This window comes from Tigriopus californicus, chromosome 10, assembly GCF_007210705.1.
Source record: "Tigriopus californicus strain San Diego chromosome 10, Tcal_SD_v2.1, whole genome shotgun sequence".
NCBI classification, from domain to species: Eukaryota; Metazoa; Arthropoda; class Copepoda; order Harpacticoida; family Harpacticidae; genus Tigriopus; species Tigriopus californicus.
In genome coordinates this window covers 11,225,856-11,295,512 of record NC_081449.1, presented here as the reverse complement: position 1 = coordinate 11,295,512, position 69,657 = coordinate 11,225,856, and the positions used below count along the sequence as shown (strand labels likewise).

Below are 69,657 nucleotides of genomic sequence, written 5' to 3'. Positions count from 1 at the left end.
ATCAGTTCAATCATAGCAATTGGAAAATAACATTGACTGGTTCAAGTGATTGCCGTTGTCACAGATCATCCGCAGGGGATAGACAAAAGGGGATAAGAATTATTGTCTTTTTACACGAGGAAGGGCAGTAGCAAATCTCGAAGCTGGATGTGTGCTTTTTAGAAAAAGGGAGGAGTGCAGATACCTTACTGCTTCTGAGAAGCCTTGGCAATGTTCTCCTTGACCCATGGATGCTCCAAGACTTTATCCAGGGCTAATCTCTCATCAGGGTTCTTCTTGAGAAGCTTGGTGATCAGATCACGGGCGCCTAGAGAGAAAATACCAAGGTAGATGGGTGTTCTCAAGCCAGTTAATCACGACAACCTTCCATTAGCTAAGCATTTTTCTTCTTCTAAGCTGGAGTATATATATATAAGCTCGGTTGACATTGCACTCACCCGAAGAAACAAAACTCGGCCAAATGATGTCTACGTTAGTAATGCGTTTGTAGGTTTCGGTATGTGAATTGGTTTCGAACGGAGGTTTTCCCACAAGAAATTCGTAGCACAGAATGCCTAAAGACCACAGATCGACCTTTTCGTCATGCGAAGATCCCACCACCATCTCCGGGGGCAGGTAATCCAATGTTCCGCAAAGTGTAGCTCGTCGAGAGGAAGGTGCATGAACCGACCACCCAAAATCGGCTATCTTTAGATGTCCCTTGACATCCAGGAGCAAGTTCTCTGGTTTGATATCACGATGTATTACCTATTGAACGGATTTAGGTTGAGCATGGGATAAGTAAATACACGTAGAAGATTCTCATTAAGCATGAGGTAGCCAACACTGTTAGAGAACAATGTGCACTCACTTTCATGGAATGACAATATCGGAGAGCCTTGGCCATCTGATGAATGTAGGAGGCGGTGAGTGTCTCGCTGAATCTCCCGGCAGGTTGTTTCTGCAAGTACTTGTACATCTCGCCACGAGGCGCATACTCCAAGATCAAGTAGACGCGAGTCTCGTCGTAGAAGTAGCCGAACATACGCAAAATATGTTCGTGTCGCAAGTGACTTTGGATTTCGATCTCTCGGCGGAGTTGATGTTCGACCTGGGCCTTCTGCAACTGTGACTTGAAAAGCACCTTGAGGGCCACTATGTATTTGGAACGCTTTTCTCGGGCCAAATACACGTTTCCAAATTTGCCTTTGCCCAGGGGACGACCAATATCGAAATCATCTAAAGTCCAACGGTTGTTGATCCCTCCTTTAGGATAATTGCTGCCAAACTGATTACCCGTCGAACCCTGAAATGGTTTATAGTCATTGTTGCTAAATAAATCCGTAGGAGCTGTGATCCATTCATTTCGCCAGAAGTTCACAGACAGAATCCAGCTCTTCAAAAAGGCGTTATATTAATCAATTACATAATGTATATCGTGACTCTTCCATAATGTTTAGGGGGTAAATATGTGAAAGAGAATGTACAATTCAATGATCCGGTCATGGACATTTCAAAGGAAGGAGTCCGAAGCTAAATTTACTGGAGGGAAAATGAGTTACTTCCCTCTAAAAAGACATCCAGTGTAATAACTCGAGCCAATATATGAAGACTTTTCGGAAGATTGAAGGGGCTGTAGCAATGAATAGGTGTCAATTTAATCTTTGGGGGAACAAAACAACCCCATGACAACCCTAAAGGAAATAAGATCAGTTCTTTTGGTGGGCCCAAAACATAAACCCGTGCACACCAAAATCAAAGTGACAGTACCAGTTTCGGTCGTGTCAGCGTGAGTTATTAATAATGTTAGACCAACACACCGGATTTTGAACGGCACCTAAATCTTTAGGGTGGCCAGGGCCCAAAGTTGGGCGTGCCACTCAGATTCTTGCCTTAACGGTAAAATGATGACCTCTCAAACTATTATTACCGTTGCAGATTTGACGGGCCCGGGAGCCGGCGCCGCCACATTTTTGGCCCGTGATTCCAACGGTTCACGAGACATGGCTACCAGTCGTGGTCTCTTAGGTCCGAGATCTCAATGGCCAAGTTCGCTTCTGGCTTCTTGCCTTTTGCTCTTCTTTCCCACAGATCGAGGGGACGACGGACCGAGCTCGAATGATCCCGAACAGGGGTGCAACGGGTGCAACGGGTGCAACGGGTGAGTTCAAGCCCAAGAACGACGTTGACGGTTTCGGTTTAAATGCCCGCGGAGATGGACTCGAATTCAAATCCTTATCATGGCCGGCCAGTCCACGAGAGGGTCCAACCGGTGCAACTCCCGAGGTAGACAGCAGACCAGGGAGGAAGTGCGGGACGTGCCTGACGAGCCTCACCGCAATGCTTGAGGAGGACACGGACGGAGGGAGGCACCAGTGGATGAGCTAGAGAAAGAACAGAACGAACGAGGAGCAGTCAAGTGAGCCAACGGTTCTTCAAATGAGACCTTGAGAGGCCATGAGAAAATAACAAGAGAGAGACAGTGGAAAGAAGAGGAGGTGCTTTAGCAGATTTTCTTACTGCATGTTAGATTAAATAACCGCAACGTTTCTGGCTCGCACTCGCTCGAGCGGCCAAACTTAAATTCAATGCGTCGATTGAACCAATTTAAAGTGCTTGAAGCACAGAAATTATTCAGACAAGTGACGGATTTTTTAAGAACAATATGTGCATGTTTAGATTCAAAACTATAATGCATTCGCGATTCAGGCCATGGTAGTGCATAACAAGGCAAAAAAAAACAAGTATCGTCCCTAAACAAGTCCCAGTCGCTTTACACGGTTTAACAACCTATGACACGCTTTGAACGCTTTTAGCCCCTCGCGGTAAGTTGACAAGGGAGTCACTGAAACCTTTAAAATCAGCCCCTTCGCAGAAAAGGAAGGGGACGTCACCATAAAGTTTTGAGAGGTCACTCGTACTTCTGAGCCATGAAAGCTCTTTGCCAAGGGATTGGATTACAGTTCCAGTTCATTTATCTATGAAAGGAATGGTTTTTGTAGCATTTCAATTTCATAAGCTGTCACAGTTTTACTCATGAACATACTTCAAAAATACTTTTAGCCAAAAAACCCTGTTTTTGAACTCAACTTTCGTCCGTTAAAATTTTCTAATTCTTACTAAATATTTTTTGACACGTTAGAAAAGTGTTTTGCCTAATATTGCGTTTTTTAGTACCTCTACTGTATTGGAAAGTACCCCAGTGACTTCCCAAAGTTTGTGCTGACGTCATCAGACAGCTGGTGCTCAAAAGAGTCGGGTAGGTGCGTCTGGTCAATTCGGTTGGAATTGTTGAGCTTATTGGTTACCAAAGAACGGCAGGTTATATGAGGATCAAGGATTTTCCCACTGGTTGGACAACAGATTTCGATTGTGACAGACCTACACATGGTTTCCGAACTTGTCTAGCTTGGTTTCTGGTCTGGCGTCCAATCTCTTTGTCCCAGTTATTACAGAACTGGACAAGTTGATCTTATTTGTCTTATGGGATCCTAACCCATGATAGGAGAGAGGCTGCTTCTCTTGCCTAAGTTTTTCATGGCAGCTTGGGATTGCAATGAATTAAAAAATGTGCCTCCTGCACCAACATTATTGAGCCCATGCACAGTCTAAAGTCTAAAGGCAGTCAATTCAACACAGATGTCACTGACCTAAAGGTAAACCCTTTAGTACGAGTAGGTTATGTTCAACCAAATTGGTAATTCAGCCATGTTTTTATTGGTAGAACTTTGGTTATTGTTGGTAATTCAAAGATTGCTTTTAGTTGGTTTCATTTAAGCTCATTTTACTTCTTCTGAATTTCTTTACAAAACAAACGTGGTTGATAACTAGTGATGGAGGCTTGCTGGGGTACCGTATTGGTAGAGCATCTGCTCTCAAATTTGCGAATCCCGGTTCAATCCCAGGTTAGCCAAGACCAAGCTTCTTTGCGGTATTTAAATTACAGCATGAGTTGCGGCTTAACAATTTAAATGAGCAAACCTGCGGTCATTCCAGAGGGTGAGGTAGTAATTAACATTGGCTGTGCTGATACGAAGCGGGAATATCCCTCAATTGGGACACCCATCATTCAGATGGCAAGCTTGCCAAGCAAGAGAGCTGTCATCTGACATCTTAACAAACAAAACAACTAGTGGTGCAGATTTCTGAAAAATGAAAAGGTACCTTTTCATCATCTAAAATTGGCGAATTTGGATGGAACTGAGAACCATGTTTTTCGAAAAAATACCTGGAACTGATACCTGTTTTTTTTCCTTCAATATACGGGTCTTGGCTTTTTTTAAACTAGCCTTTTAAAACTCGGATTTAACAGGTTTCTATTTCTTTCGTCTAGCTTTGATTACAAACACGAAAAAACTCTAATGCTCTATCCATTTGCAACATTTCATAGAAATGGAATCATCAATGCAGTTCTCAATATCATCAGGAGAAGCCATGACTGGGTATTTTTTTGCCCCTTTCCTTATGTAAGTCTTTCAAGGCATGTTCGGTAAGCTTGAATTTTTATCTGTGAAATGTGACAAGCACCGCCCACTAACTTTTGCTTAATTTGAATGAACTTTCTCTCATTTCAGAATTGAATAATAACTAATCAAAAATCATTAAACATCATTTCATAAGTTAGCATGTCTAAAGTTCCCCCTCCCCCAGTGAAAATGAGGCAAACAAACAACCCAGAGAATCTCCTGTTATAAAGCTTTTTTCGGTGTCTACTATGTACTGATATATGCAACTGAATATGTTATCTTCAACTCAAGTCACTAACTTTCCAAAGCTGTACAAAGACCATGTGCTTTTAATTGTTTGTTTTCCTATCCAACAATAATTTTCGCATTCTATTCATACCCTTTGGTGAAGACAAACATGTTTTGCAAGCATGCATCTGATTAGATTGTGACGCAATGCTGCAACGTCACCTACCAAGATTTCATGGATATGGAACCAAATTATTTTTTTCTTCTTTTCATACTACAATATTTCCATTGATTTAAACCATTTTGAGGTTGTCAGGACTTATTAAGGAATGCAAATGTGTACGTACATATGACGTCTTTTATTTATAGAAGGTGTCTCTGAACAACGAGTGGGGACAAAATTGAGGGGAGACAAAAACCAATCAGTTAAAAGGTTGGGAGATGCAACCTGGCAAAGATGGGCAGAGTGGTTTTGAGTGGTGCCCTTTTCTAAACGAAGGCAATTTTCGTCGATGAAGCGTTGTCGCCGTCTTGTTGAGATATCACATTTACAGCGTTCAGAGCTTGAAGTGCCAAGCGATTGAGACTCCGACCACGGTTATTAAATTCGTCGCACCGATCTCGCTTGTCTATGTATTGTTTGTACAGATTCGTCTCCTCGAAATCGCTTTGTTCCTGGAACAAAAGCAACAAAAGCCTCATGACTGAGTGGTGGCCTTTGATATCCGTTTCTTGGGCAAACCAACCGGCAAAGGCTTTTCAATACAATCACCACGTACAATACAGACAAATTAGCCACAAAACGGATGTGTTGCATCGTAAGCTCTTTTCTTTCGTTTTGATTATGGTTCAGTTTCTCATGTTCAATCAATATTTATGTTCTAACACAAGGCAGTTTTTGTCCAATGAAACTAAATATTTATAACCGTTAGAGCTCTATGTCTCTGTCCAAATAAATGGAGTTGCAATTGTGGAAACTATGAATGGAACTTGGAACATTAACACCTTGTTACGTGATGTTATCATCATTCTCCTAGCTAAGGTTGTTATGTAACAGAGATTCAACATTAAAAATGAAATTTATTTGAGACTACATATGTCAATAGCTTGTCATGTACCGGAAGTCCCTCACTGTGCCAATCAAAGAATAAGCTCCTCGAAGAGCTATTGAATGGATCTTCATAATTACTTATCCTATTTATCATGTTATATGTTTGATGTTCCGGAGAAAAGGAAATGAGTATTCCAAAAAATGGGTATGAAGTAAGGCTGAAATTGCCCTTGGACTTGACAGGATTCCAAGAGAGCAAATAATATCTTAAAGTGAATCTTGAATCTGTCGTGGCAACAATGTACAAATAGCTCTCACTCACCTTCTTCATGTAATTGATCATCAGAACGACGATTCCACATGAATAAAAAATGAGGACAGCAATGATGTAGAAGAGAGGATCGCCTTCGATTTCGCGTCTCTGGGCCTTGGTTAAAGTGGTAACGTTCTTCACCACGAGACGAATGTATTGTTCAAAGAGCGTGGCATTAAAGCAACCCTCTGGGAGCCCATTCTTGGCAGCTCCATCATGGAAAGGACCTTCACCTGAGACGGGATAATCAAACTCCGCACTTTGGATCGCCGAGGCCACCACCTGAGAAATATTAAGATCCGTCCTTGGATGCGAACTTGTCAGATTAGCAATGAAATTGATCGCACTCTCCGAGAGAGCTTGTGGCGTGGCCCCCATGGCTCCTTAGCTGTAGAGGAAGAAGGCTTCAGGAAAACATGTTGCTTCCAACACTTGGCAGATTTCCACTCCAAGGAAAGTAGCAGAGGTTCCAGCTATTTGAAGAGCCGAGCGGATCGACCACGGCGATGCTTCACTTGATCGAGGACAGAACCTTCTCGCTTCACTCTCTGTGGATGACAGGCAACGTGCAACCTCAACGCGAAAGAAAGGCCACCAACAACCGATCCAAAGAAGAGCGAACAAGCTCGTACGTAGACACTGAGTGACTGACTGCGTTGAAACGAAGGCTGTTCAACTAACCAAATCGTGGTGGGGGAAGTGATGTGGCGTGCTTCTCCAACTCAAAAGAGGATAACGACGAGCCTTCGACGAATACGACCCACTTACTTAACTTGTAATATCCTCTTGTTTCAGGAACAGAGAAGCAGAGAATATTTGCTTCCCTGGGGGATAGGTCGACAGAGAGGGAATAGATGTGGACCAATTTGGCCCTCTTTCATACAGTTTACTTCCATGAATAGGCTTGAAATCAAATTATTCACGGTCATGTGTCACTCATTTTCCTTCAGACGATAGATTAGTTCGGATGATTAGGTAGAACCAATTATGGCAAATGTAATGGTGGATGCCAATGAGGCCAAACCCAAGAGACTCAATATAATAATACATGCTTGCATGAAATGCCCTTTGAGCTCAATCGCCATGTACAAGAAGATGAGCATGGCCAAGAGAATCAGAAATAAGAGGGTGAGGAGCAAGAAACTAATCCATGGAGCCAAAACGCACGCAATGTGGAACAGACAATGATCCATGCCTGGAAAGCAGTTGCGATGGAAGTTGACGCACGGAATTCCGATGCTGAGGGAACAATTCTGACTTGAGCAAGCCATGAACGAAGTTCTTGAGCTTTAATCTGGAGTCATTTTTCCAATTTAGAATCCACAATTCACATCGTGAATTCACTTGGGGGAAAAGGCTTTTTGCTGAATTTGTCACAGCAATCCAAGGATAAAAACCCTCCTACAAACACCTGCCCCTTGATTTTGGATGAACAAGTTGATTTAATCTTTTAATAACATTTCAAACATAACAACAACATATGGATTGAAATAGCCTTGAAGAGGTAATTTGTTGCTGTTAATGTTTGAACTGATTTTAATCTTTAATCGTGTCAAAAATGCAATTGGAGCGCTATTTGCGACTAAATAATATTTTAGTCCATATCAATACAGCTCATATCATTGCTTTGTTATGGTTAAGCAAGTAAGTTTGTCCATTTTCTGGATGGATACATCAGGTATTTGTTCCATTTGGTCTGGATTCTGGAACCAAGCCATGAGAAATTCGGATTCATCTTTGACTTCGAGTCTTTTTTTTCTTTTGCGCAGGGACAGGGTGACCTATTTGAGAAAAAAATGCTGCATCTTTTCAGTAATCCACACGACTATTGGAACAAAAAATTCTAAATAACCCATTTCTGTAGAGACCTACTCCCTTTAACGCGTGAACCGAAAAGGAATATATTGGTAAAGGGACATCAATCAAATGACTTCTATTTCAGGATTAAAAGTTATTCGATATCTATGATTCACACATCCTTCTTTTGTTAACAATATTATTGAGCAATTGAGTGCAACTGCATGCGAGGGGAGATAAGGGCTCCGTGGAACTTTCCGCCGATCGAGCTGGACCGCGTTGTGCGTGCACATTATCATTTAAAACTTTCATGGGAGATAGACCAAAAGGAGAGGAAAGATCCTCGGGTTGGGACACTTTGATTGCCAAGGCTTGGGAGAACTTAGGCAGCACCACAGTGAAGTAAGGCTTATTGTTCTTTGATATGGAAGCCGGCTGAAGGCACTCGAGAAAGCGCTTTCCTCTATTGATCTCTGAGGGGGAACATATTCTGAGCGTAAACAAAAGTTTTGAAGAAGATTTAAGCCATTACCACTGGGCCTCTCGCGGTGTATCACTGAGCGGAAATGCCTCGACCCTACCGAAATAAGATCGTCCCACGGCAAATTTCCGACATTGGAGCCTTCATCTTTGTCACTATCATGATGCCTTTGACGTTTGCCTATGAGGTCAAGATAGTTCTCCCGGACTTGTACGAAGATTCCCCCATCTTCCATTACTTCCACATCTCCATGGGTTCGATTTTGCTGTTCAACATCCTGGGTAACTTCTGGCAATTGTGGCTCACGGATACAAGCACCCGACACGTGATCCTACCATCGGTCATCAAGCAGAAATGGGACTTTTGCGCCTCTTGTGAGGCGGTTCAGCCTCCGAGGGCGTGGCACTGTTCGGTGTGCGGCATATGTGTTTTGAAGCGCGAGCATCATTGCATGTTCGTGGGGTATTGTATTGGCCATCGCAATCATCGTTACTTTTGCATGTTCCTCTTCTACATGTGGCTAGGAGTGTGCTATTGCACCTTTTTCAATACCAAGTTCTTGCAAACCCAGATGACGTTCACGTGGAACATCTTGCCCAAGTTCATTTTCCCGCTCATCAGTTTGATCACGTTTGACATGTCCTGGCTCCAAGTCTACATCTTCTTTTGGAGTGCTCACTTTGCTGCCATGCTCTTGTGCACGGTACTCCTGTTGTACCACTCCAATTTGGTGCTGCAGGGTCGGACCACTCACGAAAATAACACCCGGAAGAACGCCTACAATTTGGGATGGAAACAGAACTTGACCGAGGTGTTTGGCGAGAAGTGGAAACGGGCAATGATGTTTCCTTTTATTGCCAGCAAGTTGCCTCATGACGGCGTCAACTGGGATACCCGTGATTCCTGGCACCTGAACGGTCCGAAAAGTAGATGAGGATTAGAGTTGACTTCATTGTTCTACGGTGAAGTTGACGCCTCGAAGGTCCGAATCACCGAGACCGCCAATCCCAATGGTTTGCCCGTGTTCAACCATAAGGACCCCAAAGAGTGGTTCCAAAAACGGGCCAATTACATCAAGATGGATTAGGAACATGATTAACGGAAAGTACGTTTTGTAATTAATGATCTCGGGAATTTTAATTCTCAACTTTGCAATAACTTGAAACTGTTGGGTATACCCAATTAAAGGAGACGTTTTTTTGTCGCTCACAAGCTCTGTGTATTTATTTTATTCTACAGAGGCAATAGCTCGACAAGCAATAGCACAATGGTATTTGATAATGAGGATAATATATGTCGTATATGGATGAGAGTCAAGAATATCATGTTTTCTGTTTGAAAAAGAGCAAAAACACATTGGAAGAAGCAGACATTTGAATCCTTTTGTCTACCTGTATCAGAAAGTACAAGTTTTGAAGTATGCACGCACATGTGTCATCGCTATCCATTTAGCGGGTTATTCCAGATTTCAAGTCGGATATTCCACTAAGCACAGTTCATTCATTCCTGATATGTTGATCTTGAATTGGTTGCTCCTGTGGATTCCAATTCAGTTGTAAGGAAAAGCGGAGTCCCTGGTCTTACTCAACCCTCTAACAAGCATAAAAGTCGTATTCAGGTTCTTGAAACCTGTTTTAATGAGATCGAAGAAAGAGTATAAAAATATTGCAGGCCGAATGTGCCGCTCCATCTGTCTTTCATGTCACTTTGCACTCCAGTTCTCAATTCGGTAGCCGTTCAGGGCCAAGTGAGCACGTACGTAGTATATACACAAAAGGCGAGAACGGACGGAGCAAAAAATAATAATTCATGCAACTTGAGATTAGAGGAGGATCGAAGACACACATTCCAACAATTGTTGTTGTTGATGTTGTTGTTGTTGTTGTTGTTGGTGTTGTTGCTGATGATGATGATGGTGCTGTTGTTGTTGTTGCTGCTGCTGAGAGGTGATTCCCATGAAATGAGCATTGTTGGGAGGCGATCGTACGCCCTCAGACCAATCCGAGTGAGATTGTGGACTGGCCGAGCTCCATTGCCCAGGGGAGTCTGGGCTTGGAGTTAGAATGTTGCCCGAGGATCCATCCCCCAGATGAGGACCGTTATTGTGGGGAGGAGTAGGATACATGAACTGTTGTTGGGGCTGCTGTTGTGGACTGACAAAGTGTGCCGCCATTTGAGCGGCATCATGGGAGAAATCAAACGTGCCCTGATGGCGTTGATGGGTGGCACCTCGCATAGCAGCCATATGGGTGGGCGAGGTGGGCAACTGAATGGACCTTGCGGACTTGACTGGAGACGTATTTGTTCCCACCAAGCCTTGGCAATCTTGTTGTTGTACTGTTTGTTGTTGTTGATGTTGTTGTTTTTGCTGATGCTGTTGTTGTTGTTGTTGTTGCTGTGTGGATGCTGATTGAGGCGGAGACAGGTTATGGTTGGACTGGATGGAGGATGGTGGAGAGATCATCCCATGGTTAGGCGGTGACATGGCATTGGCCTGAGACGAGAGAGGGGATTGCATTCCAGACAAGTTGGAATGAGGTGGGGACAAATTGGGATTGTTGCTATAGTTGGCCATGGCTGCGGGCATGGACTGCTGACGGGAATGAGGCTGAGTCTGTTGCTGTTGTTGCTGCTGTTGTTGTTGCTGCTGAGCGCCCATCAAGCTGGCGTTACCGTTGAATCTGGAATATTGAGATTCCAGACTAGATTGGCCAGGCATTCCACCTTGGAGGGTGTGCATGGATCGCGCTGTCACCGCCGCCTCGTAACTCGGAGGTTTGACCCCTGTTCCGTTTTGAGAAGCCATCATTTCTTCCAAGTTAGGCTGTGAGAGTGCCATTGGATGTCCATAGCCTCCTGGAGCATCGAAAGAGGAGTTATCCGGAGACAACATACCTCCCATGCCTTCATTTTTCTTCTGTTTTAGACTGGGTTTCCTCTGCTTGGGCAACGTGGAACCGTTCAGTCCCATTCCGCTCAGGTCTTCAGGGCTAAAAGAGCCTTTGGAGCCGTTCATACCAGGCTTTTTCTTTCCTCGAGCTTTGGCCACACCCATCATGCTTTGAGTTCCCATCATTCCACTTGGAGGTGAGTTGAGCAGCTGATGTTGGTTGGAAAATTGATGTAACGACGAGGTCATCTGAGGAGCTGGAGGAATATGGTCTTCAAGTAAGTTCACAATGTCATGATGCATCTTTTCTTGGGCAATATGCACAGGCAGACGGTCCATATGATCTTGAATGTCACGATTGGCACAATGGTCTAAAAGAGCGCGAACGGCTTGATAGCTTCCTTCCTTGGCCGCCAAGAAAGTAGGCGTCTCGTCCTTCGTATCTTGGGCGTCTCGATTTGCTCCATTGGCTAAAAGAACATTTACTGCTTCCACATTGTTCACGGAAGCGGCCCAATGAAGGGCAGTTTTTCCGTTGTCGTCGGCCAAGTTGATATCCGCATCGGCCTCGATCAGTTGCTCGACCATGCCTTCAATGGCCAAGCGAGCAGCCAAGATCAAAGGGGTCGTACCGTCAAAAGTCTTTGCGTTAAGATTTGTGGCTCGGTTCTTCAGGAGGATATGGAAAACTCCTTGGGCATCGGCAGCGACGCATGAATGCAATGGAGAGCGTCCAGTATTATCTTGAGCATTGGCATCCGCACCGTGGTCCAAAAGTTTCTTGGCAGCATCGGCTCTAGCGTATCTAGCGGCTAAATGCAATGGAGTCTCTCCAGTCTTGTCCATATGAGTGTTGATATCTGCACCTTGATTAATCAAGTCTTGGATTACTGCAGGCGAGGAGTCATCATCTTCGAGGTTCTCAATGTCACCCGTGTCTAATCCACCTCCACGGAAAGAGGCAATCATAAGTGGAGTCATGCCCATGGGACCCTTGACGTCAACATCGTTGGGAAGTTCAGGTTTGATTTCAGCTTGTGGGGGCGTAAGTGCGCCTAAGATGTCCGGATTGCGAATGTCAGCCGCATTGAGATGCTGTTGTGTCCATTGTCGAGAATCATTGTCGTCATATTCAGTCATGATGGTCTGCCCGGAGGAAAATTCCCCACGGCGTTGCTTCTTGGCAACAGGGTGTTGTTCGCTGGGGTCATCGTCTGACCAGCCATCATTGGGATAGTCCATGTTCATTGTGGAAGGATACTTGCTTCCAACACCGAACATTTCTTGGCCATCAGCTCCGCGTTTGCCAGGTCGAAGAGCTGTGGCTCCCGCGGCGTTCATGAATCCTTCAGGGAACCACGTGATGCCCTTGGCTTTTCTCTTGTTGGTTTGAGTGATCACACCAAGTACAACCACTATCAAGGCCAGGATAGTCACGCCAATGACTACTCCAGTCACCTCGGAGTTTCCTTGATTCCCTCCTCGACCTTCATCCCCAGCTCCAATTTCTACGATACCCCAATCATCGGAGAGCTTTTCGGCACCAATCATGGCGGAAATCAAGTTTGCGTAACCCTCGGCGGTATCAAAGCAGTGCTCTCCCGTCTCTTCTTGGCATTTGACGTTGTCAATCTCCAAATACACAATGATCCCGAAATAACCGGCAATCATGTTGGGTTGGGATCCAATGTTATAAGCATAGTTGACGGATTCCAAAGCCGCAGGGTCAAATGGTTGAACCATGGATTTTCCGTTCTCGTCCCGTTTGATTTTGAAGTTCGTTCTCATTACCAACGAGAGGTAGCGTTCGAATCTCTTTTGCATCTCTTCATTGAAGGAATCCATATTCATTGCTAAAACCACGTAGAAACTGCCAGGAATAATTTGGCTACGTTCGGTGGGGGCTTCACAATCCAGACCATCCCAGCCGCATGCGGCGTTGTTACATCGTTGATCGCAATGATTGTTGCCGAAGTGCTCAGTACAAAACACGTCGTAGGTCGGATTACATTCCATAACGGAGGAATCGCAATCCCGTCCATCAAAAAGACAATCCTTACTGTTGCAACTCTCGTCACAAAATCCGTCTTGGAAAACTTCCCAACACTTCTTGCCACGGCTTGTAGCATTGCAATTCTTCCATGGGTTCAATCCGATTCGGCAATCCCCGCCATCATAGTCGCAGAATTGGTTATTGCATTCCTCATTGCAAATATTGTCACCTTTCTTCAGGGAGCATTTATTTTGCTCACATTTGAGCTTCTCGGCACCCACGTCCCAGATGATGTTGGGATTGACCATGTCGACGCCCCCTTTAGAGGTTGGATCATTGATTTCGCAATTCTTGCCTCGCCATCCCTGATAACAGTTGCAATCAAAGTCACCCAATTTATCGATGCAGGTCCCTTTTAGACAAGGACTATACTGGCACTCATTCAAGTTGTCTTTTTCGCATTGCTTTCCACTGGTTCCGTGAGAACATATGCAGGTGTATCCCGAATTTCCGTCCACGCAGGTTCCACCGTTATGACAGGGAGAGCTATCACAACTCTTGCCTGAGAATTCACAATTGGCCCCATAAAATCCCCGGGGACAGATGCAGTGGTGTCCTGATCCAGTATTAGAGCAAGCACCCCCATTTTGACAGGGACTGTGCTGGCAAAAATTGCGTTTGGTCTCACAATGGCGACCTTGCCATCCAGGTTTGCAGTTACACTGATAGTTGTTAACCAATTGAATGCATTCCTTGGTTCCTAAAGGTGAGCAAGGGCTAGACAGGCATTCATTTACATCACCCTCACATCTCGGGCCGACGAATCCTGGACGGCAACGACATTCATAGGCACCGATTTTGTCCAAGCAAGTTCCCCCATGATGGCAGGCTCCTTCAAAGCATTCGTCCTTATTGATTTCACAGAGGATTCCCTCGGTTCCATGAGGGCATGAGCATCTAAAATCGTTGACCAAGTCATGACATAAGCCGTTGTTCTGGCACGGGTTCGGGTCACAATCATCGATGTTAAATTCACAATTCTTGCCTTGGAACCCGGGTGGACAAGCGCATTGGTGTGTTCCAATGAGGTCTTTGCAAGTGGCTCCGTTCTGACAAGGCTGAGAGAGACATTCATTGACCTCGTTCTGGCAGTAGGATCCATAGTATCCTTCCGAACAGAGGCACTCGTGGCTATTTCCAATCTCGCGGCAGTGGCCTCCATTCTGGCACAAATTTTCCTGGGATACTTTTCGCAACCTAGCGGCAACGGAACAAGACACTTGTCGGACATCACACACCTTGCCAGTCCAACCATCCAAACAATCGCATTGGTAAGAAGTGCCAACTTGGGAACAACGAGCTCCATTCTCACAAGGCTTCTCATTACACCAGTTCACAAGTTCTTCACAATTACTTCCAGTTCTTCCACTTGGACAATGACATTTGTAAAAGCCATCGTGGTCAACACACGTCCCGCCATGATGGCAGGGGTTCTTGTCACATTGGTTGATCGATGATTGACAGTAGGCTCCAGTGTAGTCTTGAGGGCAAACACAATTGAAAGAGTTAATTCCGTCGATGCAAGTACCGCCATTCATGCAGGAGCTTTGGGTGCAGTCCTCATCGTTAATTTCGCAATGAGTCCCGGAAAACCCACTTCGGCATTCACAAGTGAACGAGTTAACGTAGTCGTGGCAAGTGGCTCCATTGAGGCACGGATTTGCGGCACACTCGTCAATGTCTTTCTGGCAGAGATCCCCTCCGAATCCGTCGACACAAACACATTTAAAGCTGTCGATGCCATCGATGCAGGTCCCTCCATTCTTGCAAGGAGAGTTGGCGCAATCATCAGAATTCAATAAACAATCCCGACCTTCAAATCCCGGCTGGCATTCACATTTATAGCTGCCATCTGTATTGATGCAAGTCGCTCCGTTGCGGCAGGGCCTATTCAGACATTCGTCAATATCAATGTCGCAATGACGTCCGGTGAACCCCAAAGGACAGGAGCAGAAATAATCTCGATAGTTGGACGACGGTGAACAGGTAGCTCCATTCGCACACTTACTGGGGGAACATGGGTCCATCTCAACCTCACAAGTTTTGCCGGTAAATGGTGGCTCACAAACACACTTGAAGTCATTGATGTGATCGATACAGGTGCCGCCATTACGACAAGGTTGGAGTTGGCAGTCGTCGATGTTAGTTTCACAATTCTTGCCGGTGTAACCCTCTGGGCACTGACATGAGTAAGCGTTGAAATGGGACCGACAGATCCCACCATGTTGGCAAGGATTGGACTTACAATAATCGACTTCGTGCTCACAACGTTTGCCTTCATAGCCCGGTTTGCACTGACAAATGAACTCGTTGAAGCCGTTCTCACACGTTCCACTATTCCGGCAAGGGTTATTGGCACATTCATTGACATCGGATTGGCATCGAGGACCGTAATAGCCTCTGGGACAATTGCACTTGAAACTTCCGACCATATCAATGCATTCACCCTGGTTCAAACAAGGCTGGCTGAGACACTCGTCGATTTCAGACTCACAATTGACACCCATGTAACCAGGTCGACAATGGCATTCGTAACTATTGATTCCGTCAATGCACTCCCCATTCAGACACGGATTGGAGTAGCATTCGTTGATGTTGTTTTCGCAGTTCTGGCCCCAAGTTCCCTTGAGACACCGACATTGATACCCGTTGTTGAGATCCTCGCACTTGGCGCCGTGCTGACATGGATTGCTGTCACATTCGTTGACTTGCTTTTCGCAGAGGTATCCAGTGTAACCCGGGTTGCATTCGCACAAGAATGAGTTATCCCCGTCAATGCACCGGCCGTTCCGACACGGGTTACTGGCACAATCATTGCGATTGACCTCGCAGAACTTCCCTGAAAAAAAAAAAAATGATCATGTCGATGATTCCAGCTATTTCAAAATGGAGTTCAATCACGTTACGTCTTATTTTCAGTGATCATGCAAGGAACTCGAAACATTATAGGCTTCAGGCTCTTTTCCCACATACTTTGACCGGCTCTGATCGACAGAAGTGTTAAGAATCAACACCAATCACGATGGATTGCCCACTTACCAGAGAAGCCCACCGGGCAATCACAAGAGAAGGAGGCAAACGAGTCGCGGCAGGTTCCCCCATTTCGACAGGGACTGTTTTCGCATTCGTCCACATTGGTCTCACAGTTCTGTCCTTTAAATCCGTTGGGACAAGTGCATCGATAGCTGTTGATCAAATCCGTGCAAATGCCGCCATTTCGACAAGGATGGGAAGCGCATTCATCTTCGTCGGTCTCGCAATGAGGTCCAGCGTAACCTGAGGAAAAACAGAAAACAAAAGTGTACTTTTCAATTAAACCAAAACAGAAATATTGTCCGAATTCTCCTCATTTCTGAAAGAATTTGCTGCTTCACAGGAGTTCCAGATGCATTTTTAAGCTATGAAGTCATTCTCTCACGATGCAACTTCCAAAAAGGAATTCTTCTCTGGGCCAAAAAAATTGACCAAAACAATGGCCAAATAACTGCTTTGTCTCCAATACTGCGTTTCATTTAGTTAACTGGTTGAGAAAAAGACTAGCGCATATCACTCCAATTAAATTTGGCGGAGCTGGAAAACCGTCACCAAGACCCAATTGAAAGATATGAAGTTGCCCATTCCATAGTGGATCAAAACATCACAATGCTATACATCAGACACTCTGACATGAAAACAAATCCTGATCACGTAGGGGATCGTATGTCTGTCCCTAAATCTCTTAAAAGACTAATATGGATTATCGAATGTGAAAGAAGTATTAGGTGTGGAACACGTTCCGCCGCGTCTTCATGAGGGAACAATAAAAAATGATGGCAGTAAACATATGCCACGTCAGCTACTTTTTGACACGCATTTCCTTCGAGCAATCAAAATGAGGGAGAGAGATCACATCTAGCATCTGGTTTATGATTCATAAGCGGATGCCCATTAATAACGATTTCAGGAATTTAAATCATCACGCAAACCCAACAGTGAAACTCGGTCTCAACATTTTTAATGTCATCCTGTCTTTCCGTATATTCCCACCGCCTGTCCACTCCAAGCACCTTCGACCAAAACAATCCTCAACTTTCAAACTTGAGCTTGAACGGACCGATAGTACCCTGATTGCTCTGGAATGAAGCCACCCTCGGTCTCACCCCTCTATGAACCTCCCCACACTTCAGCCGGTCTATCCCGAAGGCGATCTCATTGCAACTTGAAACAGAGAGGGGGTGAAATGTTGTTGTCGGAGAGTAGCTTGCCAAGGGACGCTTCGAGCAACCCTCTCTCGTCCTCATGATTGGTGGATGAATTCGGATTCAGCTGCAGTCCCGAAGGATGGAACTAGTGAGGGGAAATCGAACAGGAAGGCGTTGGACAACTGGTACTTTGTTTTGCCCTGTGTGGGGAGGGAGAGCCTCCAGACCGTGGGAACAGATGAGAGAAGCTTTGGAGGATTGAGTAAGCAGGCTACGGCGGAGGAGCAGAAATGCGAGGTTTGGCGTCCCTCAAGGATAAGGTTTGTTGTCACCATCGGACAATTTCAAGTTTCAAGCATCGGTCATTCTTGATATTCCTCTTCATCTAGATCTACATGTACATTTTTTCGAAGTGATGTCAGTCAAATCTTGAGTCAGGTGGTTTGAAAGTGAATGACTGATAAAAATGTACACATATGTAGTTGAAATTGTGCCATGCAAGAGAAGCTCATGTGTGGCCTCTGTGCCGAGGGTCATTTGAAGATTTGAATCCCGCCCTTGAATGGCATATCGACATTGAGTAACAAGCGGGGCTAATCGCTTTCCTTTGATATCTTGATTCCCATTGAAAGGAGGAGACTTCAAAATTTGATTTAGTGCCTGCGTCGCACATCGGAAACGTCTTGAGGTTCCCCTCAAAAATGAGACTTGAAGCCAGCTTTTATGCCTTTATTCTGCGTCCATGACATCGGGCAACAATGCGCTTATTCAAAGGCTAGTATGTATGTAGTCTGAGCAGACGCTGAATGAGCACCAACCTCACCATATTGGAAGGGCAAATGGGGAGAGAGACGCCACTTTAGAGTTGCTGAGAAGAGCTTTGGTCCATTGGCGTCTAGTCCAAACCAAGAGGGATATATCCAAGCTCAACCCTCTGGAAGCTCTAGTAGCTCTAGAAGCAGCTAAAGGAGTGCATACCAGGCAAGGGGGACAACAGGTTGACCTGGGTGGTGACGATTCGGGCAGCTTCGGCCGCAACGTGGCTTCCTGCCTTTTGCCGGCAACTATACCCAGTTCAAAACCACGGATGTCTGTTGAACGGAGGAATTGTGAACTCACTTGACGGAGCAGAGGGGCGCCAAGGGCAACATGCATACATACAGGTGCCATATCAGCAATGGCTACGAATGACGGGATGGAGAGAGAGAGACGGCCAAAGAGACCAGCTCCACCAAGGTAGAGAGTTGCCGTGATTGCTGCTCCTACCCACTGAGCACCACCTAACTCGACACTGAACCAACCCCGACTCTCAAAGTGATGATCCTTGGCACCCAAGACACAAGAGGGCAGGATTGAAGAGTGGGTAAGAGAGAGGGAGGAAGGGGGGAGCAGAATTTGTGGTGGAACCCGGGTCTTTCCCCAGCTCTTTTTGACCAAGTTAGGTCAATTTTCATGCTCAAAACATGACTTGACAGAGAAATAGACAATCTTCTTTCGCTCAGATCAAATTGGAATCAGCTGAAAACATATACATGTATACTATACATAGAATTGATTTGAGTAAGGAATAATTCGATTTAATTAAGCCTCATCTTTTCCAAAACGACTTATCTTGTGTTAGTCGAAACAAGAAAGGCAAAGGTACTTGATGCACGAGTGTAGAAGAAAAAAAGGACCATTCTAACCCTCAACTTGAACTCACTGCGCTGCCAGCTCGTATTCAACAGGTAAAGAAATTGGACTCTTTGACCTGATCTACCTGGCAAATGCCTGAAAAAAGCCATAAAAGCTGGACAATCTCGACCGCCTCAGCCACTCTCGGGGATGGAAGCATGTCAAGATTACAAAATTGACCATCTTTCTTTCTTTCCTCTTTCGTTCGTTCTTGCGCCGTTCGAAACATCCTTGAAGCCATTGAGATTCTTAACAAGCCAAAAATATCTTTATCCCCAACTAGCTCCCGTCACACGCCAAATCTAAGAATAGCTCAAGATCATGTTGAGTCTCAATAGAACTGATAGGATTCAAAGAGTCATTACATTTATCGGCGAATTAACGAGTGTATGCAAACACAAACGACACGACGTACGTTTGGGTGGTGCTAATTCGTTCGCCTTTTTACGTACCTTCTCCTCAATAACCCCAAACTGTAGCCCGACTGCGTACCACTCCTCTGTTGATCTTCCAAATCCTTTTTCACCTATCATTATTTCTTGTGCCAAGCATTAAGTCACCTTCTTTTCACTCTTCCCATGAACCCTATAAATGTAGAGAGTCGACAGGCCGATCTTCTCCAAGAGCCTTCCGATACTCGCTCCCAATACGTGTATAAATGTAGTGGTATGTGTGTGCCTTTGCATTCGGCTCAAGCCGGAGGTCTCGAATAATATAGTGCCCACCAAAACATGAAGTCAGTCAACAAGTATCCATTTGCTTGCTCGCTTTTTATTTTACCCGAGTCTTGAAGCGTGGGAAAGAGTCTTGGATGTTTGACTACTATCTACTACTACTTCTACTTCTACTACTTCTTTTAGGACGACGACGACGACGACGACAACCTCTCCTAAGACAAAGCCATATTATCATGGTGGTATAAGCCAACCCGCGTCCGGTCCAGCACTCGCCATGATCGCACGGACTCACTCCTCATCAACCAAAAGAAAAATAAGAAGAAGACCAACCGAACAACCAAGCAACCAACCAAGCAACCATCCAACCCACTAACACGACCATCGCTTACTACTACTACAACAATAACAACAACAACACTCATCCATCCACGAAACAGTTGGTACAGGAGGGAGATGGGGGATGACTACCTAGTATAGTAGAGTACGTAGTAGCTGGTGTAAGCGCGTGTGTGTGTGAGCGAGTGTGTCGAACTGGCACCAACTACCTGCAGCTCCCTCCTCCAGTAAAATGGCTAGTGCCAGGACCACTTTGGCTTAGGTACCAAATTCCCTCAAGTGTCTTCTTGTCGACGGGGAAGAGAAGGAGAGGGGGGAGGAGGAGATGTTTTGTTACAAGGGTAGAGTTGAAATCAACCAAAAAGGCTCATACAACGCGCTTCCAAGAGGAGATACGTCCAAGACTTTTAACCTGCTCTAATTAATGGCTAGACTTGGTCTTCCATGGAATTGAGCTTCGGATCAATAGAGCAGACCTCTTTTTGAGAGATTGCATTCGGATGTTCGAGGCATCGGACTACACTACTGGGTACTGTACGTATGGCCACGTATTGACTTCTTTTGATTGTGGCCAAATCTGATGCGCCTGTTAGCGAACAAAAGCCACAAAGCCAAGTAAATCAATTGCCAAAGATTAAGACGCTGAGCGCAAATCTCCAAAAAATGACGTGATCTGGCTATTACACTTCATTGAGCACAAAATTGATAAAAGAAGACCCATCACCACACACACACACACGCACACCACTACCACAAAAGCTGAACACGACAAAAAACGGTCAAATTTCAGAAGAATGGAATGACTTCATTAAAGCGACATTATCAGATGAAACACCTCTTGGTCGCCGTGTACTCTCTTCATCATTCATCATGTCAGTATAGCTTCGATGGAAGAAAAGGCTACATAAGAGAATTGTGCCAAAAAACAAAACAAACATTTATAGCATCTCTAATCGCCAATGTTTCGATAATGCTTTCAAACCCAAGAAACGGAATAGTCAAGTAACTGGTGCCACTATCTCTCTTCAACCCCTCATCATCGGTCTACCATACTACTCTATAATGAGGAAGGGGCAGGTGTTCGGAAATCTTCGTATCTTCTTACGACAATAGCTTGGTTGGGCGCGAGGGGCTCGAAATTGTGAGTACTCAAAGCCATCTAGCACTGATGGACAAGCACGGCGGCTTCCCCCACTGACGCCTATACAATAACCCTCATCAACGAGTCTTGGGTAGTTTTCAAAACGTCCAACCCCGATCCCAATCAGCAGCAGTGAAGTTTTTTTTTTTTCAGAATTCGAACTCCTCTCCCGGCTAACCAAATCCTTCCAAGCGAAGGAAGGAACTCAAGTTGAAGGAGCGAGATAAGAAATGGGTCCAGAGGTCCCCTGGTAGCACCCTTCGTATGTTATCTAATTTCGTCAAGATTGACTATATCTTATACTTCGATCGACTTACCTGGCATGCAAATGCATCGGAATCCGCCTCTCTCATCGATACAAGTGCCTTCATTTTGACAAGGGTTCGAGTCGCACTCATTGATGTTCACCTCACAACGGGGACCAGTGAAGCCAGGGGCGCAATCGCACCGATAAGAACCGGGGGTATTAACACACTTGCCATCATGCTCGCAAGGCGATCCTGGAAGAAAAAGGGGGGCATACGTAATCAGTCAATGTATTTCTTAGACTGGTCTCGTTTTGACCCACTCACCTTCGTTACATTCGTTGATGTCTTGATTGCACTCGTCGCCGACGAAACCCTTGAGACAGGAGCACTTGTAGCCTCCCGTGACAATATCCGTCTCGCAAATGGCTCCCGCATTGCACGGGTTTGAAGCACAGGCATCATTCAGATGGCACAATAGACCGGTTTTACCTGGTGGACATTCACAATAGTAATTGGCCACCCGATCATGACATGTTCCGCCACCCAAGCAAGGCATCTGAGAGCAATCGTTCACGTTGTTTTCGCAATTTGTCCCATTGTAGCCATTGACGCAAATACAGGAGTAGCCATGATTTGTGTTGGCACAAGTGGCCCCATTTTGGCAGATATCCGGATGGAGAGCACATTCGTCTACGTCTTCCGAGCAATATTCCCCTGTGTATTCTGATGAGCATTCACACGTGTAAGTTCCAATCCCGTCAATGCACCTTCCACCGTTTTGGCAAAGGTTTCCAGCGCAATCATCAATATTGACCTCACACCGCTCTCCGCCAAAGCCTAGAATAAATGAGCGAATCGTCATAAAGGGACTCGCTATGGAAAATTGGTGGTAAAATTCTTAATGATCAGAGCCAAAGAGGGGAGAAATCTCTTGAGACATGGTGGGAAAGTCGAAATTGGTTCTTTTTTTGCACTTCCACAGTGATTCGGCTCGAACCGTTCGAGTTGCAAGAAGGGCGGTGCTGCTCAATAGCTCTGTCAACCAAAAAGAATTTCCTAGTCATTGACATTCTATTGCTAATTGCCTACACTAACAAACCTCATTTGGTGGTTCTCACGGTGTCTCAACCCATAAAGCAAGTGAAACTACTCACTACATTAGAACCACTCTCTTGCTGGTCTTAAAAGACCCCATCACCCACCCAGAGCCATTATAAGTAGCATCATTCTATTTCTCATCTTTCTCTCATTCACATCGCATTATTTACCTTGTAAACACGACATTTTCGATACAACCTTCTCTTTTATTGGTCTCCTTTGTCATATTCAAATGGTCTCGTCGAGAACGAACCAATCTGTATTGACGCTCCTAGTACATAGATGATGAATGCGAAATTTCAATTCCTTTTCGACTATCGTGAGAAGATAACCCAGGCTATCGGTCGGTTGACGACCAACGACCAGCTAGCTAACAACTGACCAAGATTGCATGTAATCTCCAGACTCAAAAAATCATCATCGCTCTTCTCGAGTCTTGGGAAAGGGTGATGGACTCGCTCTTGATTGCTGTTTTCCAAAGCAGATTGACTCACAGGGGATGAAAGATCAGGGGACAAGATGGCAGAGGAGGGAATGACAAGAAGGTCTCCATGGCCCATGAAAATACTCTGGTCGTAATCCTCGGTGTCATCTTGAGAATGATGGCATTTTAACAAAGATAAACAAGAGCAAACACTAGCAGCTTCCCCAAAAAGTTCCTTTTTTCTAATGGTCATGGATTGCTCGTTCTAACAAAAAGGTGAATGACTCAGCAGCTCTCTCGGTTGTTGTCAACAACATCCCTTAGGTCCTCGAAGTCTCCACACCGAAGAGCCCTCAATTCCTCCGAAGAACTTGAATGGCTCGTGAAAAGCTCAACCGTAAACCGAGATGACACTTTTTGAGCGTTCCTTCTTTGAATGGGGGATAATCACGAGTCTGGAGGGATGGTCTAACCAAGGCACAGCCAAGAATTCTTCAAAGTTATCACTAGTCACATCCTTAACCAGACTTGTTCATTTTACAAATCGGGGCTCCTTCCTTATTGTGTTAATAGACAAAAGAGCATAAGCTTAATTAACAATCAGCTCCCCCTCTCTTGTACCCAAGGACTAAACACTATGGCACATTTCAAGGAGCTGTCCTCTCGCCACCCAACACAGGGGCTGAGTATAATGGCCAACTAATTGAACTGGTCGAGATCAGTTTCCATACCCAACGGAATTAGTTGGTGGAGCATGATTTTATTTTTTAGCATCGCTTGGACATGCTCCCCATGAAATTTAGTCCAGATTCAGGAGATCGCCATGATGATGATGATGATAATGATTACAAGCCAACGAGTTAAACACGCCTGAGAAAGTTCCCAGGCTCCTTCTCTTCAACCGAGCTCCAAGAAGGAGTGTTCCAAGTGAGAAACAAACAAAAGTGGCAGAATGAGAAGAGGAAATCTTTACCGAGGTCATGACCACTTAAACGTGGGTCATTGTCCTGATGATAAAATGATCGTTTTCCCTCTTTCTTCTTCCCCTTCTTCCCCCTGAAACAAACGATGGACAGAGGGAGCGAGTCTCACAATGGCAAATGAAATTGAGTCAAATCAGGACGGCATTAGTCAAAGGGATTATCGGGAAGACAGTCAAGAGGTAGATTCAATTGAATGAGATTCGATTAGACTCGGGACAAAGATTGTAGTGAACGAAGACTGTCTTGGACCTTGATTACGAGTGAACAGCTTCTCATCTGCTTGACACTTGTCGATGATATCGTGTCTTCTCACTCTTCCTCCCCCTTGGTCTCTCGATGCCTGCCTTGGAAAGTAATTTGAGCCTTTTTTTCTCTTCAATCCAGATGCTCTTTTATGGCTCCTCCTCGGTCTGCCTTGTCTGCCACTGACTGCATCTTTCTCCCCACTCTTCTCGTGTCTATTGAAGATTTTAGGAGAGCTGTTCCCTCTCACAGAAAAACATAGCCTGAAGAGAGAATCTTTCTTTCTTTCTCTCTTTCTCCTCTCCCGGGTGTCATTCTGTCTTTTTGTATTGCCCCGGGGGTCTGGGTTCAGAAACGAGATCTCGGATTGAAGGAATAACAATGGTTTTCATAAATGTGCTGACAACACGAGAGCCATCATCTTACATTGGGGAGGGGGCAGAACCAGGACTAGGATTTTGCAGGTGCAACGCCAACCACTTTTCTCATCACAATAATATCATCAAGGCAATGATTTTCTTCGCCGTCAACGAGGACTTGCGGGGTCAAGGCTTCGGGTCAAAGCCACCACGCACCAGCATGAGAGACATAAAGCATAAAAACCAGACCAACATCCGGACCCCCCAGAGAATCCCACAACAGCCTAAACCATTTGGCTTGGAAGCTCTCCTTCCATTCTCATGATCAGACCGCGATCTGTGCAACAAGAGAGAGAGAGAAAGAAGAGCGAGTTCAGCAATGAAGCCTTAGTTCACAATAGATGATTCATGTGTTTGGAGTCTTTAGAAAATGATGGACTAAAACCAATTCGGCCAATGTAGAAACAACGCGCTCATCATCCATCCGTTTCCACTCCGGGCTATATTTCTCGCACCCTAATAGCAACAACAATCCCCCTCAATTGTTCCCCTCTAATCTTGAATTAGTCGTATACCTTGCAAAGTGGTGAGAAAAGAGAAACCTAAAAAGCTGTGGAATGCCGACCGTCAAACAAATTTAAAATCGCCAGGATAACACGAGTAGCTGTTTCAGACATATTTAGTAGCCGAGAATTTTCCACCGATTCGATCCAGAGCGACCATAAATCATGGACAATGAGCTTCGGATTGGATAAAGATCCAAGTAAATCTGAGTGGACTTACAGACGATCGCAGGGTCATTGAAAAATAAGAAAGGATGTTTTTCTACTCACCAATCGGACAGGAACATTGGTATTGGAAGTTGTCCATGTCAATGCAGCGTCCGCCATTTTCGCAGGGACTGGGATTGCAAGGGTAGAACACGTTCTCACAATTCTGACCAGCAAAGCCTTCGTCACAACGGCACCTGGAATAGAACACAAATAAGTCTTGAATCAGAGCCGCTGCCGGTGAGGAAGTGATCGGGTAAGGTGGTAGCTGAATGGGCTCCCACATGGTCAGCATTTCCATTAATATCACGAGCATCATGCACTTTTCTAATGAAAGAAAGACTCTCTGGGCAATGGGGATGACTGTGGACAACTCATTCACTGTCTTTCTGTCTGTCTGTCTGTCTGTCTGTTGGCTCTTAGAATGCTGGTCACAGAGGAAGGCACTTTATGATGGTCCAAACGACTCTGAGATGATATTCCAATTCAGAATGGCGTGATTTCTCAACTGACACTCGACGAAGCTCTTTCCAGAAAGGCCAGAGACGTGAACTGTCGACGTGAGTAATTCTAGCTTATTAAGATTCGTGAAATCAGCACAGTTCAATTGCTAGTGGATGGCTCGCCAATCATGGCTTTCATCGGAAGCTGACTGGACTGGGCAGAAAATCTTTCGTTTGTGTAGCACGTCATTTACACAATGAGAGAGGAGACTCATAAAATATCAAAAGGCTAATTAATCAAGTCTGTCCATAAAGAAGAGGAACGAACTATCTCCAGTCATGTAAGTACCAGCGCCGTGCTCGGGGTATACCAGTACGTGTACGTAAGCCCGAAACAAGAATACAATATGTTAAGTTCGTTATCTGCTCATAAAAGGAAATCATTGTCCAGCCCCCTTACCTCTCCTGATGGTGTGCAACATGCCATGATGACCACTACTCATTCTCATCATCAACACCACCGGCAGCATCCAGTACCTAATCAAGGAGAGGGTCCCAGTCATGGCGATCCCTGAGAAACTGAAAACACCCCTTGTCAGAAAAAAAAATGGCTGGCTAAGCAAAATTTCGCCGTCTCTCTTTGCTCATGGACAATGAAAACAGGCATTTCCTTTGGCAGAGGGCAAAAAGAAATCCAAAGTGAAAGGTTGATGGAGAACTGACGAGTTTTGGGAATTCATCACCAATGGAGTCGGGTGTTTCTTTACGATTGAGTTGAGTGCAGTCTTTAACAATACGAAGAGCTCGAGAGGTCGAGAGGCTCTCAAAGATACCAAGATTTGGTTGTAAATGGCATCTTTTTTTACTTCAAAGAACTTGTTTTGTAAAGGATTGCTGCGAGAGCTCTATGGACTTGCTCATTAGATCTGTCTTTGGACCTCGGGAGTCGAAAAGATGGCAATGTACAATTTCACTCAAGGACGACAACAACAAGTGCATTTATGTTGATGAAGGATGATTGGCGGATCCATCGCGCCATCTTTACAAGAAAATCCCATTTTTTTGTCGTTATGACTATTGACGACATCGAGTTTCGAGAATTCTTCGTCGCTTTGAACAAGTCAGGCAGGTGTACATTCAATTGCTGAGGAAGGACAAAATCCCACTTGTTTGCTTCAACAGCTCCTTCGAAGCCAAACAGTGATGACGCGACCAATTCGTCGTGAATACCAACAACCACCATCCACCGTATTCTTATTGGCTACCACGATGCCTCGCCAATTGAATCAACCAAAAATCCAGATGAGAGTTGTAAACAGGACTTGAGCATTATCAGAGCTTACAAAAAGATTGCACCTGTCTTCCACAATCAGAACTACTTCTGAACTCAGCTTTAAAGACTTTCATTGGGAATATTTTCCAGGTTGAAAGGGTTCAAAAGCCTTCGGAAACCAGTTATGGGGTTGATGAGCATCTCATTTCATTGAAAACGATTTGAATATATGAGGTGGTCACGATCTTGGCAATGAGCTCAAGATATATATTCCACTTTCAGCCGAGAAAACCAGAAGATGGCCAGAAAATGGAGCACGACTTCAGAAAATGAACTTTTACCTCTTGACTCTCCCCAAATTCGAGACTGAGCCCGACGTTATTTTGGGGAGAAATATGATGCGTTATCTCGGTCATCCCAAATCTCGGACATGACATGTGGAAACCGCGTGAACGCTCGTCTCGTACATTGCTGATATCAAACACGAAAGGATATAGAATACTCCTCATCCTGAATATTCATCTCAAGATGTCTCGCTTCTTACCTGTAAGAGCCATGGGTGTTGATGCACCGCCCATTGTAGCACGGGTTTCGCCGACATTCGTTCACGTCGATTTTGCAATCGGGTCCGTTGAATCCGTCATGGCAATTGCAGCGATAGGAGTTCGACAACGAAATACAATCTCCGTTATGGCAGGGGTTACCCGCACAATGATCTTTCTCCGTGCAATGAACTCCTGGAAGCACAACATCAAAGAACAACTTGTAATAGGAAACACAAAATCGTAAACATTGATATTTCAGAGGGTTAGCGCGTCCATTTGTTATGACAAGCCACCCTTGCTCGTCGACTTTTAATCATTTCTTAAAAAGTGCATAATTAGAAAACAAAAGCCAGATGAATCTCGATATTGATAAAACTGCTAAATAAATGCAAGCCAAGCTTACCTTTCCATCCCAAAGGACAAGTACATTTGAATTTGGTCAAGGAGAGTAACGAGCAAGTCCCACCATTACGACAGGGATTATTGTTGCAGGCATTACTCGGGACAGCAATCTCGCAAAAGCTGGCCGAGTATCCAATAGGACACGAACACTGGAAGGTGGGTCCTCGGGTCGTGGACATTAGGACGTTGCAAGTGCCTCCATTCTGGCACTTTTGTCCGCCCGATGTACACGGGTTCTTGTATTGACAATATTCGCCCACGTAGTCCGAAGGGCAACTGTGGGAAAGAGACAATATGTGTTTTTAGATACGGGATATGCTCATTGAGAGTGCGTTGGAAATCTCTGAAATTCCTTGAAACGAGCTAGAAATAGTGCGGCTTGTCTCATCAACATGATCATATTCGTTCAAGGGAACTTCTCCTGCTGGTCTAACTCGACGAGTACAATGAGCAGTAGATGCTGATGCTACCCAATTGACAATTCTCAAACCGCCTGAGGCATCTGATCCCTCTCCCATTTGACATATGGCTACCGAACGAAGGAAGGAGCAAACATACGAGGGGATTCACCAACTTAAAGCTAGCTGAGTGAGAGCCGAAGCAGGACCACGATTTACATTCAAAACGACTCACTCACAAGTGGCCTAAAGGGTGAAAAAAGATGAGGCGTTCAAAGTGTGAGAGCGCCTCGGTTCAAGAGTTCTCAGTGCAAAGAATAGGTCACTTCAGTCAGACAGATGTGCAAGCACTAAGAAAATGAGCTCAAAGCATTGACAAAAACACTTCATGACGTACAATAAAGAGCAGGATGTGGCATCGAAGTGAGAATCCTTCACGATCTTCTTCCATTTCTCTAGGTGAATGCCGTTTTAAATTCATAGTAGTGCGGGTCCAACTACCTGGACTCAATAATTAACGCTGGCCGTGTCCTAATCTTAGATCTCTAATTAAAGGCTGCGATTTGATGCCATGTCAAACACCACTATATCATGTTTAAATCTCGATCGGGAATTCAAGTTTCCAACCGTTACTGACTGCTTCTGTTTGCCCGGATTTTCGATCGTCAATCCAGGCGTCCATCCAGCATTCGCTCGATGGGAGCGCCATTCCAGAGACAGCGAGCGACCAATCCCGCACATCCATCTCTCCATACAGCTGTCTCACGACTACTGATTTACGTAGTACTACCTTACAACATTTTCCGTTGTTTTATTTTGGACCAATTCAGCGACGCGATTGCAGCCTCGTAGTTGGGGGTTTGTCGACGAACATTGGCGAAAATCTTGGTGGTCTCTACGCTCTTCTGACTTCTGAGTGCTCCTCGATGTGGCAATGTTTGCGAGGAAGAAATAACGAATTTCTACTTGCCCATCGACTGATCTGTTGATCTTAATTCAAGACAACGAATCTGGCTTGTGAATTGGTGTCATCGGCGGGATTATCTCTGTATCTTCTTAAAGCACGCGATGCCTCTTTATCCCCAACGGACTATGTCGCCCAAACGTAAAACGAATCTAATGAAGCTATCTCCTCGTTCTCGGAAGACTCGGGAAGAATATTTAAAAAGCAGGCTCGAGACCGGAAAAATCCGTTAGAGCATACACATATTGCCAGGAAGGATATACGAACGAGGAGGGAAATGTGGTCGTCGTTGGCCTCTTCCTTCTCGTATGGACGAACATAGAGTTCGGCTAGTTGGAGACTCGTGTACATCTGCCACCTAGAAAGCTTACGTATCGCCACGGAGCTTCCTTCAGCCATTCATTTATGGAACCCATAAGAGTAGTTGAGAAACGTAAAACTTGAAAATCATCTGATCACGTACCTACTTCTAATTATGCAACTCCCGAAATCTACCCGAAAAAGCGAACTGCATGGCATGATAGTAAGCCAAAGATTTCGAGAGCAAATCGATATTTTTTGCCTCTTCCATAACGAACTATGAAAATGACGGTTGGTGAATGGTGGGTTTGCTTTGGTTAGAAGATCCACGAACACATGCTCGTGCCACTCACACACACATTCATCTGCACAATCCAACAGAAGTTGGAGAGTAGAGTCGGGGGGTTAAAAGCCCCCAGAGCAAACCATTGGGAGCAGATGCAATAGCCAAGGCATTCGTGCCCTTTTTCATGCAGTATTTCAATCTTTAAAAGCGACATTTAAACCAATACTGTGTCAGATACAACATGGAAGTGTGCTTCATTTTCATGGATAAAATGAATGCGGTCGGCGGCTGAATGGCAGCAAAGAATCCCGTTCGATCAATGGATTGAGGAGTCAGTCACGGAAACCCCTTTTTGACCATTTCGAGGGAGAATCATTTTCCTTCATCTCTCAATTTTATTTTAAGCTTGACCCCAAAGTGGTCAGGGGACAGAGAGATCTTGTTGGTGTTCTATGAATAGATTCTGCTCTTTCAATTTCATTTCTTCCCGCTGATCAACAACAAAGGCAGACCTGGGTCGCAAAGAATGATGGGAGGAACCAGATGGTGAATACTATGGTGGGGTGACATTGCTCAGGAATTTCCAATTTACTTTCTTCCCAAGTTCTCAGAATCAGAATGGAGGGATTCATGCTTGAAGACTGAAATTGGCATTAGGGTTGGTCGCACAGTAAATCAGAACCAAGTGAGTGAAAGGCTTCTAGACAAGAAAGATGGTTCGAGCGGAAATTCCAGTTGCGGCGGCAACACAATCCGATGAAGGCCTGACTCAATCACGAGCATAATTTCTCAAACTGGTGAGCCCGAATCGGTACCTCCTGAGACCGAGTTAAGATCTGTCTCTTGAACTAATTCTGCTCATCACTCTAAGAGCAGGTGCTTCCTAATAGTAATAAACAACTACACACAGTGTGTCTCTGTGATTGAGCACTCTGTAATTGGCCAACCCGTGTCCGCACTTCCTTTAAAAATTCTCACGATCTGATATGAAGCGATTCTACTGAGGTGTAACAGAGATTATTGAACCAAACGGGTGGAATCCAAGAACGTCGTTCTTGTTCTTGCAGACAGGAGCTAAAAAGTTATCACAACTATATCGATGCTTGCGATCTACTAGCTGCATGGGCCTACTATTATCATGAAAGAAAGAAAATGAGTAAACTAAGTCTTTTGAAACGTATTGACTTGGACATGGATACATTGAGCGTTACGCTTCGATCTTTTATTCCCACAGAAGTAAATCATCCATGATATGAAGAGCAAAATGTCGCCTGCTGCAAAGTCTTAAGGAGACCACAACTTGGAATATTCTACCACAAGTGTATGATGTAAACCATGAACAATAGTTAAGAGACCATATCGATCCTTTTGCTTGGATAACCTGATCATAGATTAAGGGAGAGAGAAAATTTGCTGAATGCTACTGTAGATATCTTTCCCATTCCAAATCATGACTCCTCTTCCTCTTCATGCTCTTATCAGGAACAATGTTGTTCATGATTGAACATAAACCGCTCCAGTTTTGAATAGAATCCTAATTGAATGAAGTTCAAAGCCCTGCCAGACAACCAAACTGTCTAGTATCTCGCTTATGACACTCTCCCATCTGTGGATGTGCATGTACGCAATTTGGTAGCACCATGTGTTGTGGGCTTTCAATGACGAGCTCCTCGGGGAATTCAAATCGTCCCACCAGCATTGGCAAATTTGAAAGGAGAATCAACGCGGAGGGTCAACATAAGATAAGCGCCAAAGATGCGAACAAGATCAGTTTGTGGCTTCATTGGCAGTTTCTTCAACATGTTTCTTTGTTCTTGAGTAAATGTTTGCATCTTCAATCTCACCAAAGACAACATGGACCCATCCATCCCCCTCTAGCTACGGTTCAGCGCTAAAATCAATGGGATTAACGTTTTTGTTCTCGCACAGAGAGACAGAGGCGCTCTAAAACTATTACCAAAAGAGTGAAGGTTAACTTACTCGCAGTATGAATTTCCAAGAGAGCTCCTAATACATAGAGCTCCATTCTCACATGGATTGGGTGAGCATGAAACAAAACCTGGAAAACAATCATAAAGGGTGCGTTAAAATCTCTTGCCATGAACGAACCCGCTTCCATTTTCAAGTGAGCACACATTTAGTTCCCTTACCTTCGACGCTCGAGGTTAAAGCGCACAAAATTAACAGTATGAATGAGATCACGGATGGTCCCAAGCCAAATAGCCCTGGGAATTGGCCTCTCGACATTTTGGGTCGAGGTCTAGCTAAGGCTCATTACAGCAACAGCACTACCATTTTCTTCTAACACAACACCGTGTATCTGAGCATAGTATTTGAGGCTGGTCACTTAAGTAAGTCGGGAGTAATGGCACAACAGAATCAACTTGGTTCAAGAGTGATTGACCTCGCCACGAATAATATGCTAGGCCATTTGAGGTTACTTTGTTTCAACAACCTCCACCGTCACTTAATCACTCTCCGGCCTCCACTCAACAACTGACTCAAGCTTGGTTTCGAAAGCAGGCCCGCTTTTCTTGGCCGCCGCCACTCATCAGCCTCGGACGAGCGCTCTCAATTGCTCGCGTTCAGATCGGGCACGGACCAAGTAGCCTGGGGTCGCGCTTGCTCAAAAGTGGACGACCGGGGACGGGGAGGGAACTTTTTCAAACAAGGGAGGACGCCACCAAAGATGCTGTGGAGGCAAAAGGTGGATGGAGGTTCTTGGCGACGACGATTTTGGCGACTATCACGACGACGACGACTGGTTTTTTGACCGCAGGTGAGGTCTCCAATGATTTGGGGATGGTGTTGGTGGCCGGAGAGTGCGGACGGAAGACAAGAATGCTTGAGCAATGCGCTCGAGCGCTTCGGCCAACAACAGAGAGCTCGGATCGTGAGAAACTATTTCAAGAAAAACGAAAAGGAATCCCCTTGGTACAAATTGGATGATCCCCAGAGTCCAAGGAAGGATTCATCAATTGTATGTATACGGAGGTTGAAATCCTCAAAAACCAATGCCAAGTCACCGAACGACTGGGCGACTGACTAACTTTCTGACTCACAGACTGGGGGTCGGTAATGCTCAGTGGGTTGATCATAGCTATATTTTAGAAAAATATAGTGCCAGATGAGAAAACATACTTGATCGTGACAGAGCTATGGATCACTTCATTTGAGATGACGACCAGATTGATGACGAACACATATGTAAAGATTCAAATCTATTTTTGGGTCCATAACTTTTGTACCGAAGCCGCATACAAAAATATGGTAGGTTTAGTAAAAAAGCCTGAAAGAAAGTTGCGTGGTAAAGGCTCGCGCAGCTTCATCGTAATATCTCTGGAGAACTTGATAGCAATTTTCAGAAAATATATTTACTTTTTCAAGCCCTGATAACCATTATTAAGAATGTAGTCCCAATTACTACTGGATCATAAATTGATAATCTTATTGATAGTGATCTAGAAAACTTGCAAACGAATCAACGTCCACGTAGACGGTGGCAAATTAAGAAATGAAGAAACCGGAGAAAGAAGTACTGGATATCCTGATCGAACGTTCCAGTAGTATTGAGGACTAACCCTAAATTCTTCACAGAATAATGGGAATTTCCAAGAAATTTAGAAAAAAGGTTGCTCCAGAGGAATTTTTGGAAATGTTTTGCTATTAAATGTATAGTTCAATAACCAGCTTGACGTACGTATTTAACGTATTTGTGTTAAGCTGTTCCATAAAAAAGTTCTTACCAGATTGGACGAACTTGACAGAGACAATGCAGTAGCATTGTAATTTTTTTGGCGGACTTCCTTAACGCTACTGGAATTGGAATCCCAGCACTTCAAGACGAAAATTGTATGAATTTTGCTTTACTTTTATCTCTCCCAATACGAGAGCTCTCTCATTCCTGTGATGTTCCTAGTAAAATATCTTTGGACCTGCTCGACCTTTGCAAACCTGCTGAACTCATTGGAGCCCAAATGAGCGAGGCATATTCAAGATGTGACTGGACAATCGACATGTGCAGAGTTAGCATTGTGATACTATCTCTGGACTTAGACGTGCGATATGTCCAACCACATGTTTGAAAAGCCTTACCAACTTTCAACTGGATATGCTCATCGAACTTTCCATTAGCTTGGAGGACTGCACCTAAAACCTTCATGGACGAGATCTGCTGAATGCCCTTACCTTCATCATCTAATATTGGAGTGGCTAATGGGGTCGACTCAATGGTCATTGAGCGGAATTTCATTCCATTCAGTGCCATGTTACTTGCAGCAACCCAAGAGTAGATTTGGTCTAGGACCTCTACCAGACAACCAGAATTCTGACCATTCCTACCAACTACCAATTTTGTATCATCAGCATAGAAAGAGATACTGACATTATTACTACCAAGCTTCTGAAGCGGAGCAATGAAGATGATGAAAAGGAGAGGACCCAAAATGGAGCCCTGAGGAACACCCGACTTGACATCTTGTATGTCACTAAGGAATCCCTCGATCTCACCTAATTAGTTCCTACCACAAATCAAACTTCCTAACCAATTGAAAACCTTGCCTTGGATCCCAATCTCATGGAGTCATTTAACTAAAAGGCCATGATCTACTTTATCAGAGGCCTTGACAATATTACGGGCTTATTGTCCTTAGATGGACTAGAGCAAGGACGACGTCATCACAGCGGTGAAGTCGTTCTTGACTAGATCTATCAAATCTTTGACTAGGCCTTCTAACCTTAAAAAATCCTGCTTTTCAACAAAATTCATCTTAAGTGGAGGGTGAGAAAACCTTTGAGGAGAGGGTAAAAGAGGGGGAGAAGGAACTCTGGTCGCCACCTGAACATATGATCTAAAAGACGCGTTGGGCTGATGGCGTCCAGAGGATGGGTCAGGGTTACAAAGTGTGGGTAGGAGAGAGGTTAAGGGAATTGAGGATGAGGGTGGAGGAGGGGAAAGGGAACAGGGAGAGGGAAAGAGATGGAGAGAGGAAAGGTGTTGGATAAGTCTGTTGAGAGACTTGATAATGAGGTTGAGACAACTGCTGTCTCTTCCTTTCTAGTGCCCCTGAGATGGGCTTTTGTGCACGTAAAATTGAGGCCTCAATGAATTCATGAACATAAATGGGTGAAAAAAGCTACACCCCTGCTTGGAACAACCCTTCTCAGTTGAGAAGGCCAAAATCCCCAAGTTTGAGGCATCACTCTGGGTGAGCCCATTTACAATCTTTCCCTGCTTTTTTGCATCTTTGGTGTTTATGGACATCGCAAATCTTGGCAGCATTCTCTACTGTGCTCTCTTTGACTACGGGAGATGGATCCAACAAATCAAAAGTGTCAGTTCCAGTGTTTGTTTTGCTTACACTTGACTGGTTCTTCCACAGATAACTCCATATATTCTTTTGTTTTCTTTGGGTTCTTCCCACAGTCAAATAGTGGCTGGGTGTGACTAACTCAAGCTATCAAGGCCCCCATTATGAAAGGCTTATTAATGGAGGATGGAGTTTTCCCATCCAATACCAATTCAAGACAGTTCCTGGCCCCTTCAGAAAGTCCTTTCAATAAAGCTTCCCTGGTTATTGAAAGCAATATGAAAAATTTAAGTCTAAACCGTTGGAAAAAAATATTCTGGAATCTTCCTTCAACTGCTAGAGAAAAACAGTTAGAAATGGGCAAAATAGAAACAAAAGGTGAAGAAGACAAAGAAGAAGACAGAGTAAGAGGGCAAAAGGTGAACCATTTTAGAATAATTTTAATTGCAATGAGTTATTTTTTGAAAAAGCACTAATTGCAATTGAAAGGTGATTTACAAAGGTACATGAATCAGTTGCTTACATTGTGACTAAGTTTTAAATCGATCTTAAGTGTATGATGTTTAAACCTAAAACTATGTGAAATGTCCTTGCTAGATCAAAGCAGTTCCATCTGTGTAGGCATGAGTCAAAGGATCCATTATCCCTATCTTCTTTGATATCGCTCTTAAACTTACTTTCCCCTCCATTAATATTTTTAATTGATGCACATAGTATTTTGGGACTTCAAAGATCTCATATCCAAATGCATCCTAAAAAAGAACTATGATATATGGGAAACCCCATTTAGAAACCCCAATTTCCTCTTCATATGGTGGTTGTAAATCCTCAACTCCAAATTTCGCCGCAAGGGCAGTCAAGGACAAAAATGGAGCACTCATGCTTCACATTGGAGCCTATGTATCATCTGATTTTGACTGTGCTGGAATCTCACTGAATTCAAATTGAAAAATAGAACAACACATCGAATAATTGAAGTTTTTAGTTTTAAATGTCTTTGTTAGGCATGATGAGTATAGATAGGGGTAACTGGGCCACTCATGTTTGAAGCACAGTTGGCTAGTTCGTTGTAAGATTATGAAATTATACGCAGTCTAGGTAACCCCGACATCTCTGGATATCAGTCTGAATTGAGACTTGTTCCTTTTGTTTCCATTGAGTGTTTCCCCCATCTTGATGAAAATTACAATTTGAGCCCCATCACAACCTCATAAACGTTCTGATCTTGCAAGTTTCAGATAACTGGTTTGTGCATGGCCCAGGCGCATTCGTCAGTTTACCTTTTGGTAGCGATAAACGTTATTCTCCACCGATTAGTTGGCGGTGCTTATTTTTAACTTTGTGGTAAAACGTTAAAAGGTTTAGATAGGGACTTTAAGGGTTATCAATATCGTGTTAGGTTAGGTTGGGTTAGGTTAGGTAAGGTTAGATTAGGTTAGGTTAAGATTTAAAAAAGTAGCACCGCCAACTAATCGGTGGAGAATAACGTTTACCTTTTTTTTAGCACAGTTTTGGGTGAGTCAAGAAATGTGTTGTTTGACCCACTCAAAAGTTAGCCCAAGTGCTGGACCAAATAAAGCGCTCAGACAACTTGCTCAAACCACTTTAATGTAATGTGCCACAAGAGATGCTCCCATGGCAATGGTTGGCATATGAGTTTTCTATTAAGAATTTGGAAGTACCTCGATCGATAACCTCGACTCGATAATCCCTCGGATAATCCCTCGGAAAATGAACGTAGCGCCATCTGGCTCGTTTTGGATTTGTTGCTCTCTGACAATCTTCATTGGAAGCCCTAGTTATGCTACCCTTGTAACATACGAATCGGCATTTTGGCACTCTTTTCCTTGAAATTTGTTGTGTTGCACGTCGTCTCAAAGGCAAGCCTGAGTTCTTCATCAACCCTACTTTAGAGAGAGAGAAAGTTACAATCCGCACCACTATGTGACCATTGCGGTTATCCTCGAATAACATTTATTACATACTGAATCAACTACCATGCAGAGTGAGGAATGCTTTAATTCTTTTCAGAAACGAAACTTCAATTCATTAGTAGGTTGGAAGCTGAACTAGGATAGTACTGAATAGCCGCGAATATGATTTTTTAAACATTGGCTCTAGCCTGAAGCATGGTATTTGCTTGTAGTTCTCCTTGAAAAAAAAAGATTTATTTTTCCAATGATCATCTAGTCATGTCTGAAAAATAACGATGATCGCCAGTGTCTAGACAAAAAGACACGGCCATAGCATCGCCTCTGACGGAGCTTTTTCATATTGATCTATTTTTATCAATATCACATTAGTCTACAAAAAATAATCTTGATTTGGAAAACATTATAATCTGATAGTAATCTTGTGAACATCAAATCATTTTCAATTTCTTGGATCGGTTTCTCCTTTAATTGAATTGTTGGATTATATAACAAAGTTGTGAGGTTATTAATATGATCATGATGGAGAAAGGAGCTAATTTTTGAAAATTTGCAGTATAATCCGAAATAAATCGATAATCAAATGAACTTTAGTTGGTATATTTCGCGGATGGCTGATTATTTGAGATATGGTATAAAATGGACTAGAAATGTTAGTGGAATCATGAAAAGACTAATAGAAACTTCAAATACAAAGTGATACATTCGTGATCTGAACCTCAGTCTGATTCATTCACTTTTGAATATCTCCATGCGATTGTATATACAATACAAGCCCCAAGATGTTCTTGTGATAGTTCTGTTAAAAAGTTGGACAGAAAGTGTCAAGAGAAGCAAACCATCGAGAGAATCGAGAAGCTGAAGAGATTATTATGGAGGAATAAGCCGAGACGCACAATAGTACAATATGTAGTATGAGAAGTTGATCTTGTCTTGGAATGGGGTTCCTATCGGAATAGGTTGTGGAAGTCCCAAAAGCCTTTGAAGGTAGTTTAGTTAATTGAATGAGATTATATGAAAATAGTCCATTTCAGTGAATTAGATTTGTATTGATGGAAAAAGATTCCCAAACGTGATTGGTTGTATCGGTTCAGCAAAGGGAATGTGAAAGCGATTATTAGATCATAAAAGATAGTGGTTGTTGGTGTCTTAATACTTGTCATGAAGAGTTAGGAATTATAGGGTGAATTGAGGGAAGAAACGGATGAGGTGGATTAGAAGGGACTTCAATTACAGATATCGACCACAAACTCCATTATTCTCAACTATGAAGCGTTAATGCGTTAGCTAAGCCGAAGAAGATCCAGTTACGATGATCGAATAGAAAGCTTGCCCTAGTAGTTTTTGCTCCTTCAATCTCGTCTTAAGGCACAGCAATGTGTCAGACATGGAAACAAATACCAATGGGATGCCCTCAAACAATCGTAATTGGCTCTGGAGCCGTGATGGGAATGGTTATTAGTCACATTAGGGGATGGTTACAATTTGGTTAGAATATCAGAGAGAAACCGATTGCATTAGAAACTGCCCTAACGTCTATGGTAATTGATATTTGTCGGGGAACTGAAGGATGATATGTTGGCGCTCAAACAATTGCATTGCGGGCGGAGAAAGCTTTTCGATTTCATTGGCGCCTCTCTCTTTTTGAGGTGTGAATAATAAGGATTTGATATGTAAGAACGAAAGTCAATAAATAGTGAAAGTCGATTGCTAATTTTGTTAGGCCTTGATGATACAATGATTAGGGTAATGAGGTGATTGGGGAACGGTCCGTGGATATGATGAGCAAATCAAGGGTGAGACTTTGTTGACAAGAGATACTATGATTTTGCAGAGTTGATCGAAGTCATGAACTGAAAAGAGAGAATTTTCCACCAGATTTGGACTTGAAGGTTTCGGTGATGTTATGATGGTTAACTGTGGAAGTTGAAGTTCCAAAAGATTGCAGCACTTTGCGTTATTGCATCCATTCGAAGAGGAAAAAGAGATAGGATGATCCAGGCAATCACTTTGCCTTGGTCACATTAGAGAGAAAGACAACTTCCTTAGATGATGTGAAATCGTAAACTAGCTGAGGTTTAGTTTGTTTCTTTGGTGTGGGTGAAGAATCCCCGTGATTGCTCGAGTCCCATTGGGTTTCCATCGGTATGAAGAGGAAATTGGAGTGAGATGGTCAAAGGCTGCCCACTGAAGCCACTATTTCAACGTTCGGGTTTGCGCTCTAGGAATGGGGGTGCAATTCTCCGCTTCTCTCGGCAGTACTTCTTATGAGCGGGCCAGTCACGTTGCTGACAGGCGGTTCCACAATATCTGGCTTCCTGCAAGACAGTACGAAGGAAAAGCGTCAATATCTTGAGCCAACCACTGTCAATTCATATGCTCCTTAATGTACGGCCTTCGAAACTCTGACTTTTGTACGAATGCGTTGTGTCACGGGGCTTTTTCCATGAGTTCCAAGCAAGGCACGAATAAGATCTAGAGATTATTGGAAGGGATGGGAACGTGTCTGTTGGATGTTTGGAGAATCTCGAGAGGGAAAAACCAAAAAACAAGAATGGCAAACAGACCAGACCCAGTAGTGCGATAAATCATGTCTAAGGGCTTCAAAAGCCAGAAAACGGGAGAAAAGAAGACCCATTGCGGCCCAATCCAATGTCCGCGAGCATTCGTTCGTCCATTCCAAAAAAGTTCCGCGATGTTATGCCAATGATTCATGATGTCCCCTTTTCAACATGCTTTTACGGCATCATTATGAGCAGAAATCCTTGAGGAAGATAACATTGAAGAAGCCTTTTTTCTCACCTGACATCTTCCGCAAATCGAGAACTCTCGGAGCTCTCGCTCAATCCTAGAACAAGGGGGATGCCTGCATTCATAATAACAGAACGAATCCTCCTCTTCTTCCACGATCTCTCCATTGCAATTGTAGTATCGCATCACATTGGGTTCATTCAGCTGAAAAAAATCAATATCCAAATTCACCTTAATATCACTGTGTTCCTAGGTATAACACAGGTATAAAACAAATTGTTTCCACCCAAAACAACCGCTTACCTCATCGAGCGGCTCGGATGGAAGTTGCTGGATGGCTATCCAATAAAGGCTTTGCTCAGGGTTGGTCTTGGATGTGCTGTCCTTGTCGAGGAAGGCTGCCGTGGCTGCATTTAGGTTTAACCGCCCTCCACGGCTATTAACGAGCACATTACTGTTTTTCGACTCGGGAGCCGTGGATCCATTGTGCTGGCACCATCTGGAAGCCAATGCTTCGGGAACCAGCATCAAGTTTTCTAGACGGTTGTCCACACTCACACAATTCGTATGGACCACCTTGAAGCCCGGTGCAATTCCGCCACAGTGACGTTCCCTGGAAATAGACGGGGAGAAGTTCGCTCTTAGCGACAAGTTTCACTTCTTATATATACAGTAGATCGGCAAAGAGAGAGAGAGAGAGAGAGCTTCAACTACGTCAAAATGCACGTTCACAGAGGGTAAACGTTATTCTGGTCAAACTCTTGCCTCTTCTCTCATTGTCTTGCGGACGTACAGCTTACTGAAGGAAAACATATCGCTAACTATGAGTGTCATTGAAAATGCTCGAACAAGAAACGGCCGATAAGCGCTGCAGTTTTACTCAAAATTAGTGCGCTGATGCACGAGAAGAAATTTGCATCGACTACGGTATCTTCAACATGCTGTAAAACTTAATTGGCACTTACCACAAGAGATCATGGACGTATTGGCCTGAATTTCGCCCTTTCTCAAATATGTAGGCATAAGCATAAATTGTCGCCCCACAGCCGTTCTTGTCAATCTCAGTTCGAGCCTCGAAGGTATACTGATGAACAAGGCAAATATCACGTTCGTCCAGTAAGGCATATTTGGTCTGAAAGAAACACGAAAATAGGTAATGAATAACATTGGCTAAGACCAACGGAAAATTCCGGTTTTGTTGGAAGGAATGGACGCCCAGTCGAAACTAGTTGAAGTCGCTCTCTTTATGATCGATCTAACACACTTTCAAATTTGACAAAATTGGGCTGAAAACACGGCAAATATGGATGACAAACAAGGATGACAAATCATGAAATTTAGACGGAGGCATTCCTTGCTTCTATCTAATACTCGCTTGGGATTGACTGACTTCAAAAAGGAGTTCTAACTAATGCTTCTTTCGTTCCTATTTTGCTTCCCTGGAGACTTGTTAGAAAAAAACAACTTGGAAAATGTTCGTTCCCAAGAATCCTTTATTCTGCCCTTTTCGAATAACAAGTAAAACATCTTTTCAAGGACAAAAATGTTAATCTGTTCGTCAAGAGGGCTGGAAAGAAATTCAGCCCAAATTCGTGAACACTGCTTTTATTTGTTTATTTCTCACCTATTTGTGCAAATAACCAATGCACCTTTCCTGCCAGTTTCATTAGTTCTGCATGGAGATATGAGCTCTTCGAGGCATGCAAAATAAAGATCATTTAAAAAAAAAATTGGAAATTGCGCTATCGTATAATACAACTACAAGTATACACATGGATGGCTCTTGAAGCTCTAATTTCAATGACTTTTTCAACAATGATTTTACTTAATGGAATAACAAAGATCGGAAACCCCAAAAAATCATATTCGAACCGGAGTGGTCGAACTCGCCACTGCCAAACTCGATTTGAGGGAATTTGCAATTGCTAGGGCTTAAATGACAAGATACGGTATTGAAAGGTTCTTAAATCGATGTGCTGAACGCTTGACTCCCACTTGACGCTGTGACGCTGTTTTGCACAATGACAAGCTCTGTTTTTGTTTTTCGTGTCCGTGTTTAAAGCCAAGGTTAAACGGCCTTAATTAGGAGAGGCGCATGTCGTCCCGATGAAGCGACAACAACGTCCAAAATAGTGTCTCGGAAAGAATTCCCTTTCCCCCAATGTTGTTATCCCTCGTAACTTTGTAATGTTAGGAGTGTGAGTGTTGTGAGTGATGTGAGTGGTGGGTAAATCCAAGCCGTTTTCTCCATGCATGCATAGACTTCTAGAGTATTTCTAGAAGTCCGTGCTCTCATTTACGTCCGTGAGTCAAGCCTGGCCTAGACTAGACTCCTCTCGGGTCGTCAATGCTAAAGCGTTGACGAATGATTATAACAATATTGGATGGCTCCAAAGCTGATCAAATACAGATTAATTTAAGCCCAAGGCGAGTCCAGGAAGGTGACAAGAAATGGTGAACTTTGATCGAACAGTCAGAGTCAAAAGTCGTACATATTGAATGATCTGTCCCAATATTGGTACAACCCTCTAACAAATAGAAAGATCATCTCTTTATTCAATGACATTTTCCACCAAAACTAGTTTAAAGAGTTGGAAAATTAGAACCGCTTGGTTGAAACATGAGGTACCAATTCTCATTCGCTATTCAACGTGTACGGACATACACTTCGAGGATCTGGACTCGTTGGCTAATAAAAAAGGCCATATGATTTTCGCACTGGAATCCGGTCGCTGGACAGCCAATGACTAGTCTGCTCGGGCTTACTCTACCCTCGTACATTAGTAAAGGAAATTCGACGATGGCTTTCTTTGACGGCTCTACAGGAGTGAAAAGAGCGCTCAAGAGAACGAACACGAGTAAATGAGGTGGAGGTTTATTTTTTCAAAGCAAGCTTAGCCTGGATTTCGGGAAACTTTTGCCAAAGCTTGTCAAATCAAGAGGACCAAAGCCTTGTCGACTCGGCTCTCCTATTATGGGATCATTGAATAGAATGTGGCAAAGGATTCACTCACTATCTATAAATAACCACCATGCAGGGACGCAGATAAGCACAAGACATTCACAATGCAGTGTTTGCAGGCATGTCGTCAAAGGAAAATCCAGCAAAAGAAGATATTGACTAGCGAAAAAGTGTTGGTGCAGCCTTCATTTTTCATTGGAAACTGGGGGCTATGGAAAGTTCCAAATCCTCTCTCACTCTCCTATAATCTCCGTCTCTTTTTTCGGTCGCAAATCAGGCAGAGAGTGCAAAACTATGTACATGTAGAGGTATAGGGGAGGGAAAAGATTCAAGTGCAGGTAAGAAATGCTCATTGACATTCTTCAGTGAAAGCTTTAAGAGACCAAGTGACAGGATGGATATGTCTCGGGCCAGATTCAACCTCATAAGATACTTCGTTTTGTACTCGTTTTGTACTCGTTGCACTGGTCTCTATTTTTCATCCGAGGTCTTGCAGAGAGTGAGCCACTCTTTTGGCCTATGGATTGGACTTGGCCAGAGAAGGTGGAAAACTCATCAAAATCTCAATCCATACAGGTTGCATCTTGCATAAATTATTGTACGTACAAGTACGGTATATGGACAAGGGTTCATCATTTCTTCTCGCCTGTCTCTGCTATGAAATGTTCCAAGGTGGAATTGTTGAATAAAATGTGACAAGGACGAGCTTTTGAGCTAGCGAATGTCATGGCGGCGAGAGATAGACCGACTTTGTCATTTGCCTCGTTCTCTTCGAGAGACATTTGATATGCAAGGATGAGTGCTTTTCGGTGATAAGGATTTTTTGAACTAGGAGTCACTCTCGGTACGTACAGAGAACAGATTGGCAGACTTTGCCGATAAAAACGCCAAGCGAAACCAGCATCTTTGGGGGCAATGGACAACAACCCGAAGTAAGGGTTCGAATAATTGATGTTCCTTGACGAGTGCTCGTTCGACTTATTTTGGGGTAACAAGTGGTCCCAATTGTTATTCGTTGATGCTACAATGGTCTGGGAGCACGAAATCCAAGCGCAAGGACATTGTGATTAATGAAGAACGGGATCGTTTTCCACCAACTAATGGATGGATGCCTCAGCACCCATTCCACTCATGTGTGTCGTCTGGCAAACGGCACACACGAAGTAGCACGTCAATCCTGATCCAACGAGATCAAATGGACATTTCTCTTCAACAGCATGTTCTCTCCTTTTTCCGATGACTTGTTCTCTCGTCACAAGCACGAAAGTAATCATTTATTTACGTCAAAATTAGCCTTCACGGCTCGGATTTTGGCACTTTCCGTCATAAGTGTTTGCTGACAAAAATAACAGGGTGTAACACATAAAAGCTTTCTCCACTATCCAATGAGGCCCAGACAGACGTGATTTACAGCCAGGAAGTGCCTCAATCGTTCGAAATGGGGAGAATAACTAGGGTTATTCATTCAAGCTCAATCATAGACACACATTCATTCATTCACTCGTTCATCGGCTGTGGACTGCAAGTGCCAGGATAACGAAGTGGAATATCAATAACTAAGCTTTCTCACACTCTTGGAACAGAACACAAGACAGATCTCGAGACACCTCCGACACATTGGGCTATCCCGGCAGTTCAGTATCAACGCTCACATTCGGTTGGATAGCAATATGCAATTGTTCATGGGAAGCTCTGGAGGACCTCTCGGGAAAGAAAATCACTTTCCAAGACAGAAGTCAATCATCGAGAAATCACTTACTTCTCTCTTCAAAGCTAGCACTTCTTGTCTTGTTCTTTTTCCAGTACCTTCGTGTCTCGAGAGATCAATGGCAGTTCTGTGTTGGCCACTTCTTTCAAGGAAGCCAAAAAGATACGAGAAACGTACGTAGCATGTACGTACTTGTTACTGTGAAAACCCAAGTGGCTCTTCAAGAACATCAGCAAAGCAAGCGTTGCGCGCAAATTACACGACGCAAGAAGGAAACCCATTTGAACATCATTTCGGAGTTCATTTGAAGCCCTCAATCATTCGGTTTCCCGAATGCTAGCGGAAAACATGTGATGTTGCAGATGCTGTTGTGTTGACTCATCCTGGCGAGCACTGAAATAGATGACAGGGACAAAACGGTGGATCGTCACTGAAATCCAAACATCTGCTGTCCTTGTGAATGAGAGAGGGAGAGAGAGAGAAGTACAGCACGTACATACAAAGGGACACGGATGGATACGAACTTCAGGGTAACATAAAACCACATTGGATGCCCTCGGGTAGAACGAGAGAGAGAGAGAGAGAGAGAGGAAGAGAGAGGGAGAGGGAGAACCCAGGGAAATAAGCCGTAACTTTGCCGCGACAATGGAACCAAGAGGCGAAGGGGGATGGAAATGACAGGTGGACACCGGTACTGACACCGGGACTAGGGGCAAATTAACGCAAAATCAATCGATTTCTGCCTGACTGTTGTTTTACATACGTAGTTACGTACGTAGTTGCCAAGTTTTCGAGTGAGTCCTCAACATTGGTGAGAGAATGAGGGAGTACACTCTTGGCAAATGGGCATCTTGTGGGAACTTGTGAAGATAACTCGTTTGATCCAAGCCCGAGGAGTATCGATTATTTCTCGAGGCAGCTGCATTTGCGTCTGCTCCAGGACAGAGAGCACTTGTTTTCGTTTCCCACAATGACCATTTCATGGGTTGCTAGCTTAAAAAATTGAAAATATTTTGGGCATAGTTTTGAAGACAAAAAATAAGTCCGTCAAAAACGGTACAAGTAGCCGCCACATTCAAAGATTTCTTGATGCCCTCGTGATCCGAGAACTATTGGTCTTTACCAATACCAATGCTATCTATTGCGAGTAACCGATCACTCGAAGTGGTTGAATGTGCACGTTCGAGATCTGTTCTCATGAATCTTTGAGGCAATGCGTGTCACGTCAATTCGGGAGATATTGGAAACCCAACAATGATATTCACTCTCTGGAAATGACGTAATTGCTCTCATGGTGATCGATGCTGATCGTCTAAGAAAGTCTGGAGCATCGCTGAGCGATCTTCATGATATCATCTCCCAATTACGTGCAGTGTAAAAAGTCAGAGACATAATATTGTACCAACGAGGACCTTGTGGAGAGATGACTGAATAAGCTTAGTAAAAAAACGCCAAGTTTTGTGCTCCACAGATTCCGATTGAGGAGCAACGTGAAATTATTTCACTAACCCTACACTTCGCTCGGGGTAAACAACCAAAGGCTCTGTCTTTATAATTGGCATGTTCTTTTCTGATTCCGAAATTAACATCTTCGGAAGGCACTCTCGTCCGCCGCTAGATCTGACCACAAACAAAGCCACTACGTACAACTGCCTCTGTATACAACTGATCCACAAACCTGTGTTGGTTGAGGAGCGGGAGGAAGTAACCGGCGATATGGATATTGCGTTCAATTGGAAGCGGCCAAGACCGTATCAAGGAGAGCGATTTCCTTCTGCCAGACATTCTTGAAAGTCTTTGGCAATCCACTGGATACTTTTTGGATGTATATTCCCATTACCTTCCCCGTGGAGCATAATTTATGCATCTTTGGCCGTCTCTTTTGTAGCTTTGCAGGTAGTTGAATCGGCCATCTGACCAAATCAGTTTTTACTCTGATTACAATGGCTTCTTTTGCCTTGGTGTCTCTTAATATTCACTTTGACAATAACAATGAAGGATCTGAGTAACTATTCTTTGGCAACAATTGTCGCCATGGCAGTCCAGAAAACTGGACTCCATCTTGAGCGAGTTGGGGCAATCCAGGTTGAAATCATTTTATTGAGAAAGAACGATGGAAACGTTTCCTCTGCGGTTGAGGGAGCTCTCCATATTCGCCTTGTGCTCTAGTCACAACCTATACAATGCAACTCCGGTGGAACCACCTATACTATCTATCTCAACCAACACAATCGCAACCACTACCAGCCACCATTTCGACTCACCAGTGTGCTTCCAACTGCCTCAATGGCATGAAGTCTGAATCACCTGAGTTTGATTGGACGCTTCCAGCAACAAAATTTCATGCACTATACTTTATACCTCCGCTCAAGAGAGGTTGTTATAGGTTCACTTAGCCAGAATTGTGGTACACAGGTCTGCAGAATGCAATGAATGGACAGAGGAAGACGTCGAAATTACGGTGAGAAAAAAAGTCGAATCTCCCTCCCCAACATCTATTCACCAGCATTCTCAGGCACTTCACCATGAACATTGCTTCTACCAATAACAAGAACAACATAGACAACAGGCGCTGCATTATTATCACGCATGCGGCCTCAACTATGAAGGAGGAAGTATCCAAACAATTTTCCGCAATCGTCTGTTCCTCGAGCCGTTGACAATGGAACAAGTGGAACTTTTTGCGTGTTGAGCGAGGTGCGCCTGTGCTCTACTTTTGCACACCCACCTTGTCTCTTTCGTTGGCCGAGCGATCGACAAAAGATATTTCAATTATGTCTGTTTGCACGTCTTGAATTTCCCAGTGCGTTTTTTTTCCCTTCACTCACTCCACGACACAAAGTTCGTCGTCTGTGACAAAGTGTTCCAAGCTTCAGCATTGTCAAAACAAACCCCCATATTTCATATGGTCAGGCACTTTTTGCAGGCCAATTGGCCTTGCCTTAGGTGTCACCTGTGCGTGGCGATTTTTGAAAAATATCCACTTTTCAACACTAATGACGATGCTAAGAGATTTCTATCTCGGCCACTTTGCTCCATAGGAGAAACGAACTTGACTTTGGACAACGTTTTAGCTCGGAATCGGAGTCTCTGAGCTTCTTCGCCCCGCGGGCGGGTTCAGCGTTGTTTGGCTCTCGAAGGGTAAACAAGAATAAAAAATGAATCCCGCCTCTCTTGTCTTCATTCTCGTTACCGAAATAATGAAAATCGAAATGCTTGACTACCAGTGGGGTTTGCGACGTATGTGTATACTGAATACATACGTACACATACAAACGTCAGCGGGAGAGCTATTATTAGGGCCTAACTAGGATATTATTGGACACCTCATTTCCCTCTTTTTCCATAACGTTGTCATGGCAAAGCGTCTCTGAATAGGCTAACACAAGGGCCTGCCGCTTAAGGGACTTAGCCCAAAGGGAATACAGGCAAAAAGAGATTTATTTATTTATTTTTTGCCTCAAATGGAACTTGGTAGTTTTTCATCCATAATAAGCACGCCTATTGAATCATCTTACGCTATTGTCTGAAGGCTATTGACCAAAAAGGCCATTTTTGTCGTGTGTAGGTGGAAATCGTGTTTTCATTCATGATCAAGATCCTCGTCTTCAGTCGAATCACGGTTCCATTAGGCTTTTTTTCCGGCACAACTTTTTTAATGCCTTTTTCTGTGGAAAGCTCTGTCATAAAGCCATGAAGGCGTCCAACTAAACTGCATTTGGTGTTTCAGAAGGACAAGCAATTGGGTGATATGGGCCCAAGGGAGACCAAATTTGACTCTCAAATGCATTTCGTCTAATCGTCCTACTCCATCCCGTATCATCAAACAAGTGCGAGTTACAGGGCCATTAAATCAAGGAATTGTGAATAACTGAGGAAAAAAAAAGTCACCATCTCTTCCGAAGCCAGGGGCTAATATGCACTTCAATTCCAGTCTCTAGATCAAGCCCGTTCATGAGTAGACTAGAATTTATTTAGTATAGGCGCATAACTAGCCTTCTACTTGTTTCAGGGCTTGTTCGTTCGTGTTCCAAATTTGTGTTATTTTTTGAGTGAGGTTTTCCCGAAATTAAGCCCTGTTCGTTGTGGCCGCTCGAGCAATAGAAATTTTCGCGTGCATGTCAAGGCACATCAAGTAGAATGTTAGTATCATCCTTATCTTTACTGTGTGGACAGTTTCACGCAAACACATGCTGATAACATACTCCATGTATAATGTCCTTTTCTAACCTTTCATCATTCAATTTGTTCCATTGAAGAGTCAACTGGCAAGCCGAGAAAAAGTGTATATTTTAATGCGAGTGCTGGGGTGACACAGGTCTTAGAGAAAGTAGAAACTACTGAATAAACAGTTCAGAATCGTGGCCAGGATTAGGTCGTCAATTATTGAACAATTCTAGGAAGACAATTACGATTAACTAATATTCGAAGGCCGTAGCAGACGGACAAAGCCACAAAGACCACGCAATTCCGTATGTCATAAGAAGGCAAAATGCTATCCAGGATCTTGGCCCTTTACAGAGGGTGGATGGAGAACGTTCACTCGCTAAGGTCAATCCCTTGGTTGAAGTTCGTTTGTGTGACATTAAAAGCTCCCAATTATTTGGTCAACTCAAAATGTCATTCAAGAAGTCTGTGCAAAATATAAAGTCTGTTGAGTGTTACAGCCATCATCAACCCTTGCCGGCCGACCTACATTGCAAGATGTCTTCTGTTTCAAGTGAAACTCTTCTTTCAGATGTTTCAAAGATAAATTGGGCAACTATAGGCGTAAAATACGGCCCAGACGAGGCTTGGAGAGTCGGATGGGATTGTGGAAATATTTCCAATCTTCAGAATCGAGATCACTGCTCACTCATTGAATGCTCCGGACGATTTTCCTCCTGTCACTGACCACGACTCTTTAGTTCGAATTGCTCAAAAAACGATTCCGTCTCTGAACTTCGATTGCATTTAAATTGTCCCATCAGTGGGACCGGGACGCGTTATCAATCAGCAATAAATTAATGAGCATGTTGAATTTTATTAGGGGCACACCCCGAATGCATGACCAGTACGTCTCGATACTTCACTGAAGCATTTCTCAACTTATGAGGTCTCGTAAGGAAAGGAAAAATGTGCACCCGCGCTGAGTGTTATTTTTATCCCGTGATCCAAGAAACGGTGGAAAATATTTTCAATTTGGGCCCGAGGACATGTTCTTGGCTTCTTGTGAGATGAATATTTGCCCAGGTCATTTCAGTCTGCTTTCAATCGAGAATGGAAGGATTAGGTGCGAGATTGACACTTGGGATACTGTCAAGGCGAAGAATGCCACCAAGCAGTTGTTGCCAGTCTCTCGTGTTAGCAGAAAAAAAATAACAGAAATAATTGCACTGCTTCGTTATCCACATCACCGTCCCCCCTTGATTGCAAGATAACAACAATGAACATTTACGAGCTCTCAAGTTCTCCGAAGCAAGTGAAGGCTCAAGACCCATAACTCTGGCTCAGTCCAATGAGAAAAAACTCCCTTATTACTGCATCTTCACATTGGTGGCAGCTTGGCAGGGAATCCTTATCGGATGATTATTTGATATACGAGCTGAAACCTTTTGGTTAGCCGCCCAAAGAAATCTGCATTTTTTTTCGGTTTATACATTTTCCACTAGTAGTGTGAGTTCTCCAATGATGTTTCACGATGCTGATTGCTGCACCGTTCCTCTGAGTAGTTAGGCCAGTGAATTTAACTCATGTCATATGCTCTTCCAGTCATTTATCTAATTTGGAAACACTGTCAAATCTTGGACACATGAGCTCATAAGACCTCGAAAAATGCCTGTGCAAAGTATGCGACATGACGTTGAAGAAATTTACGGTCCTCTAGTGCTGGAGAGATGGAGCGCGCCGAGAAGAAGAGCCTTGAAATGATTTCAAATACTTGAAAATTCCCACTTCTTTGTCTTCTTTGGTATGTTATACTTTTCCGTCGCATAATCCACATTTCACGCAAAGAATGTATTTGTATTGGACATGTCATGACACATGAACGCAAACTACATATACAGACTGGATAGGCAATGCTGATCTCGGAGAAATGTTTCAAGAAATTCCCCCTTAAAAAGCTTTCGGTGTTTTCGGAGCATACATACGTAATGCATGCTCCACTGGCTAGGGCGTGAAATCTCGGAATAAATCACCTGAGCCAAGAAACAAGAGAATGTGCATGACTCATTTGCGATTTTGATACACTTCATGTATAGAAATCCCCATGAGAGGCTACTAGCCAAAAACTGAATTGTGATATGGTGTCAGAATAAAACATAAAATAATGTCCAAAAACATTCCTTGCAATTAGCACCAAAATAAGGTTGTTAGTATGGAGCTGATACGGTGAGTTTTAAGCAATTATTTCCCCCCATGAATGATAACGCCGAAAGATGAAGGGCAAGCAATTGGAAATTTTCAATGCGATGGTCGGTTGGTGCCAAGCTCGATAAAATATCTCATGTCAGTTTACAAACCTTTGGGAGTTTTGGCGCTTCCCTTCATTTGGGAATGCAGATACAGGATCTGTTTTCCGAGTACAGAAGGCGAGCTCAACTTCCAAACCAACGCTGCACTACATACACCAAGTTGCAAGTTATACGCATAAATTTCGAGTGGCCTTTGCTTTGTCATGAGGCAGAATTTCTTTGTTCGACAAAGACTGACAAAGACTGACTGCGCTGGCATGAAATCAGATACAAGAAAGAAGACGTGGACCTCAAGTTGTAGCACAAGTAGGAGCATTAGTGTAGTTGCCATTTCTTGGAATAAGTTTTGCTTGCAAATGATCAAACAAGATCTTGGAAACCGTGCTGGATTAGCAATTGAGCGACTAGTCTGACTAAAGTTTTATGTGTGGACTCCAAAACTGTCAGTGCATGACCACCATGCTTCTTCCCCTTCTCTGCTCTGTGGCAGCAGCCAGTCACCATCATTCGTATTTTTCCAGCTTGTTCGTCCATCCACACTGTCCACTCCGTTGCCTGTCTGTTCAAGTTCAATGACTCACGGGGGATCAATTGCTTGTTCTTTCACTCAATCTTGTGTACTACGGTACTTGTGCAACTACTTCGGAGAGATTCTTTGAAACATCCCACATAAGTGGGATACACTTGACTGTTGAGCATCTCGGTGTGATTGACTACGTTGTGTTAGACTCGTTCATTCGTGGACAAGGTGGCAAGCAAAACAAGTTTTGATTTAGCACTTGGAGGTCTTGGTCTTTCCTCTGAAGAACAACCCATGGCCAACATGCTCTTGTTGGATGCCAAGTTTGCATCACTCCCGAGCGGGCAAACCTAGTATACTTTGAAGGTACGAGTAACCACAAATGTGTCGTCTTACCTTTCCACCAGCTCTGCCAAGCCGGACAATGCCCAGTTTGAGGCCATCACCACCTCGGGATCTGAGATCCTCTGCGTCCTCCTCCGAGGGATAGTTTGGCGATCCAACATTGGGAGAGTCGAATTTTCGATCCTCTCTCGGGGATAGCTTCATATTGAACGTGGAGTATGACAGTCAGGAAGTTGTCCACAACAACAACTACAGCAGCGAATTGGGATCAATAAATTCGGAGGATAATGCAAGTCGAAAGCGAGGGAGGAGGGTTGTTGTGGGGAGGTTGGCTAAGGGTGGGAAAGATTTTGAGGAGTGTTCCGGATTGAAGAAAGGAGTATTTGGGTGAACTAGCCTATGGTCAGGAGGACCTTAGCGACACAATCTTGGGTCTCTGGCAGTCCTGGAAGTCACGCTATAATAACATCACTCACAACGGAAATCAGACCAACTTTGGGCGACTTCCTCCGATCTCCCCGGGATCATGAAAAACACTGACTCGAGTCTCGCTCAATCTCACTCTCTCCCCCTTCCTCTTTATCGTTGTCTCCCTCTCTCTCTGTGTCTCTCTCCTTAGTTTGGACGGACGTCCACGTCCTCCCCGCTAGTCGAGTCGACCATGGTGCCCTCCCTCGTCGCCTCGGCCTCTTCGCTCTTCGGGTTCTGTCGTGGAATGGAGGGGAGCTCGTGGAAAAACTATCAACAACAGCGTACTCGGCAGGATCACCAGCTGCCCGCCCTACCTACTTGGGAAACTTACTTAGTGGACTTGTTCTCAAGAGTGGACCATCCAACTACCTACTACGTACATACTACTACTACTATTACTACTACTCCATGTACACACATGGACTATCAATCCGAGCCTCACGCTGAACCGATGAGGGGGGAGGGAACAATTCCGCGCACGCCGTGGCACACGGGCAGATGGCTTCAATCCCAGCCTGTTATGAGCTCACGGTTTCCTTTCCTAACTGTATGGTGCAATGATGGAGAGCAGCTGAGAAGGTTTGCCACGGAGGATCCAAGGAAGCGCAGTTCCTCGACTGCCTGGCCTGTCTCACGACTTCCTTCGATGGCAATCTCACTCCAAAGCCGGACGTGGCGGACGCGACGGACGTGATAGAGACCGAGCTTTGGGTACTGGCGAGATTGGTGTTGCCTTGGCCTATTTGCTGGATGGAACTGGTGTCCCTCTGCCATTCGTTGGTGGGCGGGAGAGATGGGTACAACAACTCTGGACGACTTATGTGATAGGAAGGAGCTCGGCGGCTGATCTCCTCAGCTGCTTCTCCTTTGTCTCGTTTGGAAAACTCGCAAATTTCTTGGCAGGCTAGCTACGACTAGAGACCAAAGCGCTTTTGGCTATCAGGAGCTCCACTTTGTCCAACACGCCGGAGTCTATGAGGTCTAATGCGCTTTAAAACAATTTTCGATAGCTCTTCGGTAGGTATATGAAACCAAGCCTGATCGTACCAAGTCCATGGAACGCCATTGAAGGGCTCGAGTAAATCCCACCATAGACGGAAATATCCCCAACAAAGCCTCGCGATTTGAGTTTGAAATTTCCTGGATTTAATTCAGCCCGTGAATGAGCTGGTAGTTTCGATTAAGAATAAGGTTTTTACTGAATGTGGAAAGCGAGAAAACCAAGGTTGCTCGATGTTTTTTTTGAACAATTAATGGCCAAGAAGTAGTAGAAAGGATGGCGTAGGTTTGAAAGGGAAATGCTCAAAACAGCCATGCATTCAATTGATCCGGGCATTTGGGAGAGTTTTTCCAAAGGACAATTTCAAGCCAGAGGCAGTTTGATGGAAATTGGTCGATTTCCTTGAAACATGAACAACTAACTGATAGATTGCTATTTCTGTAGAATAGAAATACCTCCCTTGACCTTTTTTGGGCTGCTATTACACAATAATAACAGCCAATGTATAGCTTTTTGATTAGCTTTAACTGTTTTTTCCATTCTGATTCTTTAAAAATGATCCATGATTGAATTAAACTCTGGTTCATTGTACTTCTACAGAGATTACATTACGAACGTGCTTTTCAGTTCGAGATGGGGTCAAAACAAGGCAAATAATTAATTTCTTATCGAGCGAGTACTTTTTGTTTGAATAACACATACAAGTATGCGTAGTCACGAACCACTTACGGACAGGATCACTGATAGATTTATTCATTAAAAACCTTTCAATTGATCAAAATAAGGTCTGTTGTACCATATGATGGACATACGAAAATTATTTCACCCATACAGCTACTTTTTTTTGTCACTGACGTGATCCAACACGAAACTGTCTCACCCACTGTCCATGTTTGCTCAGATCGAAATGAGGACCAATAGATTTTTCATTTTCGATTCCACTTAACCACACTCATGCAATAACAAATGCCTTAAAATGTTTCGATGCATCGCGTGCCACTGGGCCTATTATAGTGATGGACGGGTTCTCAGTTTACATAAGGTTCTCGTGCTACTTTTTGACATGGGATAATGTTCCCAAATATGGAGTCCAAAAGAAAAGAACTTAACAACCTTCTGAAAATGGTAAAAAGTAAAAGCCACTTTCACAAAAGACATGTGACACTCACCATCAATATTCAGCTGTGGTGTGATTGATTGTACAATATGTATATTTAACGAGAACTATTGTTGACCTTGTTGTATCATGTTTGGTTGTTCATTGTGAACACTATGGGGAAAGCTCGTCATGCATGGTATGCATGGTGTTCTAACCCGTCAGTATAACCACACATGAATGATCCATTCGCCTGAGAAAGACGCATTCGTGACTCTTGCTCAAAGTGTAATGATTTTAACTAATTGAAAGCAGATTGTTTGATGAATCAAAAAAAAAAAAAACTATGACATCAATTCTGGAGTGATGTACTCTACATAAGCCAAAATTCGCATGGTATTTTTTCAGATGTAGGCTCAAGCTTTGTATTTATTCCAAATTACTTCATACGAGAGTTTAATGCACTTGAACCAGTCTGTTTCCTGACGTGACGTCAGTACATAACGGATAAATTTGTTGTTTCCTCCTTGAAAATGAAAGTACCGCTTTAATAATGGACGACTTGGTGTACAGGAGCACAAGCATCTCTGAAATGATCGAGGCACTTAATCGAGATTTCCCGAGTATCACTGCTTGTGAGACTTGTGAATGATCAAGTTAAATATTTGCTGTGGAGACAAGGCTGTTCCATAAACTCTTTGTGGCGCAAATGTCTCCTAGCAATTCGAATAAATATGCCTCACTTGACATGGCCCCACCAAAAAAAGAAAGATACATGCCTAGCCATTCATCATAGTTTTCTCCTTGGTCCAAGCTCAAAAGCGTGTCTGGCTAGCCTAGACACGGCTTTTAAGTAGTTTTGCTCCAAGTAGATTTTAATGGCTAAATCCTACCATTAAGGTCAGTCATCCGAACTGGGAACGAATGTTCGACTCCGCGGATGCAAGTCAAAGCTTTTCATTGCCATTCTTCTCTCTCTTCATTTCCGAGTGTTCAAGATCAGGGCCATTTGAAAGCCAAGTCCCGACGGACGAGAGGCGAGGGACCCAGCAGACGGCCGTCCTTTTTGGCCTTTTGTCAAGGTCGTCCCTCCCTTTTTTGAGAAACCAAGGCTGCAAGTTGGATGCAGAAGAGATGGTCATAGTCCATGGTCTCACTTTTCCATCTCAGGCTTCACGTTGAGTCGCCTTTGTGCGTTCCATGAAAAAGGATATGGTTCTTTGGAAATCGTACTCTGACGGCCGAAAGAGCATTCTAGCACGTCCATGAATGGGCGGGAAAGGAAAGGTTCATTGTTCCTTCAAACTTGAGTACAAATATGAGTGCTCAATTAGAATTACAAAGGTTCATTTACGTCGTGGATGAAATTGGATTGCCTCCTTTCTATTGGGCGAAGAATTATCACCTACATTGAGAGTCTTTTCAAAATCTTCTCAATCCTAAGATTGGTCGAAGTTTTACAGTGCATGATTTCAATGTTAATGCTATGCCAGTCCATGATGCTGTCACGGCTAAGTTACTGACACTCTCGATCAAGATTCTCTGGATCATGATAAACCCAATAGGAAAGTTGCCTTGGGTAGGCCGAAGGGCCCATTGACCATAGCAAAAGACGGTCTACCGAATATATATCCCGAACTTTCCGTCCCTCAAGGTTACCCCCAAAAAGTCCTTTAAGAGTGGGGCAAATCCATTAGAGTTGTTAATGATGGAGGAGTCCAGGGTGGTATTCATTTTCATGCGCCTTACTAGTGTCAAGGGAAACCTAGGTTGAACTCTTGAAAGAACAGTTTCTTATGGGAAGTCTAAACGAGGGCTGAATAGATGAGTAGACTCTTCTTAAAGAGCCCTATGGAAGTTTCGGCTCGATTCCGAGGCAGAAAAAAACTTGTCGAAGAAAGCGCATCCCATGAACATTCCAAGCCAGGCAGTCTTAGCTGGATGCAATGTAATTGGGCTCTTTAAGGCCAAGCCTAAAGCACAAACCATAACCAACTGACGAATTTGGACCTTTATGTTGGGCTTGGTGATTTTCATTTCTTTCTACAAGGAGAATGACGTCATTTCGGCACATTTACAAAAGTTTCCGTGGAATTGGCAGACTTGATTGAGGTTGACTTTGTTCGTTAGCGCCATTTTAGGATTCTTCTATTTTCATTAAAATCAAACAGAACACTGACATTGGTTTGGAAGTTCTTGGAGTGGAGTCATTTGGGTGGGGGGACGGTGCCTTGTAAGACATATTAACATACTCAGTCCTTTGAGTATCTACACTGAAGGATAAGGCCAAGAGAATTTAAAGAGAAAGAGAAGGAGGATATCTTGATTAAATATCAGCCCACACGATCAGCTTTTTGGCCTTGTCTCCAGAGACGAGAACATTACCAGCGGGTTGCCATGCCACGGATATCACGTTAGCCTAGTGTTCTACCAGTCTCTTGACAACTTTGGTGGCATTATTTATGTTCCAAATAAACACGGAACCGTCGTTGGATCCCACGGTCACGTACTGTGAATCGGGGCTAAAAACGGCTCGCGTGAAGTCACAACCCACCCTGAAATCATCAGCTTGGAATGTCGTAACGGGCATGTCCATGGCCCGCAGGTCTATTACACTTAAGACATCGTCTCTGGTGCTGGCCAACAGGTACTGTCCACTCTTGGAAAGATCCACGGACGTAACTCGGTCATTCAAAGCGATGGAGTTTGTTAAGGATGAATCCATGCGGCAATCGTAAAACCGAATGCTTTTGTCAAAATGACCACTTATGATGACTTGATCTTGGCAGGCCAAATCATTGACCAACGATCCACAAATCAGGGTCTTCGTACAAGCACGAGATCGCAGGTCCCACACACGAATGGTGCGGTCGTGACTGCCGCTGCAAACTTTTGCATTGTCGCCCATGAACTTGGCAGCATACACTTTTCCATTATGACCAGTGAGTGTGTGACGCAATCTCATGTTCTCCATACACCATACCCTACACGTGTTATCAAAGGATCCCGCCAAGAGCAGCGTGGCCGCGGCGTCAAAATCCACGGACATAATAGCCCCACTACTTCCAGTCAGGATGCCTCGATTCTCGTAATTGCCCTTGGACACGTCCCAAATTTTGATTTTTCGATCTTCCCCTCCAGTTACTAGCACCGACCCATGCGGGCTCCATTTGACGACATTGATTCCACTCTCATGCGCATTCCAGTTCAGGTACGCCCGCGTTGGAATGCGGGCCATATGACATACTAACGAATCAAGGGTCTCAGTTCCGATCATCTGACCTTTCCTGTAACGGAACCACAACCCAACTATCAAATGTTTATCGCCACCAATCTCATCTTAATTCCATCTCAAATGCCAATACTTACTCTTCCATGTCCACCACGGGTTGGATTCGATTCTCTCGGGCGGCTTCAGCCAACTCCTCCCGGACGATTTCTCGTTGGCGCTCCTGGAACAAGTCGTTCTCCATGTTCATCCGAGCCACGTCTTTTTCTTTGAGATCGATGACCTGGGCCACCATGGCATCATTCTCCTTTTGAACTTGCACCAGTTTTCGCTCGGCCGTGGTCAGAGCCAATTGCAGGGCTTGATACTCGTCCTTGAGCAACTGATTCGTCTCTTCCAACTCGGCCATGTTGGCGCTCATTTGATCCACTTGTCGTCTCAAGGATTGCAATTGCTCCTCACATTGCAGCAATTGAGCCGTCTTTTCACTCAAGGCCAGATCCTTGGCCTTCACTTGTGTGGACATGTCAATCACCATCTGAGCATTTTCTCCCTTTCTCCGATGAAGCTCCGTCAGCTCCTCCTGGAGGGTGTATAATTTCCGTTTCAACTCTTGCACATCGTGGGAGGGCATCCCACCCCCTCCGCCTCCCTCCCCGCCTCCTCGGACCATCCCTTCCCGATGCTGGAAGACTAATTGCTTGTTCTCTAATTGCAGGTGAGCAGTCTGTTCTATCAATCGGTTTTGAACCGCAATCAGATCCGCAAACGGGCCCGATTCGTGGGCATTCCGGGTTTGAATTTTTGCCAGGATGTCCTTCCGCCATGGCTCGTTGAAGCAACCCGCCATAGTTGGGGTTTAGGAGGAGAGTCTGGAAAATATTGTTCAGATGTAGATGAACAGGAAGTCTCGTCATTCATTTGACGAGGTTGTTTAAGAGTTGAACGGGTAGTTGACTATTAATGCTGAAAGTGGGTAGCACATGAGACACATTCCCTCAGCAATGATGGAACCGTTCCAAATGATCTTCGCCAAAGAAGTCTTGTAGGCAAGGAAGTTTGACCTCGAAATCTGTACTAGTTCTAGCGTCCTCTGGCGTGCTCTTTGTATATGATCCAAAGGTTGGATGCTGTCAGCTGTCACATCAAATGAGTGGCAAGTTTGAGTTATTGGATTCCCGGAAAACACGTGTTTCTGCAGCAAGTATTGTGAGAACGAAAACTCTGGAATGAGAGTAAAATTGCCTGATTGTTAGATTATGGGAATCAGTCATCCGCTGTACATAATTGTTCCCTTTTCAGTCCTGATAAATTGGGAGTCAAATGATTATTCGGAAGCATTTTTGTCAGTGTTCCAAACAGGCTGGCCAGGTTATTTTCAGCCGGCGATGCCAGCTCGAGCAAATTCGATGCTTAAAAAATGCTAGTTGGAGTTGAAAAATGCTAGAATAATGCTAGTTTTTTAGGAAAAGATAATCATTCATGGTGGTCATACAAGATTTCAGTTTCAAAACTCCATTATATTTGGCACTCTTTGACAGAAGTTCCGGCATTATTTTTGTTTAATGTTATACTGTTATTTGAGAAAAATACATTTTTCAGGATTTGAACAATGTTTTTCACCACAATTCTTATTGTCAAAGAATATTCATCTTGGGTGAGATTAGATCATGAAAATAGCATAATTCATTTTTGTTGCATGCATCAACTTCAGAGAGGACATTAGCAAGAGCTTTATCCTGAAAGCACAATAGTTGTCTATCTCTTCTATTCTAAATATTTTTTGATATTTTTGAAACTTGTGATATGGTTTACCTCAAATGTGTGAGGAGCAATACTTTTGGGGATAATAATGAAACTGAACAAAATATTTATGTTTACTAAGTCCAAATAAAGCCCCTAAGAACCGTAAAAAAGCTTCTGGCCTTTGGGTCTTTTAGGGCAAAATTTCCATGTCCCTGAGATGGATCCGAATCCAGCATCATGAAATCTCTGAAAGTATAAGGAGTTGCAAAAAAAAAACGTGAAGGAAGAAAATCCAAGCTACATGCATGACTTAGCTTGAGGCTGAGTCTGCTGACAAGAATAAAACATACCCTAACAATAATGAAACAGCAAAGAGAGTCCTTCATTTTTTGAAAGCCCTATTGTGATCTTGCTAACTTGGAATAGTAACCTACATTTTATATAATGACATCACTCATTTTACATCATGTTCAATGCTTCCCATGTTCAAATATATATTCAGTTTCAAAACGAATAAAGTCAGTGATTTTACCTTTTTTGCCAGCTTGGATAATGACTATAAAGATTCCAAATTTCGTCATATTACCAAGAATATATTATCTCGTTGTTCACTTCACCTGATTTGGTTCACTTCATTATGCATGACCCCAATGGAGCAAACAAAATTGGTGCTGACTTGCTTGAGCAATGTTTTTGCTGATGTTAGTCAAAAACTTGTGCTCGGAAAAACATTACGTTTAAATGGCCACGTTATTGAAGGCAGATAAAATTTGGATGTGATTGAATCATGATTTGATAGCAATTTTGAGTAATTCCACTTCAAGATATTTTGACAGTCAATGCTAGCATACGGATAACGTGCTACTTTTCATGGTTTGAAAACAGTTGCAATAGAATAACTCCCGTCTTAGCTTTTATCACACTTGTATGGCTTAAATGAGCTATTACAATATCTAGGGGTTACCTATCTCACTTGGTTTTCCCAAATACTGAGACCTCAAAGTCACAGTATGTTGATTTTCTCATTGAGGTGTTCAATCTCCTTCTCAAATGCATAACACCAGATCAAAGAGGAAGACCTAGAGTTAGGAGTTGCACGGCAAGCTAGCCAGGGAGACTCGTTTTCAGAGCTGATGGGTGACAGCTGAAAGGCTGTAAGGGTATGGCATCTGATTTTTCAATCTGTTGGAGTTGAATTGTGCACTGATTACCGATTTAGCTCCAGTAAAAAGCACAACAAACTCGATTTTTACTCTTCTATTTTTCTTCTTCTATGCGACAAGATGTTACAGATTCTAGAGCGCCAAAGTTTGAACTTGAAGTTTGATCCAAAATTATTCCTTCGAGGACATGGATTGAACTCTGAGGCCAAAATTTCAATGCCTTGATATTTATCCCCTCCTTCTTTTATCTCGTGGTGGTATTGGTGAATGTATTTGCGAAAGCTCTTGAAAAGGTTGATTTCAAATGCATCATCGAAAGATTAGCCTAAAGTGTACGCTTGGACCAAAGACTATTCAGACGTTTAGGCATTAGGCATGCTACGGTACCAAAAAACAAACGTGCCTGCTAGTGCCAGTGATGCAAATGTGACGCTTCAAACTAGTTTTAACGAAGCTGATATTTCCTCATATCATAGTACCGTGAATGAAGGCTCAATCTCTCAAAAACGTGTTTGAAACCCCAAATTTGCATCACTGACACGGATACCAGCAATCAAGCAAACCTACGAGAGCTTGTCTAAACATTCTTATTTTTGGGTTTGGACTCTTCCGTTACCTCGCTAAATATTTTGAACCGCCCCCTCGATCCTCATTCTGGAACCAGCCATAAACCATAAACTGTCCCGTACATGTGTAAACATTCTTACCCTTTCGCCAAATTTATTAAAAACTATCTGACCTGTATAGTGAACTTGGAATGCCAAACTCTGTGTGTCGAACTCAAGAAATTATAAAGCATGCACATTGAGCTCTTTCATTCATACCTCGCGGGAAACTAAAGAATTGTCAAATTCATGATTGGAGCCAATCATAGCTATAATATTGGTGAATCATATATATTGGACACTTGTCACTTTATCAACAATAGCAAGGAATATAGGTGAACGTCTGGGACCGGAACCAAAGAAATCGAGTCATGTTTCTATTAAAAGGAAAGCGTCCTGAATACATTTGGTGGGCGTGAAGGAGATCATTCAAAAAGAACGTCAATGATATGTATTGTTAATTGCCTGACAAACAGCCACGTAACAACTCCCATGACGTCCATGTTTCAGCTAAGCTAAGGTTGAATCTTTATGAATGCAAGAGAGCCATGTAATGTTGGCAATGAATGGCGCAATTCGTGAGAAGCTTTCTAATGTAGCCATGTCCTATTTTACCGAAGTCGTTCCTTCCTCTGAATTATAAATGGATGGTCCCTTTCATAAAAAGGTGTTCTATTTCGGAGCAAGTAATCCCATTTTAAGCCAAGTTCCGATCAAATTGGATCTTTTTTGTATTTCTTCCTGCTGCTTGACTGCATCGCATCAACAGTAAAACGTTCTAAAACAAAGGCTCGCCTAAATGAAGATGCTTCTTTCACCTAATGATAACTCAAATTCGGGGAAAATAATCTGCTTGACGCAAGTCCAACCAGAATACTTCGTCATGGTTTTGGAAACCAAGAGTACGATCGGCACCAGAAAAAAAGAAGAAAAAAAACAGAACTAAGAGTGATAAATGGGAACTCTTTTCCAGAAGAACCAAAGTAATTTCACCGTCTACGAGGGTCAAATACATTTTCCAAGTCAGATTTCTTGCAATCATACGATTCCGCTTTTCAAATGTCCTATTGGGACCAATAAATTCGATGTACGTTGTCGTTCCATACCTCACGAAGGCCTTAAAACAAAGGTCAAAGGAAACAAACCCCTTTTTTGGGACCCACATCCGTTCCATTCTCAATATATCTAGGATACGATACAATCGTCAACATGTTGTGTCTAAGTCTGCCAGATCTCTTTCCTCGTTATTGTCCATCTTTCACGAGATCCTTTTCATACTCTTCTAGCTCATGTTGGGTTAGGCTCGCTGCCCTTTAAATGGACCGTGGGTTGTGGCCTTCTCGACAGATATGGATGTGGGTGTAGACGAGAGACTATTGGATCCCACTTGATGACGTCATTGATTGCACAGCCTTGGCAATGGTTCTCTCCTCTGGAATCGTATGCTTCCTTTCTTGTCGTCGAGCTCTCAGGTCTTGCTGGGATATCTTCTTGGGTATCTGGGTTATCTGGGGTATCTAGTGAGGCTGTGGGTACGTCACATGGAAAGGCTTTCCTTACTGGTTCAATTTTGAAACGATTCATTCAAACCGAAAACTGATGTTCCTTTCCAAAGATGCTTCATTTGCAACAAAATAGAAATGAAAGAGTGTTTGTTTTAGTGGAAGCCACTGGAAAGGAGGGACTGTACAGTGTTCAGAGAAGGTGCGAAACGTATCTGATACTGTACGTTTTCCAAAGCATCCATGAGCTTTTTCACAACCTAGGTTTTGCGATCAATTGTATGGCACAGTGGTTACATTTTCTGGTTAAATGTTTGCTCAAATGCCAAGACATCTAGATATGTTTTTCTTTGATAAAGGGACAAAAGGAACAACTTTTGTGAAATACACGTGTTTAAAAGTAGCTCAGATATGTGTGTAAAATAATTTAAAGCCCATTAAAATGCATCATTGTCAAAAACGTAGTCAATCAGTATTAAACGTACTCTTAGTTATGAATTGACCTAAAATTTCATAAACTTCTATTTAGCAGATGATTAGTTATTACAGGTGGAAAGTTGCGTTTCCAAAGGACATTACTGTCCTTTTCAATAACGACAAGAAATAACATTTGGCCATTTTCTTTAAGAAGTCTTTAAAGGCTAAAAGTAGCAAAAAATGTCACTTAAAACTTACAAAAGATGTAAAATTGCCTGTCATTTTAGTTAAGTGCCAAAAGCTACACTATTCCATCATGTTCCTAAAGTATTTGAACGATATATGTGATTGTTTAATTTTCAAATTTGTCACTTGTTGTAATAATTAATTTCTACGTACTGGGGATTTTTTTAAATTCAAAAATAATATAATTTTGTCAAAGTTCAAAATCAAGCTTGGCGTGTTCGTCGGGAGGAAATAATTCAGGCAGAGGTTCGAACGAGGCAAGTTTAATTACTGAATTCTACATTATTACAACGCATGGCAAGTGAGGGTGCTCACGATCAGGTGTGATAATTCACAACAGTATTTACAAGAGCATTCGAGCATACTCCAAAGCTTGATTGAAATTGCGATTGACAAGTATGGCATCACAGTTTTGAAAACTTGACATCAAGTAAGTTTTAAGTTATATTGCAAGCTATTTTCGGGTTTTTCTTCTTGTATCAAAAGAGTGACATATTTTCATTTATGTTTTAGGCATAGAAAAAGAATATTATGTTTCTTGGCAATTGGTTTAAGGTATAACCGGAGCAATTTGTAGTCAAATTTGATGCAAATGCAATTTTTGAAAGCGTGATATCTTACCGTTTCCTCAACTGATTTGGATAAAATTGTTGTTGGAAGCGCCAGTAAGGTTACTCCCAACATCTATTGATTACGTTCTTAAAAATGTTATCTCTTTGCAGGTTTTAAGTGGATAAATATGCTAATCTGAGCTAAAATACGAGATGATGTTTTACAAAAGTTGTTCTTTTTGTTTCAATAACAACGGCAATCGGTACTATAAATCTTTGCACAAAAACTTTATCAGTGTTGTGGGTACCACCGTGATGGGGTTAACGTGCGTTTTGCGAGCTCAGTCAAGCTTACGATAAACTCGGTTGATTCAAACATTGAAGTTATCTTTTTCCTACATTCGCAGGAAATATGTGTAGTACCCTCCATATCTTAGATAAGCTAATGTCTACCGACTCAATATCATGTAAAATTTAAACCATAACCAAGAGGCGAATTGTTATGTTTCACTTTGAGAGTAATGGGATAACACTCGCTATGTAATTTGAAAAAGCCCGTGTAAAACCAAACCCCAAATTGGATCCAAGGAGGGTGTTAACCAAGGATGATTCAATTGCCTAGAAGTTGAATATTGATCAAAGCCTGGAGTTTCTAAGTCACTTCCACTCGTTTAGGATCAAAGATAATTCGACTTTAAAGACCTTTGCCTAAACTGTGGGTCCTTTTTAATGAAGTATTTTCTTATTCGTACTCTATACTTGAAATAACAATGTATAACGTAAGTTGTTGGCAACTTTCTTTTCTGGAAAGGCTTATGAAAGGCTGAGTGAGTTTCTAAACTGGAAGTTGCGTCATACTTCTTCAAGTAATGCAAAATTGACTACCATATTTTTACATTATTGTCGACTACTCAGCCACTAAAGAGTACCATAGCAGCTAAAAAGTGAAAGAAAAACACCCTTATCGCAAGTTGTATTGTAAAGTGAAATCTGAGACAAAAAAAGACCGTCAGTGCAAGGTAAAATCTGGTTGGAATCAAGCGATTGGTTGAATTTTGTCTAGTAAGCAGCAGGTAAAAATGAAGTCTGTCCACTCTTTCCTCTGTTGTAAGAAGTGACATGAACAGATTATCTTGTCGAAGGTGCTCGACTAACTTATTTTGGATCATCATCTATAGTGTTTTCATTGGTTACGTGATTTACGCCAATTACTACGGCGAAGCCCCAGAGGAGCTCGTTGAGACAATAAAAGAATTTAATCAAACCCGAACAACATAATGAATGCTCATCAGCCATTATTCATAGTGGTATATTTAAGCTTCGTTCTCCTGGCCTTGGCGCAAGCGGGTAAATTCAGGCGCTTCCAAGAAGAGATCATCCAAGACGACCTCGAAATCGAAGACGTTCTGAGGAACCGAGCTCTGCGAGTGAAGCAAGTTTGTAACAAATACTCGGACATCTCCTTACCGGAAAGCTTTGACAAGCGATTGAATAAGTTCCATTTGCACTACCAAAATGAGAAGCAAATGCCCATTGGCGATAGTGTCGCCTTCGATGGGTTCAATCCGAAGTGGCAGCTTTGCGCTCCAAGACAAGTTTTGAATCCGGAGAGCCTCGAAAAATTCAAGGCTACCCTTGACTTAGAGTTCCCGAGCAAGATCAAAGGAAATTTGAACGACACAAAGTTGATAAGTATGTCAATTTCAAAAATATCATCTCATGATATTCATGGTTTTTGTTATGGGTAATTAAGCCTATTGTAGAAAATTTGGTTAGAAATAAGAGTCTCAAAATACCTAGGTTCCCTCATTAACTAAAAGGTTCGTTTTCAATGTAGTAATAGAATTGGGACTTGATCACCAAGTTCAGAATATATCACGATTTTTCAGAAAAGCGCATGAAAATGTTCGTCGTGTCACATCCATTGGAACGATTGGTGAGATCATTTGTTGCCCTGACCAAAGTGGAAAATGACGTGATCTTGGAAAAAGTTAAAAAGACGTATGGAAAATTTACGTTTAAGGTGAGTCGATTAATATAGAAATGCCATTAAGGAACAAAGTTGATCGGGTTATTCATTTTCATTCAGGAATTTGTTGACTTTCTGGTACATGGAGGCAAAAAATTCTCGGGCTACGCTGAATTTTATAGCCAATGGCCGTTAACATCGTTGTGGACGCCATTTTACCAGAATTGTCCGGCTTGTAACCCAGGTAAGCCAAGTCTGAATACTACAAACTACAATAAGCTTTACAAAGTGCATTTTCTTTGTCATTTTCATACTGCTTTCGTCATTCAGATTTGTTTCCCGACTTTGTTTTGAAAACTGGTGAGGATTTGGAAACCGAATATGAAGTGTTGCAAGAAATTGTGGGATTGGAAGATATCGATGCTCCCAAGGCAGATGCTGTTTCAGATACCACGCTCAAGATGATGTATTCGCAGATCACCAAAGATGATCTAGATGGCCTTTGTGATATCTACAGGGTTGACATGGAGATGTATCAATTTTCACCCGCGAAATTCTACTCCATCGTTCAATAAGAACCTGAAACCCGGATGATCAATGCGGATTGCATGTCCATATTGATCCTGTTCAGTACCATCGAATTAAATATAACCGCACTAGCTGCCACTTCTATCTTGGAGAAATATTTATTCATTCGAATTCCATAGTGGACGTTTGTGTTTATTTTAAGCTATTTTAAGAGAAACTCAAACGTGGATAGGATTTTAACTGAGACAGGAAAAAATTGGAAGTCTGGAATAGAAAAGACTGCCATGCAACGAGTTATTCTTCTTCGAATTAGCCATCAGTATTTGGCAAAAGTAAACTATTAGTCCATGGTGACGCAACGGTAGCATGCCTATTTTCAAGACAAAAAAGTATTATGGAGTGGGAGAAAACATTCCTTTGGCACTAAAACAGATTCGAACAGTAAATCGAATGTCAGGGCTCTTGAACTTTATTGTCTAAAATACAATAAAGAAATAGCTATTCCATTTCTCTTTCGTATTAAAATGTTTGGGGCAAAACATGATTGACTTCTTCGATGAGAAGCAAACACTTTGAAAGCGACTTAATTTCCAATGATTATACGTTCTCCCTCGTTCATTTTGTCTCACATCTCCCATTGACATACATGGATGTCTAGAAGATGGATGTCGCTCGACCGACCACTTGATTGGGTAAGCCTTTCAAAAAATTGGTTTTTGGTGATTGATCATTTTTTAGGAATCCATCCGTTGTAGTGTTTAGTCAACCCAGCGGTCGGTTCTTCGGTATCCCCTTGAGTCTAGACATCCATGCCAAGGAGATTGGTTTGATTTTGACGCGGAACTCATCGCTCAGAAGACAACCGTTTCAACGTGAAGATTTCTTTCCAGTCACTCAAAATATAATTAGACCTTCAAAAGTAGAAGAAAAAAAGAACAAGCTCAGATATGTTTGTCGGAATATTGATGAGGAGTTCATTATAATTTTGATACTAAAACTGAATGTTAAATGTTGTGATTTCGGGAAATAGTGTATGACACTTACTTAGGAAGGAAACCACGAGGAATTCAATTACCAAAATGAATTGATGGGAATCAAACACGATTCTAATTACTTGGCTTCCAGTGTAATTAATTGCTGATGCAATTAATTTCAAAATATCATTAAATTGCACCCAATTACGTTCCTTTTTTCACTTGGAAACCATTTTCTCAAAATTTGGTGGAGCTAGTGATGCACCAAAAAAATAGACCTAGTGCATCGATATTTAGTTTAAAAGAATGGTGAAATACATTTGCACAATTCTTATGAAATAACACAATGACATCTGCACTCTTTCCTCGACTTCAAATGCATAAAAAAAGAAAAAAATAAGGTTGTATCTACCTTGACTTTGAATGCAATCAACCACAAATACATTTTTAGTCTGATTTTATCCATTACATGACATGAAAACCTAAGTGCAATTAAGTCAAATGCCCCTGAAACCAGATGAAAGAAGTCTGACAACTCCTGAAATGACAATTGGGCGAGATGAAAGCAAACCTTGAACAATCCCAACATGTGTTGAGGCTTGAGAAGCAAGCCAGACGCTCAAAAAACGTAAACTTGACCATAAGCGTGGGCATGGATGGCTATTATGTCCTCGCCTTGGCCGTACAGCAGCAGACGCTCAAAAAACGTAAACTTGACCATAAGCGTGGGCATGGATGGCTATTATGTCCTTGAGATTTTCTCAACAGTTGATCCAACGATCATAGTTGCGCTTCTTATATCTTAGGTTTTTACTTTCATTGCCAATTTTGCGTTTCAAATCAAAAGCATGAATTTTAAAGTTGCCGTTGAAGTGCTATTTGATATATACGAGAACTTTTACTTCCACTGATCGACCAAGTAATGACAAATTTTTATGATGATTGTTATTGACGGTCTGATCAAAATGTCAACAAAAGCCTTGGATTACTTGGGTTTCAGGTCATCGACTACACTTTCTCCAATAGAATAGGATTAACAATCGATGGAAGCCTACTTCTGACATAGTCCAAGTTCACTCCACCATAAAGTGGCTTGTCAATCAGAAGTTTCTTGATCTTGGGCATTTAACTTCCTGGCCCTACCTGACCCTAGGAAAAAAATATTGCTTAGGGAAGAGTGTACAAGATATTACTTGAAAGAAAAGCTCTGAAACAAATATTCAACTGCCTTCATTCTTTTCGAGCAAGGGTTTACTTATTAGGTCAGACTCAACCCGATATACGAAATAATCATTGGCCGTGTGCAGAGTCAGGCACAAAGCATCCCTCATACCCCTCTTCTATTTTATGCAAGCGCTCGCTCGGGGAGGTTACCCCGAAAGAGAAATGCCGAAATCATCATTTACTGCCCAACCAACTTTTATCTCATACTCTTAAGCATCCAACGCTGTTTAAGACTGAAGTGGGCTTTCAGTCGAATTGTGCAAGCCAGGAAGAGCCAATCAGTTCTTGTTTCTATTCTTGGAACGAAGACGAACACAAACACAGCGTGGCTTATTTCTCAAGAACATTACATTCATCTATAAAAAGTAATAGTGATTGAATTGCATGATAAAGGAAGTAAAACTTTGTTTGGAATGGCTTAATTGAACTCCGAGCAGCCTCTATCTAGCAAGCTAGGAGTTAATATTGTTGGATTTCATCACTTACTTTTTATTCAAAATCGTATATTGTTGACCACTGGGTTTTATTTTCATTTAGGGTCTGAAAAAATGGTTTGTGATTTTGGTCAAAAAAGATTTTTAGGGTATGAAAATCAGCCAAAATAATTCCGAAAACGGTAAAATAAGTTATAAAAAAGTTTCAAAAAGGTTTTTTGATTTGTTTGGCTATTCCAGTATTATGGGTGTTTTTGAGTCAAAAAATGCTTGATTATTGTTTTTCACGATTTTCTTGCTCTTTGGCCTCTTGCCTTTACATCGAGGAAAACTGAATTTCAATTTAGGCACATATCTATGACTTCTAAATGAAAGTCATATTTTGAAGCATCCTGAATCAATGTTCCAGGGCAGAGTAGATGGGTGGTCTCTAAAATCAATACCATCATTGTGTGAGAATCTAATTGTATTTTGGATACAAAAAACGTACGGCATAGCACATAGAAACAGTAAAATAC

At 43.0% G+C, this 69,657-nt stretch overlaps 7 protein-coding genes and 1 long non-coding RNA gene across 8 annotated transcripts in view; 3 read left to right on the top strand and 5 right to left on the bottom strand.

Moving 5' to 3' along the window:
• LOC131888321 (aurora kinase-like) overlaps window positions 1-2,339 on the bottom strand; it is a 2,443-nt gene extending 104 nt beyond the window's left edge. The window contains exons 1-4 of the mRNA XM_059237160.1: window positions 1,910-2,339; window positions 851-1,285; window positions 438-747; window positions 1-307 (exon numbers count right to left, since the gene is read on the bottom strand). The exon at window positions 1-307 is cut by the window's left edge and continues 104 nt beyond it. Coding sequence (XP_059093143.1) covers window positions 186-307; window positions 438-747; window positions 851-1,285; window positions 1,910-1,984 — 942 coding nt within the window. The 5' untranslated portion in view covers window positions 1,985-2,339 and the 3' untranslated portion in view covers window positions 1-185. The remainder of the gene's footprint in view (window positions 308-437; window positions 748-850; window positions 1,286-1,909) is intronic.
• Window positions 2,340-5,017: 2,678 nt separating this feature from the next.
• Window positions 5,018-7,346, bottom strand: LOC131888325 (uncharacterized). The gene is made up of 2 exons (XM_059237164.1): window positions 6,047-7,346; window positions 5,018-5,348 (listed from the first exon to the last, which is right to left on the bottom strand). Exons 1-2 carry the CDS (start codon window positions 6,413-6,415, stop codon window positions 5,163-5,165), a joined length of 555 nt encoding a protein of 184 aa, XP_059093147.1. The 5' UTR covers window positions 6,416-7,346; the 3' UTR covers window positions 5,018-5,162.
• A 705-nt stretch (window positions 7,347-8,051) lies between these two features.
• Window positions 8,052-9,527, top strand: LOC131888323 (probable palmitoyltransferase ZDHHC24). The gene has a single exon (XM_059237162.1). It carries the CDS (start codon window positions 8,401-8,403, stop codon window positions 9,247-9,249), a length of 849 nt encoding a protein of 282 aa, XP_059093145.1. The 5' UTR covers window positions 8,052-8,400; the 3' UTR covers window positions 9,250-9,527.
• LOC131888316 (neurogenic locus Notch protein-like) lies at window positions 9,510-32,497 on the bottom strand. The gene is made up of 9 exons (XM_059237150.1): window positions 32,154-32,497; window positions 31,984-32,062; window positions 28,057-28,331; window positions 27,653-27,845; window positions 25,456-25,589; window positions 21,840-22,352; window positions 21,585-21,767; window positions 16,298-16,534; window positions 9,510-16,097 (listed from the first exon to the last, which is right to left on the bottom strand). Exons 1-9 carry the CDS (start codon window positions 32,248-32,250, stop codon window positions 10,138-10,140), a joined length of 7,671 nt encoding a protein of 2,556 aa, XP_059093133.1. The 5' UTR covers window positions 32,251-32,497; the 3' UTR covers window positions 9,510-10,137.
• Window positions 18,428-21,589, top strand: LOC131888326 (uncharacterized). The gene is made up of 3 exons (XR_009374094.1): window positions 18,428-18,802; window positions 19,974-21,358; window positions 21,421-21,589. It is a non-coding gene; the product is annotated as an uncharacterized LOC131888326 (long non-coding RNA).
• Window positions 32,498-38,929: 6,432 nt separating the features above from the next.
• On the bottom strand, window positions 38,930-52,677 carry LOC131888322 (zinc finger MYND domain-containing protein 19-like). The gene is made up of 5 exons (XM_059237161.1): window positions 52,036-52,677; window positions 40,960-41,126; window positions 40,298-40,607; window positions 40,046-40,198; window positions 38,930-39,561 (listed from the first exon to the last, which is right to left on the bottom strand). Exons 1-5 carry the CDS (start codon window positions 52,186-52,188, stop codon window positions 39,445-39,447), a joined length of 900 nt encoding a protein of 299 aa, XP_059093144.1. The 5' UTR covers window positions 52,189-52,677; the 3' UTR covers window positions 38,930-39,444.
• Window positions 52,678-56,768: 4,091 nt separating this feature from the next.
• LOC131888709 (autophagy-related protein 16-1-like) lies at window positions 56,769-58,905 on the bottom strand. Its single transcript, XM_059237630.1, has 2 exons — window positions 57,921-58,905; window positions 56,769-57,838 (listed from the first exon to the last, which is right to left on the bottom strand). The coding sequence occupies exons 1-2, from the start codon at window positions 58,628-58,630 to the stop codon at window positions 56,971-56,973; spliced, it is 1,578 nt and encodes a 525-aa protein (XP_059093613.1). The 5' UTR covers window positions 58,631-58,905; the 3' UTR covers window positions 56,769-56,970.
• A 5,850-nt stretch (window positions 58,906-64,755) lies between these two features.
• On the top strand, window positions 64,756-66,645 carry LOC131888428 (uncharacterized). The gene is made up of 4 exons (XM_059237279.1): window positions 64,756-65,702; window positions 65,900-66,033; window positions 66,100-66,223; window positions 66,310-66,645. Exons 1-4 carry the CDS (start codon window positions 65,288-65,290, stop codon window positions 66,552-66,554), a joined length of 918 nt encoding a protein of 305 aa, XP_059093262.1. The 5' UTR covers window positions 64,756-65,287; the 3' UTR covers window positions 66,555-66,645.
• Window positions 66,646-69,657: the final 3,012 nt, after the last annotated feature.

Bases quoted from the DNA above. Each gene is read 5' to 3' on its own strand.
- LOC131888428 (XM_059237279.1), top strand. From the start codon at position 65,288: ATGAATGCTCATCAGCCATTATTCATAGTGGTATATTTAAGCTTCGTT. The intron at 66,034-66,099 runs GTGAGTCGATTA...ATTTTCATTCAG, and splicing joins ATGGAAAATTTACGTTTAAG to GAATTTGTTGACTTTCTGGT. The intron at 66,224-66,309 runs GTAAGCCAAGTC...TTCGTCATTCAG, and splicing joins TTGTCCGGCTTGTAACCCAG to ATTTGTTTCCCGACTTTGTT.
- LOC131888709 (XM_059237630.1), bottom strand. From the start codon at position 58,630: ATGGCGGGTTGCTTCAACGAGCCATGGCGGAAGGACATCCTGGCAAAA. The intron at 57,839-57,920 runs GTAAGTATTGGC...GTTCCGTTACAG, and splicing joins CCCGTGGTGGACATGGAAGA to GAAAGGTCAGATGATCGGAA.
- LOC131888325 (XM_059237164.1), bottom strand. From the start codon at position 6,415: ATGGGGGCCACGCCACAAGCTCTCTCGGAGAGTGCGATCAATTTCATT. The intron at 5,349-6,046 runs GTGAGTGAGAGC...CTTTTGTTCCAG, and splicing joins TGATCAATTACATGAAGAAG to GAACAAAGCGATTTCGAGGA.
- LOC131888322 (XM_059237161.1), bottom strand. From the start codon at position 52,188: ATGAAGCTATCCCCGAGAGAGGATCGAAAATTCGACTCTCCCAATGTT. The intron at 40,199-40,297 runs GTAAGCGGTTGT...GATTTTTTTCAG, and splicing joins CATCCGAGCCGCTCGATGAG to CTGAATGAACCCAATGTGAT. The intron at 39,562-40,045 runs GTGAGAAAAAAG...ACTGTCTTGCAG, and splicing joins CGATTTGCGGAAGATGTCAG to GAAGCCAGATATTGTGGAAC.
- LOC131888323 (XM_059237162.1), top strand. From the start codon at position 8,401: ATGCCTCGACCCTACCGAAATAAGATCGTCCCACGGCAAATTTCCGAC.
- LOC131888316 (XM_059237150.1), bottom strand. From the start codon at position 32,250: ATGTCGAGAGGCCAATTCCCAGGGCTATTTGGCTTGGGACCATCCGTG. The intron at 28,332-31,983 runs GTAAGTTAACCT...TCTTTCCCACAG, and splicing joins CTTGGAAATTCATACTGCGA to TTGCCCTTCGGACTACGTGG. The intron at 22,353-25,455 runs GTGAGTAGAAAA...CATTTATTCTAG, and splicing joins CCAATGTTCCTGTCCGATTG to GCTTTGGCGGAGAGCGGTGT.